This window comes from Rhinolophus ferrumequinum, chromosome 14, assembly GCF_004115265.2.
Source record: "Rhinolophus ferrumequinum isolate MPI-CBG mRhiFer1 chromosome 14, mRhiFer1_v1.p, whole genome shotgun sequence".
Lineage (NCBI taxonomy): Eukaryota > Metazoa > Chordata > Mammalia > Chiroptera > Rhinolophidae > Rhinolophus > Rhinolophus ferrumequinum.
In genome coordinates, this window is record NC_046297.1 from 24,989,614 (window position 1) to 25,061,702 (window position 72,089).

Consider the following 72,089-nt stretch of genomic DNA (forward strand, 5'->3'; position numbering starts at 1 on the left):
ATTTACTGAGTTGCACAACTATGACTACAATCCTAAAACATTTTCATCACCCCAGAAGAAACCTATACCACTGACAGTCATTCATTATTAAACCCTCCCATGCCTCCGCAACCATTAATATACTTTCTGTCTGTAGATTTACCTATTCTGGATATTTCATATAAATGAAATCATGTAGTATATGGTCTTTTGTAATGGGCTTCTTTTACTTACCATAATGTTTTCAAAGCTCATTTGTAATGTAAAATGTATTAGTATCACATTCCTTTTTTTTCTGAATAATAATCTTTTGTGTAGATATATGACATATTATTCATCAAATCCTTTCATGGATATTACAATAGCTTCTATTTTTTGATTATTATGAATAATATTGCTATTAACATTTTTGTACAAGTTTTGTTGTGGATATATGTTTTTATTTCTCTGGAATAAACTTAGGAGTGGAATTGCTGGGTTACATGGTAACTATATGTTCAATATTTTGAGGAGCTCCAAAACTGTTGTCCAAAGGGGACACGCCATTTTACATTCTCACCAGCAATGTATAAGGTTTCCAATTTCTCTGAATCTTCTCTGACACTTGTTGTTATCTTTTTTATTATAACCATTCTAGTGTGTGTAAAATACTGTCTCATAATTCTGATTTTAATTTCACAAATGATTAATGACATTGAGCATCTTTTCATGTGTATGTTAGCCACCAGAACTATGTTATTTGGGTGTTAATCCTTATGTAGCACCTGTAAAAGTTGGGACATCAGATGTGTGTACAAACTCCTTCCAGGGAGATATTAGTGACTTGGTTTTATTGCTAGAGCAGACCAGAGGGAGAATGTAGAAGAGGTGTCTGCCCACTATCCTAGTCTCTAGGCAGGATGATGGCCAGCCTGATAACATTAGAAGATGGCCATCAGGTATTATCTTGTATAATAAGCAGTTAGACCCCTTTTGGGAAAAGCCTGGGAGATGGCTGGTTTTGCTCGCTCCCTCTTCACTGAGCCCTCAGGGGAATAGTCACAGTGAATGCTTATGCACCCATTAAGAACTGCTTTTTCATTTACTACGCATTGTGGTCTCATGGATCCAAGCCCATTAGCTTACAGAGCTAGGTATTTGGAGGGGGGCTCTCAGGTGGTAATCTTACTGGTTGAGGTGCTGGATGTGTAGTCCAAACAGGGAGAAAATGGGAGTTAAATGCTCCCTCCCTATTGTATGGCATTGTGCTGGGGGTGGGAATTATGGTGAGAGTGTCTTGACCTTTCTTATCTGTTTTGATGTGGATATTTTCTCATTCACTCCATGTGCAGGAGTCACTGAGCTAGTTTCTGGATTTATTTTAGAGGGAATGTGTAGTTGTAGATTTGGTGCATCTGTGGGAAGAGGGAAGAAGTTCAGAAGCCTACTATGTTACCATCTTGGTCAAATGCTTCAGGCATTTTAATCACAGTGTCATAAAAATAGAAATTAATTTTAAAAATCAAAACAGAGAATTTTTTTATATTACCATTTAAGAAAAATCTCATTTAGACAATTCTTAGATCAAAGAGAAAATATAAACAAAAATTAGAGAATTTCCTGAAATTAAGTTGTCTAAATGTATCCCTTTTATAAAGGAGTTTAATATACTAACATTGATGTATGTTTTTCAAAATAATTTCCACTATGACCATTTGTCTCTGTTTCATAAAATATATCAACTAGCTCTTGCACAACAGACAATGAAACTGCAGTTAATGCTTCAATGTTAAAGCAAACACTTAACAGTCTTCTCACATTTTAATTTCACCGTTATGACTCATCTCTGCTTTCATTCAAACTAAAATTTTTGTGCAACCTGGGGAGGTGAAGAGATCACTGGGAGGGATACAAAAGAATGATTCTATTCCTAGCTCCTCTACTTATTAAATGAACACTGGAGCACATATATCTTTACAGATAAAAATTTTCAGATTTTTTGGGTAGATACCCAGGAGAAGGATTGCTGGATTATATGGTAATTCTATTCTTAATTTTTTGAGGAACCTCCACACTTTCTTATTATTAGTAAATGATCATGGTTATGTGACTTAATCCCTTGGAGCCTGTTTTAAATTATAAAACAGAGATAATCACAGTTATTCTACATAAAGCACAAAGAAGTTATTATAACCAAATCAGATATTATCATATGAAGTCCTTTGACAAAAACAAAAGACTCGTAACAACTTTATGATATTATTGCCATCATCACACACAAATAATTAATATGCTGCACAGATTCCAAAATCAGAATAAAATGGTACCTTTGAACTAAAACTGGATTTAAATTCTGCTGTATTATTGAAAATATTTATACATGAGTTCTATTTAAATTTACTTTTATCTCTTTATTAAAAGTAATATTTTATAGTAGCTATTCCCTCTGGTGCTCAAATGTCCTTGTTTTCACTTTTTTTTTTAAACTGGGAGGTGGGGAGTGAGAAATCAGGAATAAAATCAAACAGAATTCACCTCTGTGTCACCTGAATAGTTCTTGTAATTATCTTTTTCTTTCATAGGGTAGATTATTCAAACTTTTTTTTTGTAGTTTGTAGAACTAGACTTTGAATTTCTTTTTAAATATCACTCATTCGATGTAGTCTAAAGCTTTTAATGGTACATTCTGTAAAAATTCCAGAAATTGGAAAAGATCTCTTGTCTTATAAGACAAAGGAGTCAGTCAGAAATGATATTATTAGCTGTCATGAGCTATTGAAGCTTCTCCACTCGGGATTGTTTCTAGACTCTAAGTACTAACTGAATAATTGTGAAATTTATTGCAAAACAATTGACATTTTTGGCAAGGACTGCCTTCAAAGACAAAGCTTATACTCAGTCTAAACTCTCTGGAGTCATGAACTCTTAAGTTTTGTTAAGCTCAGTGAGCTTATTGATATTAAATGTACATAATGCTATGTAGGATTCAAAGGAATCCATCAGCTTGTTTTCTGTAGATTTATTATCTTTTGAGTTCTATCACTTTGCTCATTATTTTGGGAATGAAAATTGGTGCAGTCACTATGGAAGGCAGTGTGGAGGTTCCTCAAAAAATTAAGAATAGAATTACCATATAATCCAGCAATCCTTCTCCTGGGTATCTACCCAAAAAATCTGAAAATTTTTATCTGTAAAGATATACGTGCTCCAGTGTTCACTGCAGCTTTATTTACTGTGGCTAAGACATGGAAACAACGAAAGCATCCTTTGATAGATGATTGGATAAAGAAGATGTGGTATATATACAAAATGGAATACTGTTCTGCCAGAAAAAAAGACAAAATAGTGCATTTGCAACATGGATGGATCTTGAGATTATTATGCTAAGCAAAATGAGTCAGACAGAAAAAGCAGAGAACCATATGATTTCACTGACATGTGGTATATAAACCAAAAACAACAAAGGAACAAGAAAAACAAATGATAAAACAAAAACTCATAGACACAGACAATAGTTTAGTGGTTACCAGAGGGTAAGGTTGGAGAGGGGTAGTAGATGAAGGTAAAGGGGAGCAGGTATATGGTGAGCGAGGGAGAACTGACTCTGGGTGGTGAACACACAAGACAATGTATAGATGATGTATTACAGAATTGTACACTTGAAACCTGTGTAACTTTACTAACCATTGTCACTCCAATAAACTTTAATTAAAAAAATAATTTTGCTTTAAGAAGTATGTAACAAAAAGGAAAAGAAAATGCTATTAACGTTGATGAATCAAATATAACCCATTTCAAGTTAATGCTCTCTTTTATACACACGCTAACCTTGTATCAGCACCTTCTCTGGCTCCAAGCCTATTCATCTACTTTTGCTTCTTTATTATGAAATATAACATATAACCTGCCATTATTCTTAATTAATTCAGTCAATATATGTGTTTTTGGATGTCAGATACTATATTGGGGATATCAGTAGTAATATCATTATGAATATTTACTAAATCAAAATGCTTTTCAGTCTTTGCATAGAGGACAGTGGGTTTGGGGAGGTCAAGTGAACCAAGTGAGCAGGGAGGATGGGGGTTTGTGTCTTTGGGATGCCTGGGCAACACTCTGGGGGTTCTCCATAGACTCTCCTGAGCCATTCAATAGCAAGGCAGAAACAGGTTCTTCAGCAACTAAGAAGTCCCTCAGTTCTTGAGAAATCAGTCATCCTGAAAACGAGCAGTCAGTCATTCCTTCAGTTGTCATGGTTTGTAAACCTGCCCTAAATTTCCTTGCTTGCTGGGTTGTGAATCAGTAGTTACAGTTATTCTCAAAGATTAAAATCTCCTGACCTTCTTGTTTTCCCCCCTGAAGTTCATGTTTTTATACATAAAGTGAAATCATGAGTCAACCATATGAACACTTAATTTATTTGCTCATGTTTTAAAAATGGCCTTTCTAATTCAGTTCCCAAAGGATGAAGAACTGAAATGTCTTCAGCTACACTCCAATCCAGTGTTTTCATGTACAGTGGAGCAATAAAGATAGAAGCGGAGAGGCATCCTCCTTTCCTCTGGACCCATTTGGGGTGAATTGTATCAGAGGTGGATGGATGGGTTCAGGAAATGTTTATGAAAAGAATCCCCAAGGAGAATCCCCTCTTACTATGCCATTTCTAAGCCATATGAGAAACATACAAACACTAAGAAAGTGCATAATTCCCAAAATAGCAGTCTTAGTAACCCTTAATGAAAGGTATCTATTGGGGATGAGCTAGGAATATTTTTATGATAGAAAACAAATAAAAAAGAATAAAAGAATCCCTTGGAATTCTAATATGTTTCTGCAAAGCATATAGACAAGTAAACTTGTAGGAGATATGGTATTACTAAGAACCACATGAAAAAAATTTACTTTCCTGCAAATAATGCACATAAAGTCTAATTAGCTGAGACGCAATGTGGTTTCAACCTGTGTCACCCCAGGGCCTGGGAGGATTGGATCAGCTGGCCATGCTCCTCCACAATAGCCAATGAGGTCACCCTTTGGTAAGTTATGGTCTAGTCATGACATATAATGTGTGGAGGTGACTATGTTTTAACCTCAGTAGAAATATACTTAATGTTGATGATTCAAAGGGTGAGGGAACCTATTCTTTGTGCCTCCATGTTGGTGTTGTTTTGTGGCACTAATGAATTGTTTCATCCATTCCAAGACAATTCAAAGGCAAGGTCTTCCCTTGAAAATCAAGGTAGGGCAAGACAGCATCTTTGCCCATTCAATTAAGACATTCATGAAGACAGATGATCAAACACAAAAGTGTAATCTTTCAAAATTAGCTTAAAGAAAGTCACAACCAACTTCCTTCTCTATGAATGTGGGTTAAGCGTTACCGGGGCGATGTATGAGCTATTACTCCCCAGCTCCCTTCTTGTATCAGAATGAGCACAACTAGTAAAGATCTCACACGAATTAGGGAATTTGGGTCCTGAGAGGAGACAGACAACACTTTAAACTTGGTAACAGAAAGAGTTTCACAAAGGGATATTTATAATATGAAGTGTGGGAAGAACTGAAGGAAATAACAAAGAATGAATTCAGTACCCCAGTGACAGAAGCTGGGGGGAGGGAAGGAGTTTTTCCACTCCTTGGCCTGAAGGGGCAAGATGAAGGAGGAATTCTTGGAGTTTGGGGAGGATAGCCAGCGTACAGGGTGGGCAGGAGCTGTGCCCTTCAGTAGGGCCCCAGAGTGCTGGTGGGAGGGCACTGTGACAAAAACTGAACTCCATTCTCTGCTTGCCCCATGATCTCTTCCCAGAATACCTCCCATACCTGAACCCAACCAGAACTTTCCAGGCACAGAGCAGGATGGAAAAGGTAGAGAGTGGATATAAGGGGGCAAACAGAGAACACCTAATGTTTCTGAGGAAACAAAGAAGCTAGTGTCCTCATGCCCCAGGGCTGAGTCCTTGACTCCCAAACATCACATAAGCTGAAAGCCTGAGACCTTGTCTGACACAAAGAGGGAACCCCCATCCCCGGGGTGCACAGGTCTCCCACCCAGCAGCCAGCACAGATGGGTGGGGTTTTCTGTTCCCACAGTGTGCTATAAAGTAAGGAATAGCCTCAGGGCAAGGCCAAAAAAGGCAGATGTCTTTCACACTAACAATCTGACATAACCTTTTCTCCCAGCATAAGGGTTCCTTCAACGGAGAACTCTAATATCAATTGGGTCTTCAGACTTTCATTGTTTTATTGTCTGTTCATTTCCATTCTACTGCTCAAATATAAATAATAATTTAATTACATACACTGCTGGGACTACAGTGATTTTCCCTTTGTCAAATACCTTATTTACATTCTCTGTCCCGTGGACACTTGATTACCTCTACTTCCTGAAATTCTCTCCTCTCCTGATTTCTCTGAGCCTGTTTCTTTTTCTCTTCTCATGTACACCTATTATCAGTCTTCTTTGCTAGATCTCTATTAAATGGGAAGGTTTCTGCAGCATTTTCTCATCAGCTTAATTTTCTTGCCATTCTAACCTTGGCACCCTTATTCCCTTGTGTGGCTCTAATTGCCTTTTATCTCTCTATCACTGAATCTCCCCAACATTAAATAATATTAAACCATGTACATAAACAAATGCCTCACAGGTGCCTCAAATACAGCCTCACAAAACCCAAGCTCATTATGTTCTCCTCCAAGCTTGCTGTGATTTCTCCTATATTTCCTATTTCAGTTAATGGCACCGTCATTCACTTGGTCACTCAAGCATAAGCCTAAAGTAATTCTAGGCTTTTCCTTCTCCTTAACTTCCATATACATTCAAGCCACAAGTCTTGCCAACTTAATTTCCTAAATTGTTCTCGAAACTATCATCTCCTCTCCATTTTCTCAGCAATTGCCTTGCATTAGGTTGAGTTATCTCTCACCTAGACCATTACAATAGCTTTACCACTGTTCTCTCTCCAAATGCACTGTCGTCAAATCCATGAACTTTCACTCAAGGAATCCACCCACAATCCCAGCATAGCCCCTCAGTCTGTGCATCACTTGACCTGACTCTGTACTACTGTCTTACTCTACTCTCCACCTGGCTTTCACCTTAGCACCATCAGTGCTGATAACACTGCAAACACACATCTATGTGTCAGGCTTTTACACCTTTACATGCGTGCTTCCATGCCTTTTCTTCCTGGTAAATTCTTGCTCAAATTTCAAACCCAACCTTGATGTCACCTTTCCTCTACTACCAGAGCTCATTCTGACCTCCTTTGGCCTAATTCTGCGCATACATCTTTTATGCCATTTATTTCCTTGTTTTGCCATTATTTCTCTCACTCCCCAACCTAGTGCCTGACATTGGACTGGCACTGAACTTTCAAATCTGTGGATTCAATTCAATCAACAGTTTCAGTGTAAGAAATTTTAGGTTTAAGCTCCAGCTCAATGACGGGGAAAGTCCTCATTTTACCCCTCATTTATGTAATATGCAGGCATGTGGCACACTAAATGCCTTTTTGTTACAACAGTGTCCTTGCAGGACATTTGGTCCTGTCCAAACATCCATGGAGAAATTTGGTCCACTCCATAAGGTCTTTGGTATTTGGTCATATTTGGTCCTGTCCGAAATGTCCATAAGGATATTTGGTCATCTACCTAACTCTATGTGCCATTACCAACTAGGCTAACAAGATAAAAAGAATTATTATTGGCAATACAACCACAACACATTGGACTAATAAAACATGATAGTGTTTTTATGTATTAATCCTATAAACCAAAAAGATAAATAAACCTATGGGCTATCTGAACTTAGAGATATCTTCTAAATGTGGACATTTTGGACAGGACCAAATATCAAGAATCATTTGACAGGGACCAAATATATTCATGGTGTTTTTGATAGAACTAAATTTCAAGAGTATTTTGGTATGGACCAAATGTCTTCATGAATGTTTGGACAAGACCAAATGTCCCTTGTTCTAAGAGAGCATTAAGTTGATTCAATATGGAGCTCCTCACATCTGCTCTTTTCCTCTCTAATACATTCTACAAATTAAAGTGATATTTCAAAGATCCCAAATCTGAGCCTGCCACTCTCCTGCCTAAGATCCTTCAAGGGATGTCTATTACTCTTCGGCTGAAATCCAAAATCTGCAACATATTTGTTAGGACCTAGTGTGACCTGGGCCTTGATTGCCATTTTATCTTGTGCCACAGTTACCTTGGTCACCAGGCTCAGATATCTTCGCCTCTCCTCAGTTCCGCAAACATGTCCTACTCCTTCCATGTCCTTCACATATGCTGTTCCCTGCCTAGAATGGTCCCTTTCTGTCTCTTCACCTGGAAAACTACCATACAGTCTTTAAATGTCAGCTTCAAAGCCACTTTATCAGCCAGGACTGTCCTGATGCATTTGTACTGAGTAAAGTTCACTGACGTATGGTCTTTAAGGTCCCTAACAAATATGTGCAGGATGCACACCTGCAATTGCTCACAGGATGCCTTCATGCCAAAGACATGAAGTGGACTTAAATAAATACCTATTATGGCAATTTACTTACTGACAGATACTAGTAAAGAGTCTTAAAGAAGGGGAGCCATTTTGGCTATTCTGTTTCTTAAACAATTTTCCTACATAACACTTACCAGAATTAACTCTATTTGTTAATAATTAATTATTCATAAAAAATTTTCAAAAATTTAGATTCTGTCTCTTATGCTTAATTGTACATTCCCTTTGGGAAGAGATTGTTTTGTCTTGTTTATTTTCTGTTACACCCTCAAGTTTTGCTTTTTCATTTATCACTTGGGGACAGTCAGTCATACCTGGTGAGTGAAATGATATGGAGCTGACTGAATTCTAGCTTTCTTAAGGATGTGTTGGCTGCACCCGGGGTCTTAAGCACATGTAACTGCGCCCTTCAGATATACACTCATTGCAGGTTGATGTCCGTTGTCAAATCCACAAGAAAGTGACTTGGTCACAGTTTACCATCTATGTGATGAAAATAACAAAGCACCGAACACTCAAAATGCTTCACAGTACTAACCAACAAAAATCGCTAAAGACACATTTTCCAGCTTTAAATGTGCTTTACTTATAAGCATAGTGTCTGCATTGAGCAGAATAGCAGATAGAGATAAAGTGCTAGTAAGTGTAATAACACGTGGTTTATATCAGTGTAGTGTACAGCATTCTGGTAGTTTATTTTTCCTTTCTATTTTATAAGATTCCCTCCAATATTATGATAAAATGTTGTACTCCTGACAACCCAACTCCACATGATCAGCTTTCCTCACTGTGTTGAGAGACACAGGTGAAGTTCCCCTGAAGGCTTCTTAATGCTCTGCACATTTTGGCTTCACTTTATTTTGCTATTAATTTGGTAAACAATGAAACAAAACTACTCTTATAATAATTAGTAATTTTTTGCCTTCAAAAGAGTATCTCAACTAGTAGATGTTTCCTATCAATGATCAGAATTAGAACATCAACTTATTGTTTAAAAGTCTCAGACAGAATTCTGCATTCTGTTTTCATTATATGGGTATTTTCCCAGCAATACCCATTCATACACACACACTCACACACACACACACAACAAATATATATATATATACACACACACACACACACATATATATATGTGTGTGTGTATATATATATATATAGATAGATAGATAGATAGATAGATAGAGTGCCACAAAAATGTATACACATTTTAAGAAAGAAAAATAACTATTAAAATTTTAATACTCAATATACACCAATAACAAAAGATGAATACAAGTCACGTTTGACTACTGCAATTACAAGAGGGCTCAAAGTAGTTACCATCAGCGTCCAGACACTTCTGATTATGACAAACTACTGCTGGAGAAACGTTGACCGAAGTTTCCATTTATATACTTTTTTTTGGCACTTTGTGTGTGTGTGTGTGTGTGTGTGTGTGTGTGTGTGTGTGTAGGTATATGTATCTATAGTGTGTGTGTGTGTATATATATATATATATATTTATATATATATGTATGTATATAAGTTTTTCACCTCTTTAAAATCTTACCTAATTTTTTTAAGTAATACTTTTTTTCTCTTTCATTTTTGTCCTTGCTAACTACCCCCTCCTATATTTGTTTTGTACTTTGGGGAACAGTGACTCTGTTTTTCTTCACTTACATGAAATTGTTCTGTTCAATCAACATATGGACAGAGCCAGAAACACCTGTGTTAGAACCCAGCTCTAATATTACCAGCTGTGTGAGCACTTCAGTAGCTTAGTCTTGGTTCCCCTCCTCCAATCCACCTTTGCTATCCTACCTTTGGGCTATTGTCCTTTTGCCTGAGGGCCTCTCTCACCTAGCAGAATCTGACAGCGATCCTTGGACTGGCAGACTTATGCAAAGAAATGATGATGACTGAATTTCTCTGTGAGGGTTCAGGTTCATAGAGAAGGCTCTGTAGTCAAGGATAAGTGATGGCTGCTGGTATTAATTTAAGAGAAAGACATTTCTACCTACCTGGACCAACACTGAGGCCTGAGTAAAGGAGAGTATCTGTTCTTCTGAAAGCAATACCATCCAGTACAAGTAATACCAGTAAGGTGCAGTCTGTGTGTTGTTGTCCCAGTTAAAGACTGAAAGGAACAGAATGCACAGAAATCTATTTATGTAGATTAAATCATTAATATGTTATGATCTGTCTATTCTAATTGGATTATGTTGCTACTTTATTTGAATGGGTCATTCAAATAAAACTACGATTTTTCGCCTCACCTGAAAGAAGTTGTGTGTTGAGAATTATGCCTACAATAAATTCTAGGCATACTATGAATAATCCGGATGCATACTCACACTAAATAGGCACATGTTTCCTTACTACTAAATCTAAACGGCACAGTGGCTCACTGTCTTAAAGCCGCTGGGAAGACTGCAGAGACATCCAAGAAAGACTGTGTAAGGCTCTGAGTTCAAGCGAAGGGTGAGCCCGCGGGGAGTTGGGGACACTGAGCTGCCCCTCACCCTGGCCCGGCAGGTTGTGGATGGGCGGGGCGCGACGCGGCCAGGGGAATGGGGGCGGAGCTAGCGTCAGCCGAGCTCCTTGATCGCGCGACCCTTGCGCCTGCCACGTCGTTCCCGCGTCCCGCCTGGCTGAGCGCCGCCAGTTTCTGGGAGCCTCAAGCTGAGCAGCGGAGACTGCGCACGGTTGAAAAAGCGCCCTTGTCAGAGCGCTGAGCAAGGGTCTAAGAACCCGCGGGGCTGCAGGTGTACGGCGACTACGAGGGCTGAGCGCGACCCGGTACGAGCGGTTTAGCACCGGCCAGGGCGCCCTCTGGACATCTCTGCGGGTCTCCAGGAGCCTGAGGTGAGCTTTAGGCTTTCGAGGCTTAGTCCTTGGGGGGGAGGGCTCTGTGTTTTAGGTCTCCTGAACCTTGGGGCTCAGAGCTGCAGTTCCATCAGGGGACCATGCCTAATGAAATGGAGGGGGCATCTCAGGAACTCAGGGAAAAGAGCGAGCGCTCTCAGCCCCACCCGCACCCCAGCGGTGCACCTGTTGGCCACGATGGCAGCTAGAGATCCCCGTACCTGTCCTGCTCTGGGGGACATGCGGTCAGGGTGGGCACTAGTGGGCCCTGGGATCTCAGCGCCGCGGGCCTCCGCGCGCGGGCCAACTTTGCCTCTACGAATCCAGCCGGTTCTCTCGCTCTCGCAGCCCCTGCAGATCCCGCCTCACCTCGCCTCAAGCTGCAGCCGCCGGACCATGGAGTCCCCGGTTCAGATCTTCCGTGGGGAGCCGGGCCCCACCTGCGCCCCGAGCACTTGCTTGTTCCCCAATGGCAGCGGCTGGTTCCCAAGCTGGGCGGAATCCGACAGCAACAGCAGTGCGGGCTCCGAGGACGCGCGGCTGGAACCAGCGCACATTTCCCCGGTCATCCCGGTCATCATCACGGCAGTCTACTCTGTGGTGTTCGTCGTGGGCTTGGTGGGCAACTCCCTGGTCATGTTCGTGATCATTCGGTGAGCGTAGGGTCCGGGCGCTACAGTGGCGGAAGCCAGGAGTGTGGGTCGGGGCTCACCACCAAGACCAGCGGTGAGGCGCCAGCCAGGTGGTGGGGCTCTGTTCAGTCTGGGCAGGGTGGCCTCTTAGAAATGAAGGATTTCCTGGGAGAGCTTTTGGTGCGGGGCTGCGAGGTTCACTCAGGGCGAATCCGGGGCGGCCAGAGGCTCTTGAGGATGTAAGAGTTAGCCCCCCACTCCCACCACTCCTGAAAACTGTGAACTGGTTAAGTACTAGGGTGTGGAGCAATGTCAATGTCTCACGGAAAGGAAACTAGTCCATTTGCCTGGACTTTTGCTTGATTGCCTGAGCCAGTTTGGAGCATTGAGTTTTGCCCTTTGCGAATAATTTTTAAGATGAAATTTAGTACAACCAAATGCATTGAAGATAATTTGGAATTTCCTGTGATTTAAAAGATTGGTGTTATGCATTATGAAGCAAAGCCCAATATACTATTTAGGGTTATTCGTATCCACACATGAGCCTTTTTAGTACTAAAATGTCATCCTATTTGTTTAGAATTATCAGTGACTTTTGTAGATAAGCCATCTCATATTTATCTTCTAAAGTACACGTTGTGGAGGTTTTCAAAAATTGCTTTGCTTTCTGTTTTCCACCTTGAGAAATTGAAAGTGTTATATTATTGTTCTTCTTTGGAATTACATTGAAGTCAACTTCCAATAATACCTAAATATCCAAATATCCATGTAGATGCTAATTTTCAGGTAAGTGAAATGATTCTTATTTTGGCCTCTTTCAACAAAGAAAGAAAAAAAAAAAGAAAAAACATCCCAGTTTTGTTTTATATGCCATTTGAGATGTATGTGTTTCATTATCTGGGGGACTTAATGCTCTGGAGATGTACCTTTTTGAGAGTGAATAAGAAGCTTACAGTCCTTTGAGAAGTTGCTGTGAAATAAAGAATACAAATCACTCTGTTTAGGGATATTAAAAGGATGAAGAACTAATTTCTTTTTATTTTTTTAAATCCTAACTTTAGTTTTGAAACAGGCTACTTATTATGAACTTTAAGAACAATATCTACAGTGGCAGGAGTCTCATTCTTTTGGGAAATCAGTATCATAAAATTGCTGGGTTTTGTTTTTTTTTTTTTTTTTTTTTTTTGGCTTGGGAATGTCAGGTCTTTTATCCTCATCCAAGCTCCGGAACTAAATACCATCATTTAAACCTCCAAATACACAATAAAACTCATTTTACCTACAATTAGTGTCTTTAGTTGGTACCCTTGGTTTCCATAATTGCTTATGGCATTTTACAGGAATTCTGTCAATGATGAGTAAAGGCTATAGCATGGGGGAAATATTTGAAAAGCAAATTGTTTTTCCAACTCATTGATAATTTCAGGCTGCTCTCTGTTAGAGGGAAGATTATAGTAACCAAAAAGAAAGACAGCTGTATTCTATATTATAATTAAAATTTTTAGGAGATCTTTGGTACAGAGGCTGTTGTTTGTAACAAAGCATTGTTACACAAAAAGAAGACACTGAGAAAAACCCAACTCTGTTTTTACTCATATCATATTTAAGTGCTTGAGTAAAACAGATACAGCTTATTGTCATTTGAGTGAGCACCTGAATTTTTGAGTTTGAGACGAGCCTCTTAGCTGCTCAACAACTTTTTATATGACCTTGAAGACTAAGATTAAAAGAATGAAGAATCCTAAAATATGTGCAAAGACCACTTTATGGGGAACATTAGACATGTCAAAAAGAAAAAAGAAACATTATGGATTAACTAGGAATTTCAATGGAAAATGTAAATAAATATAAATATAAACACTATATATCTATATATCTATATCTATATCTATGTCTATATATCTATATCTATATTTATATCTATATCTATATCTACAACACAAAGATATCCAGGATTAAATTTGTTAGAAAGGGATAAAGTCAGCTAAAAAAATACAAAAGAAGTTAGATAGTTCACATAACATCTTCCATCCTCCCACCCCAGTCTCAGCTACTTGGAGATTAAGTTTGGTAACAAATGAAAAGTGAAGAGTTATACTATCATCCTGGAATGCCAACCTACTGAAATGATAGTTCATTTAAATCTATAAGAGGATTGAAGAGTATTTAGAATTTGTTCAGACTGATATACGGTCAAAGAATTGAAAAGTAAAACCTCAAAAGAAAAGTCGAGGGATGTAGGTTTAATTGGCTCAGGAGAAGAAAGGACTGAAGATTCGAGAGGGAGGCATCAAGAGGGCTGTGGGATGCTCATCAGAACTGCAAACAGGACCCAAGTGTGGGATTCAGATGCAACTTTTATAATCGATGTTGAGGACTGAGCATCATTGCCTGAAACGATGGGGGTCATTTATTAGAAGAGTACCATTTCAATATACATGCAAAAGGGTCTTGGTGTAGTTCAGTCATCTGGGAAACCATGCTGGAGATGGAATTTGGATGCTCGGATGGCAGGGCAAGTGCAAGTCTAAGATGGCCAGCTCAGACCTGGGGAGCAAAGGTTGTGGAAAAAGTGTTGACTATTTTTTTGATCTGCCTTACAAGGAACTTTCCCACCTTGGGTACCTGGAAAGCTGCCCAGTATTTTCTGAATATATTTAAAGTTTCAAGGGTTTTCATCACTTGATGTGTACTGATTGCCATAATTCCCTAATATTAGGGCACATTAGTTTCTCACTGTGCAAATCTTAAAATTTATGCATTCCAGACTCCCATCTCACCAGGCTTTTTGGTTTATGGTCTTGGGGTGAGAAGTTCTTACCTCAGCCTTTGATCCACCTCCTTGGGTTCTATCAACACTGTGGGTATGACACTCAGAATCCTAACTCCATGCTTTCTTCACCTCCTCCTGCGCAAGTCACCTGCAATGAGTGCTGTGAGGCCTACCCATGCCTACGCCAGACCTTGCTAGGCAGCCCCACCTCTGACATCTTAAATATCCATTCTACTCTTATTTCTACTTCCCGCATAGACAGCTGTCTTCTCCCTTAGCAAAAATAATTAAAGTTAATGAATTCTAATATATGCCAGGCTGATAAAGCTACCTACCTCATGTGAATTATTTTATTTAATCTTCTCAGCCATAAGTATATTACCATGCCTATTTAACAGATGATGGAACTAAGGCAAAGAAAGATTAAATAAATGAATCAAGGTCTCACCTTACTAACTTGTGGGGCTAAAATGATCCCAGCAGCCTGGCCCCAGATCCTGTGCTTTGGTCCGTTTTCTTCTATACCACTTCTGCAAACATTTGGATACCATCTTACTTGGCAGTCCTTCCTTTTCTCCTAGACTAATTCTTCTTTTTTTACCTAGTCTAGACTCTATGAGTCATAGCTTCAGCCTCTCTTGACAATTCACTCAACTACCTTGCTTTCTTGTCCTTCTGCTACCATCTTCCGCCAAAACTTAATTCTGGATCAAGCCTATAACCTATATCTTCGTTTCTATATACAGCTAATAGAATGCTGTTGAATAAAACCAATTTTATCTTTGTCAAGGAAATACTACTGACTTCAAGTGTATCTGACTCCAATTCTACTTAATTTTTCTGTGTCTCTCTCCAGAAAGAATCAATTCCTTTTCCCATTTCCCATAAAAAAAACAAAACAAAACAAAACAAAAAATCTAGTTTAATTGGTCCTAATTCTGAAGCCCTCTATCAGACCATATCCCCCTCATGGTCAGAGAATGGTCTTACCCAGTAGTTCACAGCCATACTAGTATCCAGCTGCTAGGAATGCTCCTCCTGTGTAGGTGCACTGGGAGCCATATGACACTCATTCCCCTTCTATCTTGGTCAAAGAGTTTCCTTCATTCTATCCAAGGCAAATCCCTGTTCCTGTGTTTTGAATCTCATCACCGTCTGCTTCCCTGGTGTCTTTGCCATATCAGTTATCTCCTTTCTACTCTATGTATAATCTCTTCTTCCCCATTGCTTTTGTTCCTTTAAGCCCCTGTACATAGTCAAGTATCTGTCATCTTACAAATAATCAATATTATGAACCTTCCATTTTTCTGAGTTCCCTTAGCTAATGCCCTATCATCCTCCTACTTGACATAGCTTCTTGGAAGAATAATCTGTCTTCACTTCCTTGTTTTCCACCTGTTCCTCAGCCAAGTGTACTTGGGTTCCATCCCTGATGTTCCTTTACCAAAGTTATAGCTCTCACATTTCAGATGCTTATGTTAGGCTGGCTATCACTTCTATGGAGGTTTGGCATGCTTGACCAATCTTATGTCCCTCAGACAACATCCTGTCCTTGACTTCCTTCCATATCCTCTGGGTTTCTTGTTAACCTCCATCACAGACTCCTCTGCCTATGATGTTTCTTAAATGGTCATATTTGCCAGAGCCCTCTCAGCTCTCTTCAGTCCTCATTATGCATACTCTCCATATTAGGATTCCACTAGAGAAGCAAATCCATTAGATGATGTATATTTTAAGAGCTTTATTGCAAGGAATTGGCTTGCATGATTGGCTAGGCAAGTCTGAAACCCATAGGGAAGGCATCAGAAAAGGCAAGTTGCCATCCCCAGGTGGAATTTTGTCTTTCTCAGAGAAGTCTCAGCTTTTCTCGTAAGGCCTTTCAACTGATTGATCAAGCCCAACAGATTATCTAGGATAATCTTCCTTGTTTAAAGTCACCTGGTTATAGACTTTAACCAAATCTACAAAATACCTTCACAGCAGCACTTAGATAAATATTTGACTGAATACTTAGGGACTGTAGCCTAGTCAAGATGACACAGCAAACTGACCATCACACTCTGAATGGGCAGTATTGAAGTTTCCTGCAAGGAGTAACTTTATAAGGGGCTTAGAACAAAAACAAAACAAAAAACACAAAAATACTCTGGAAATGGTTCCATTTTCTGAACTCAAATTTCTTCTCCAAAGGCAATCAACCCGCACAAGTCTGCTAGGCATGGAGGTTGTTCCTCATGAAGGTACCTGTTTTCTTGTTCAGAAATAGGGGGGCAGAGCATTTCTTCCTAAGCCATTAACAGAAGTTCTATTCTCCACTCTACCATCTTAGGTTACATAGCATATACTGACTTGTTGAGTCCTGACAAAATCTAGGCCTCCTGGTTGAACTTATGCCATTCCAACTAAAACTGTGTGGCTGTAACCAAATTGGGGAAGTATGGGGAAAATGGGGTGTTCCAGTCAGAGTGTCACAGTGCCTGCCTCTTTTCCATCCCAGGTGTATTCTTCCTCCTCCTTGAAGTGCTCATTATAATTATTGCAGTTTATGTACACACATATTCCATATTCTCTCAAATGTCAACATAGCCTGCTTTAGATGATATCACCAAACTACACCTAGAGAGGCATTATAGAAAAGGCAGAGGTATATTGGTATAATCAACCATGTGCTGTTCCCTATCTAACCCAGTCTTATCTTAGACTTTGAGTAAAAACATATGTTCTGATTTATCCTAATCCTTTCTTGGAATCAACATTAAACATTTATTTTAAAGCAAGAATAGCAAAGATAACTTCAGAAGTTATTTTCAAAAGAACCTATCTTGTATTTCTCAAAGTAATTTTACCATTTGACAAGCTCTTAAAAGAGAGAATTGGTTTTATTGCAACTGTTTATGTGGATTAACTGAATGGAATTATTTCCTTCCCTGTGGGACATGTGATTACAGATGAAGTCCAAATCCTTGTGAAACTGTTTCAGAGATCAGAGACTAAACAGCCCCCTACACACACACACACACACCCAAAAAATAGGAAAAAAAGAAGAAAGAAAATCAATTTGGTGATTGGGATAGAGCTTCTAAATGCTAATCGACTCCTGGCAAAACTGTAGACTTCAAAATCACTTCTTGATTATGTTGACTTTATAAGACTTTACAGTTTTTCCTGGTGCCTGTCTTAGAGTTAATTCCAGGAGGAACTTGTTTCTTTCTGGGAGATGATAGCTTCTCTCCATTACTCATTCAGCTTCATCTTTTGGGCAGCAGTATCTTCGTGCGAACTGTGCAGTTGGCACCTCCTCTCCAGATTAATTTGTGGGTACACTCAGTTATTGCCCCAGGAGGCTCTGTGCTCAGCTAAAAACCAAAAATTGTATGGCTGCAAGACAATTTTCTTTCTAAGATTTGACTTCCATGGTTTCAGAGGTGCAAGTAATACAGGCTTAGAACTATATTAACAAAAGATGGTTTCAGATAATATTTGTTTATTCCTCAATGGAAAATCAGCCAATAGATTTTTTGTTTCTTTCTTTCTTTGAATGAGACGATGGCTTATGTCTTAGATAAGGAAGATTTATGTAAGAAGAATAGATTTTAGGAGTAGGGATAATATTGTAAAAGGGGTGTGTGTGTGTGTGTGTGTGTGTGTGTGTGTGTGTGTGTGTGTTTATACACACTTGTCTGCTGACTGAGTCAGAATTTAAATGAAAGAGAAGAAAAACATAAAACATGATGAACTGAGAAATCCCAAAGGAATGGGTCTAACAGTGGGTAAAGAAGCCATCAGATTAAGAATGGCTAGAGTTACGGTCATTTAAAGATTAGCTGTAACAAGAGAAACAATTTTCTGAGCTCCAGTTGAGCTTATTAACTCATTATTAATTAATATAACTTCACAACAAAACTCTAAACTCTCAGAGGAAGGGCTCACTTCCTCTGACAGAACAGGAGGGTAATCTTGTCTCCTCTCTGCCAGCATCTTGTAACTTACGAAGTCAGTTTTCAGTATAAAAACAGAAAAATAATTTATGATATCTACGTACAGATCCAGATAGTGAACACTATGAAACAACATTTCAGTCATTTGATATTTGTCGCTTTCCACTGGGTATCACTGGACATGATAAAAATTCACCCTGTGTACACAGTTGAATGTACCAGAACATTGTTCTAGGAGTCAGGGCCCTGATTACAGACAAGATGAGCAATTACTGTGTCACTGGCTATTACAGTGAAATAATTACTCCAACAGTCTCCTTCTTCCCCTCTCCCTACCACCGTCCTTCATGAACAGCCTGCTGGAGGTGTGATGTGATGCATGTCCACTATTTTGGCTGTGTAACTAACTGAGTGGTGAATGCAGTCTTGACAGTCATAGGATTCAGAAACATACTCCACTTCTTAGTTCTCTTTATAGCTTTTGTTCTTTGCATGGGAGAGTAATTCCGGGGAACTGAAGGGGCCTGATGCTATGGAAATATGAGTCCTTTAGAATACTACATACACATTGAGGCAATTTCAAAGTCAGTTCATTGGAGAAACAATAACTGAATTCACCTTTTTTTTCTAAAATTAATAAGCTGCTTCCCTTTAGTAAAGAATCATAATTTCAATAGTAAATAGGACGTATCACAAATTAATTTCATTTAGGTGGACTGAAGGCATCTACAGGATTTAATGAAGCAAACTCACTGTTTTCAAATAAATTCTTCTGAGATTTCATATCAGTACAGCCATCATTATTCTTGATTGTTTTAAACATAAAAGCTAGAATGCTATATGTTTGGAAAACAGACCCAGGAAAATAAGTAAATCATGCTTGTTGGTAGCAGAGAAAAGAGTGCCAAAATTCATCCCTCAGTATGCTAATCTTCCACTGTTGGTCAAAAAAAATTTATTTCTCAGGGGCTTCAGAAACTTTCTACTACTGAGTTTGGTGTTTGGGGGTCTTTAGACTCCTAGTGCAGCTCCAGCACAGAAAGATAGGGGCTGGCTTTTTCTGGGTCAGGGATGTTTGATCACACTTTTTTTTTTTTTTTAATCACCAGACCAAACATTTGTTCAGGTGTATTCTATTGGCTGTTAGGTATTTAAAGGAGTCTATTCAGGAAAATGGCCATTAGGTGTTTTTTGTTTATTTGTTTGTTTGTTTTCATTATGTTGGAACTGTAGTTTGAAAGCTGCTCAGAAGACTCAGATTTTACTTCCCACTTTCTCACTAATTTGTGGTTTTAGGCAAGTCACTTACTTCCTCTTTATTCAGTTTCCTCACCTGAAAAATGGGTACTGCCTTTGGAAAACCTTAAACACCATAATGCGCATGACAGCATTTCTCCATCAAGGAGTAGTGCGCTAATATTGTATATCAATATTACCTTCTAGACTATGTCCTGTTTTCTCAGGTGGAAAGTTTTCTACATTCATGATACATTCTTGACTGGCCTAATCAGACAGTTTTTCGATCTTTAACTGCTGAAAGTGGCAGAATCACACTATTTCTCTGAAAAAATTTCTAACTCCTTAACAAGCTTTGGAATGACAGTCCTGAATTCCTTTACTTGTTAGATATGGACTCTGAGAATCCCTGGTAATAATCTTCAAAAATAAATTGAGGCACCGGTATCTTATGGGATTGCTGTACATGTTATTAAGACTGTAATAGATAATTAGCAACAGTAGCAATTATAATAGCAATAAGAGGAAAAGCAATGATGACAATGAGGGCTGACATTTACTGAACAATCAAGTACCAGGTTCTGTGCTAAGTAATTTGAGGCATTGTCTCATTTAATCATCATGACAACTTTGCTAGACAATACAAAGTTCCTAAAACACTGTCTGTCACATAATTATTCCTCAATAAATGTTTGAAATGGTTTTCCCTCCTGGTGTTCAAGGTCTTCTGTGGCCTGACACTTCTTTGCCCATCCTGACCAGCCTCCTATTACACCCCCTCCAGCATGACCTTGAGCCTTTAAAAAGACTCTAGCCATCAAATCTCTCTATCCAAATTCTTCTCAAAGCTCAAGATACTGTATGTGTTTTTTTCTTCAAGATCTCTTCATTACACATGGATCTTCCCCTTCTGTCTATTCCTCTAGTTCAATGTAATTTTGACTGAGTTAGTTTAAAAGATCCTAGTAGTAGGGTCTGTATATTGAATTTATTTTTCAGTCATCCTTCATGTCCAGGATATTGCTGTGTATGGAGTGTGCACTTAAAAATGTGTTGAAATAATGAAAGAATGAAGACAGGGGAGAGAGAGCATGAAAATAACTGGAGAAAGAAAAGAGGCTATATGTATGTCTACATGGGGGACAATTGCAGGTAAGAGCTAAAAATAACTGTGACCAATAAAACTGAAAACGTGTTTGTATTTAAAGTTATATGGTGGTTAGCCATCAAGATTAGGGATTTATCATGCTGTCATAAAGCTAAAAAAGAGCTTCTGATTAACGAATCATCGTTTACATTTTTATAAAGACCCTGTTGGGCAATGAACCTCAATAGCAAGCCATGCTAATAATCCAAGATTGTTCTACCTGCATGTTGTCTGAGCACAGCAGGCACATCATGGAAAGGACAAGAAGTCCTGAGACCACTGTAGCACAAGGTCAATATTCCTTCCACTTATGCCTCATTTCTTGTGTGGCAAGTGTCACACTATCCCAGAAACTGTGCCTGGTGACCTTGGTTCCTGATAGCTCAGCAGATAACTGTGTTCCCCTTGCCATCACACAAATGTGTGTTGCTGCCAATTTAGAAGCCAGCCTTTAATTCTGTATAAAGAGAAATACAGTAGGAGGGTCTTGAGTTAAGGTGTCATGGGGAGCATTTTTAACTCCTGGAGACACCCTCCACCACGTTGCCCAGGGATGACCTTCCTCACTGCTGGCACTGTCTATTTCCTAGCTGACCCCTCTTTCTGGCCTATTCCATGCATCTCTGCTGGTACACCATACTGTTTCCAGGTTTGTAACATTGTCAAGTTTAGTGAGGACAGCCCACAGACTTTGCTCTTTTAGTGCCATATGTTCCTATGGTGTATATGCTAAAAAGTGCAACCACTTACTGCCAGCCTACCTCCAGCTTCTCTACATAAGCCAGAACTTCCCTCCCAGATGATACCATTTTACTTGAAATACTTGTGAATTTTTGTAAAGCAGTGTGGATGAAATGTAAAATAATTCCATATCCTGTCACAGTAAGAAAGCTTATTTTTTTTTTCTACAAGTGGACATACAGTGAGCAAAAGAACTAACTACCATTTCATTTTGGTTAAATAAATACAAATAATATGCAACAGCTCAACCAGACTGTCTTTGAGGGTGTGGATCTTATAATCATGTGTTTATAGGATCCAGTCCAGTGTTGTACATACAAGACAGTAAATAAATATTTGTTGAACTCATAGTTTATTTATTACTTTTAATTACTCCTGTTAGTTCTCCCTTTCAGTGTTGTAGACTTATAAGCATGTGTCTTTCAGAACTCTGGAAGAAGGGCCGTGCCCTGCTACCCCTTCGAGATCCTCCCATTGAGCTCCTGCCTCTGCTGACACTAGGCGAATTACAATTTACCAAAGTGTAACTTCTTTCAGCTATTTTAGGAAAAGACATAAATCTACAGGGTAAACTCAAAGGGCAGTTGTTGTGAGAATCAAATAAGATACGTGAAAGTCAAAATATTGAGCTTTGTAAATTATACAGTGCTTGGGAGATGTAAGAATGCAGGAACTGGGATCAAACCTCTTGGTTTGAATTGCTGCCATGCCCTTTATAACTGTATTACTCTTTATAACTGTATTCCTGCCATGCCCTTCATAACTGTACTTATAACTGTATGACAAATTTACATAATTCCTACCATTTTTGGTGGCCTCATTTATAGAATAGGGATACTAATATGTACCACATAGAGTTGTTGTGAGGACTAAATAGGATAAAGCATGTGGATGTATAACAGAGTGCCTGACACAGGGAGTGTTTTGAAACAAATGGTTATGATTATTATTGTCATTAATATGAACCTGCTCAAAATAGCAATGTGAGTCCATGACACTGGGATGTTGGCAGATCCAGGGGTCTCCACAGTAAGAGAGTGCAGGCTCCTTTCTAGGTCCCTGGTAGATGTTCCCAGCCCTGGGGGATGGTAACAGCAGTAGCTCCCTCATGAGTGGTCTGGCCAAAGCTTGTTTCTCTGGGAGCAGAGACTTTCACTACACTTAGTGTATCTTATAGACATTTTTATTGTTCATCTCTCTCATTCTGAGATCTGATGACAGGATTTGAATTCTTTATAAGTTCTTAAGCAATTTCATACATCCATTTGTTATAAATATTTTTGAAAAGCTAAGAGCAAGTTACCACTCAACATTTTATAGTTACTTAAAGATATTGCAACTCATGTATTATTCCATTCATGTTCTTGTAGTGTTTGAGGTCCCAGGCTTCAATTTTACTCTTATCTTTTACATTCAAGCTAAATTGGGCATAAATATGTCCTTGGGCATTAACTAAAAACTATGTTCCCCTCTGCTTCGCATGGTAACTAGTGACTTCCACCCACACAAGAGAGGAAAGAGGAATTGGGTAACATGAAATAAATTAGACATATGCTCCAGATCACGTGCATTCTATTATCTCGGGAACTTTATGAAATAGGCATTATATTTCCCATTTTATAGTTGGGAAACTGAAGCTCAGAGTTTTTAGTGACCTCTCCGAAGACGATCAGAAGGAAAAATGGCTAGAACTCAGATCTACCTAACTATGTAGGGCAGAGAAGACAAGTCTAACTTCATAAAGAAAGAGGAAAATATCAGGGTCACAAAAGATGAGAATAGAAGTCAAAGATATTGCCTGCTAGAATCTTTGCTAGTATCAGGGATTTGGGGGGAGAAAGTTGCAAGAATAAGAAATCAGCTTGTTAAGGTGCCTTTTTTCAAACATAAAACCATATATTTAAGAAGACAATATTGAACATATAGCATTTCAGCCTTGCTCATTGGAAACATTTGGTTCTGTCTCAGTAAGTGTGTTTGCATAGTTATCTGTGCCTTTTTAAAGCCCATGTTCTGAGCATTGGCCATACACATTTAATCATTTTCTAAAGCTTATGGGCCATTTAATATTTGAGTAAAAACTGTAAAGGCAAAACATATTTTTAAATAAACTCCCTCATTCTCTAGATTAAAGCACTGTTTAGTTAACAGAGCATCAACATGGAAACCAACAGGTATTGACACTAGTAGCAATTCTTACAATGCCTTCATCCAAGCACAAACAGATCTGTTTCCTAACAAGAAAAAAGGAAGGGACGATTGGGGGTTGAGGGTGCAGGGGGTGCAGTGAGGTATGATCCTATGTGTTAGAGATTTTGAGTCAGGCCATCTACTATCTTTATTTCATGTACTGCCAGTTTGGTTTTATTATTCTTATTTAACAGCAACTAAAACTCAGAAAAGGCTTATATTCAGTTCAGACTCAGGACTATCTGAGTTCACATTAGACCACACTGTTTACGAAGGGAGCCAAGGCTATTCTATCATTGCATGTTAAAAGAAGTTTCTCATGTGAAAATATCTATATGGAGCAACATGGACACTGTGATCGATGAATACCATTTATATTGATTTTATAGCCAAAGCAGATGTGGTTTTACATAAGACAGCTCCTTTTAAATGATCTGTAATAGAAGTTATGGCCACAATATTGAAGAAGCCTGGCTCCTTGAAGGTACATGGGGCATGGCTGAATTTGATAAGGTTTACAAATCTGAGATATGTAGAAAGTAATTATATCTTAACATTGGGTGTCTGAAAATCTGCTGATATGATTTGGAACATTTCATGCCCTGGAGATCCCTGAGGAAGCATTCTCTAAGTAAAAGAATCCTCTTAATTTGGTTTTAGTTGAAAATAGAATTGTTCTAAATTTCATGTTATAATGGAAATAATAATTTGGGCTTAAAGGCAATCTTTCTGACCTACTTTGAAAATTATTCTCCCCATAGTTGGAAAATGAAACAAATTATGTACTTTAAAATTCTCTCAAGATGAGAGTAAAGAAAAACAGAATTCTGTCTTACCTAATATACCAGATTACATTTAGTGCTAAGACATGTATTAGGGAAGAACTCAACCTGCTTTATTTACATAATGCATTTAAAATGAAAAACTAGTGGCACACTGGCAAACAAAAATCAACAAACTTGTTGTGTTTTAGCCAGTGAAAACTGAAAAGATCTGTATTATATGCAAGTCTATATTCATCTATTTATCTATCTATGCTGTTTTCTTTACCTTTTAATTTTTTATTTAAATGTATTTTTGCACGAAGCACTAGAATGAAAGCCCAATAAAGTCATATATTTTTGCCCATTTTATACTACCCCTAATGTCAATAGCCATGCTTTTACATATTAGACACCCAATAAATATGTAAAGCATAAATGAATAAAAAACAAATTCAATAAGTCAAAGGGTTTCATAAACACATTGACCTCATGTATTTGACATGAACATGGAGGGAAATGATCTTGTTTCTTATCTTTTAGATACACTAAGATGAAGACAGCAACCAACATTTATATATTTAATCTGGCTTTGGCAGATGCTTTAGTTACTACAACCATGCCCTTCCAGAGCACTGTCTATCTGATGAATTCCTGGCCATTTGGAGATGTGCTGTGCAAGATAGTCATTTCCATTGACTACTACAACATGTTTACCAGCATATTCACCTTGACCATGATGAGTGTGGACCGGTATATTGCCGTGTGCCACCCTGTCAAGGCATTGGACTTTCGCACACCCTTGAAGGCAAAGATCATCAATATCTGTATTTGGCTTCTATCTTCATCTGTTGGCATATCTGCGATAGTTCTTGGAGGAACCAAAGTCAGGGAAGGTAAGGGCATTCATTTTCATTTCACTTTTTAAAACGTTAGGTATATAAATGTTGAATAACTATTGTGTACACCTGAAACTAATATAATATTGTATGTTAGCTATATTTTAATAAAAAGCTTTAAAAATTAATTAATTATGGATAAATAAATAAAACATAACTTCTAATTAAACTCTTAATTTGGGAGTGAGTAGGACAGACATCTAGGGGAAAGGCAAAAAAGATAATAGAAATATAATGCCTAAATACGTAGAAGATGAGAAATAAAATAATTCTGTGTTTGTTTCCACATCTAAACATAAGATGGGATAATGACATTACCTGAACACAGACACCCAACCTATCTCCTATTCTGGAAGTGCTTATCAGAATCTGGAGGGGTGGGGATGAAGTAAGGAACCCCAGGCATGTGGATGTTTGAAATACAATTCCACTGTCTCCTGGCAATTCTGAGAAACACCTCCTCTCCCTACTTCTTTCTCCCTAAAAAGGGCCCCAAATCATTAGAGACATATTGCTCTTTTCCCTTTTCTCTTAGGGGTTAATCTCCACATCACCATCGTAACAGAAACATTTGGCCATAGACCATTCAAAATCCTGTTCACTGATGGATAGTAGCACAGATGACCAAAACCATTAGATTTTGGACATATTAGTTCTTAACCCGTACCAACAGGATACTTGATGTTTTCTCTGTATTTCTAGGACTGTGGTTCTCACCCTGGGCTGCACATTGGAATCACCTGGATACTTTAGAAAATACTGCTGCCTGGGTCCCACCCTGGAGGGTCTGGTTTAATTTACCTGAGGCACAGTCTGGGTATCAAGATTTTTTAAGATCTCCCCAGGCTGACACTGACCTGCAGCCAAGGTGAGAACTACTGTTTTAGGAGTTCTAGATAAGTAAAAGATAAAGGTGTGAAAATATCTTTGGTCTCAATAGAAATTCATGGGGGGAGGGGAGTAGAACAATCATTTTGGACTTTATAAATGTTATTTATTGCCTTAACAGTTGTCTAAATGCTCCAGTTTATTAGAGTTTCATGATACCTGTGAGTACAGATAATTGACTATGTGTAGCACAGATTTTCCAGGTCATAGTGAAAGGAGGTTGCTAAAATCATAGCTTACCTTGAATGGTACCCATTTTTCAATGGAACTTAACTATCCTCTGAAGCTATAAAATGAATTTCCAGTATAGCCACTGCAATTATTAAGCTATAATATTTGGTAAATTTTAAGATATGCCAAACTTTATCAGAGAAGCATTTTTAAATATGATTAATTACACACAGGATTTTGTTTCTTCAGACACAGAACAAATGGAAATAAAATTGCAAAAATCTCTGAGCTTTAGGTTTTCATGCATAATAACTCAGATTTAAGAAGAAATGCTGCATATTCATTATGAGGTCGAGTAGCATGGGTTAAATAATAAAAAAATGGATGATTTTTCCCAAATAAAGAACTGATTTTTATATTTAATGTTATACTTGTAAACTTAACTAGAAAATAACATCCTAGAAAAAAATGGATTTCAATTAGTTTTTTGAAAGAGGAAATGGAGATAGATGTGGATTTTCCAGGAAGGAGTTGCTGTAGATGAATGTGTGCTGAAGCAATAGAAGAGAAGATCCACCAGTGTAGGCAGAAGATTAATTTGTATAGCAAATGTGGAGGAAATGGGAGAAAATTAAAGTAGCTTTGTAAGAGGGCTCCATTCTCCCGTTGTGTCTTTTATTTTCTGAAGCAGATTTTGTTTATGTAATGACAGATTGTCTCCAGACCATCTAGTGTGCTCATTTTGGAGTGTTGTATTACACTGCATGTCAAGAGTCTTGGATGATCAAGAGGAATGTTTTAGATAATCTCTATGCACTGAATCAGAGCTGAATGCTGTTGGTAGTCCATAGAGTTATATTTGTGGGAAACGCTCACTGAAAGGAATCAGACATGGATTGCATTAGAACACATCCACCTAGGCGAGAAACTCAGCTAATACTTCTGAGTTTACCGTATTTCTTTTTGGTTAAGAACACAGATTCTGGAAGCGAACTACATGGGATAGAATCCTGATTTCACCATTTATGGGCAGTATCACTTTGGAAACATTACCTAGACCTCTGTGCCTCCTCATTTTTCTCCTTTGCAAAATAGGGCTAATAATAGTGCCTACCTGTTAGGGTGTTTTCCAGATCTAATGAATCAATGAATGGCAAGTTGGTAAAGCAGTATCTGGCATCCAGAGAGCACTCGATAAATGTTAGCTACTAGCATTATCATCTGATGTCATGAATTATCAGGTCCTGCATTATTGCTTATATTTATCATCATCTATAGAGTATTCATTCAATATTGAGGGCTCTTGTGTATAGCAAAATTTTAACTTTATGGGCCTAATATGTTAAATATAACATTTTAATATTGTAGATGTGTATACTATTTATTTTTGGAATTCGTAGTCTGCCTATTACTATTATTACAATAACTAAGTTATAATATCTACACACAGAAACAATTATTCTTAAAAATAATACACATAAGAAAGGCTTTAATTTAAATATTAGAATCAATTATAATTATGACAGCCCATGACCAAAGAAAACTATGTAACATGCACCAAAGAAAACTATGACACTCTAATGTTAATATAAAAGGAAAAGAAAGACTGCTTTTAAAAAAACACTTTATTATGTTATGATAGACATGTAAAAACCTTTGCATATTTAATGTATAAAACTTGATAAGTGTGGGGGTAAGAATATACCTTCACCCCATCAAGACCATAGACATAGGTTTTACTTTCCAAAGTTTCCTTCTGACCTCTTTATTATTATTTTTTTGTGTGTGGTAAGACAGTTAACATAAGCTCTACCCTCTTAACAAATTTTAAGTATATAGTACAGTATTGTTAACTACAGGGCCTATGCTGCATAGTAAATCTCCAGAACTTATTTACCTGCATAACTGAAACTTTGTACCATTTCCCCCTCACCCTCAGCCCCTGAAAACCACTGTTCTACTCTTTGCTTCTTTGACTACTTTAAATTCCACATATAAGTGAGATCATGCAGTATTTTCTTTCTATGTCTGGCTTATTTCACTTAGTGTAATATGTACCATCCATGTTGTTGCAAATAGCAGGTTTTTCTTCTTTTTTAAGGCTGAATAATACTTCATTATGTATTTCATTATATATATATATATATATATATATATATATATATATATCACATTTTCTTTATCCATTCATCCACTGATGGATATTTAGGTTGTTTCCATACCTTAGCTATTGTGAATAATGCTGCAGTGAATGTGGGAGTGCAGGTATCTTTCAAGATCTTGATTTCAGTTTCTTTGGATAAATAAGCAGAAGTAGCATTCCTAGATCATATGGTAGTTCTATTTTTAATTTTGTGAGGAAACTCCATACTGTTTTTCATAATGGCTGTACCAATTTACAATCTCACCAATAATACATTATCTCTCTCCCTCTCTCTTTTTGATAATAGCCATTCAACCAGATGTGAGATGATATCTCATTGTGGCTTTGATTTGAATTTCCCTTGTGATTAGTGATATTGAGTACTGTTTCATATGTCTGTTGGAAATCTCTATGTCTTCTTTGGAAAAATGTCTTATTCAGGTTCTTTGCCCATTTTTTAATAAGGTTATTTGCTTTTCTGCTATTGAATTATATGAGTTCCTTGTGTATTTTATGAATTAACTCCTTTTTAAGTACATGGTTTGCAAATATTTACTCCCATTCTGTAGGTTTTCTTTTCATTTTGTTGATTGGGTCATTTGCTCTGAAGAAGCTTTTTTGGTTTGGATTAGTTTGACATAATCTCACTTGTTTATTTTTGTTTTTGTTGCTTGTGCTTTGGGTGTCATACCCAAAATCATCATTGAGACCAATATCAAGTAGTTTTTTCCCAATGTTTTCTTTCAGGAGATTCATGTTTTCGGGTTTTAAATTTAAATTTTTAATCTATTTTGAGTTGAATTGTATGTGTGTTGTAAGATAAGGGTCCAATTTCATTTTTTTAAAAAAGTGAATGTCCAGTTTTCCCAACAGCATTTATTGAAGAGACTATCCTTTTCCCATTTCATTTCTCAGTACCCTTATTGAAGATTACTTGACCATATATGTTTGAATTTTCCAATTTTCTTCCTGTTATTGATTTCTGTTTTCATGTGGTCATACAAGATATGTGATATGATTTCAATCTTCTTAAATTTGTTAAGATTTTCTTTGTGGCCTAACATATCATCTATCCTGGAGAATGTTCCATGTATGCTTGAGAAAAATGTATGTTCTCCAGCTTTTGAATGGAATGTTTTGTATATGTCTGTTAAGTTCCTTTGATTTATAGTGTTGTTCAAATCTGCTGTTCCCTCATTGATTTTTCTATCTGGATGCTCTATCCATTGTCGGAAGTGGGCACTGAAGTCCCCTACTATTATTGTATTGCTGTCTATGTCTCCCTTCAGTTCTGTTAATATATTTTTTATATATTTAGGTGCCCTGATGTTAGGTGCCTACATATTTACAATTGTTATATCCACTTGATGAATTAAAACATTTATCATTATGTAATGACCTTCTTTGCCTCTTATGACAGTTTTTACCATAAAGTTGATTTTGTCTGATTTAAGTATAGCTATGCCTGCTCTCTTTTGCTTGCCATTTGCATGGAATCTCTTTCTGTATCCCTTTATATTCAGCCTATGTATGTCCTTAAAGCTAAAGATGCACTCTTCTTCCTGAAACAGAACATTTAATATAAATGATGTGCTTAGGCTTGAATTCCCTTGATGATTGCCTTGGTACTCTCTTTTTCCTTTTTTTTTTTTTGGTATAAATTAAGCTTCACAATTTATTCTCCTTAAGCACCATGTGTTTCTGCCGCCTTATGTGGCAGGGAATACATATTTAATAAGGCAGGCTGGCTACCTATCCTAAGGTAGTTTGCATTCTAGATGGAGAGAAAAACATTAAAAAAGGTAACAACTTATTGCAGAAGAGCTTCTGTCTAACTTCTGTCATTATATAGTCATACAAAATAGGGTTAGTATAATATATAGAGGTAATACAAGTTACAGGGGAGAGGACTATTCATATGTATTGACCTCTATATAAATGTCTCTGAAGTGACATTTAAGCTGAGACCAACCACAAGAAAGAGACAATGTTGGAATACCCAAAAGTTAAGCAGAAAACAAAACAAAAAAATGTGTCCCCTACCTTCAAAGAAGCTAGATTTGACAGAGAAATCAAACCCCAGGTAATTTTTGTTTTATTAAATTTATTGGGGTGACATTGGTTAGTAAAATTATATAGGTTTCAAGTGTACATTTCTATCATACATCATCTATATATTGCATTGTGTTTTCAACACCCAGAGTCAGTTCCCTTCTATCACCATATATTTGACCACCTTTTCCATCTTTTGCCACCTCTTCCCCTCTGGTAACCACTAAACTGTTGTCTGTGTCTGAGAGTCTTTGTTTCTTTGTCTTATTTCCTTTATTGCTTTCAGTTTTTAAACTGAGATTTTTGCAATGTGCCACCCATCAAAATTTGCTTAGTAAATACCTTTTTTTCTATGACAACAGTGATTATTTTTTAAAATCATTTTAACTGTTCTTAGTCCCATAAACATTAAAACAAAAATTAAAAGAGATGCTTGTTCACTTCTAATAGTAATAGTATTTTGGACAATTATTTTTGTAGAGAATCAAAACTTACAAGTTTTTCTGGGAGCTTTCATTTACTATCGAGAATCTTGATCTGGTATTTAGTTGATAACAGGTATGTCTCCAAGATATTCATTTTTATTAGTCAGCAAAAATGATTATATTCTTTTTATTTGAAAGTACATCTAATTGAAATTCTAAGAAGATACATTTTATTTATTAAGAGATATTTGATTAAGATCATATTAAAATGTTTTGAAGAAAACATTATTAATTGAGCTGTTTCACCATTTAAAAAATACTCTTGTGGTATTTTTGAAGCAGATTTTTTCCAATGTCAGAAGAAAATATTTTCATTATAAAAATTAGATTCAATATTGCTCTTGATTACTTTATCCATAAGGAAAGATCAGCACAAAGAGAGTTTGGCTTGTTTTGTGCTTGATGACAGATCAGAGGCAAGAAGAAAAAATGTGGGCTGGGTGATGCTTGGGGAAAAGGAGAGAGCTCTGGAAGAATAAGTGTATCCCCAATGAACTTACTACAAAAGATACTTATCCTCGGTCTCTGCTCTTTCTAATATTAAGGTCACTCGAAAGAAAGTACTCTCCATCAAAGAAAAGCAGAGCAAATAATCAGTTTTCTAAGTAATCATATAAAAATATGTTTTATTTGTTACATAGTCAATGTTGATAAAAATGAAAAATGTGTCTGATTTATGAATTTCCTTGATGATGTTGATGATTCTTTTCCTTTTCTTCCTCCCTCTTCCTTCTTCCATTTTGTTTCTTCTCCTCCTCCTTCTCTTTCTTCTCCAAAAGTTTACTCATATTTCAGTGATGCCCTTAATCATAAGCATCACCATTGGTTCCATTAAATCACAATACCTGGGTCATATTTAGACAAACTTTGTATACATTTTTATTGACTTACATAATGATTTCTTGAAAACAAGTTAATGTTTTTCAGACAAGCTCATTTTTATTAAATTAAATGGCTAGATTTACAATATTTAGTCATTTATTATAAATAGATACTAGCTTTTATTGCCAGAGCCTTGGATCTGGGAGAATTGTTAATAAATGTAAATGCAAGTAAGTGCTTATGCTATAAATTAACAATTTAGCTCTTCTGAAATTCATCCATGTCAAACCAATTTCCACAACTAGATAATTCATATTGCTAGCTAATTTAATTTATTCTGTAGTTTCATGTATGTTACCAATAAATGGTAACTTTCTGGGTTCATTGTTCCATGCACAAAGATAGAATGGTTAATATATATATACAGCATTTATTCCTAATTAGGTGATCCGCTTCAGGTAATATCATCTCACTATAATTGGATCTTTGCAACCCAAGGTATTAAAATCCACATTTAAATCACTTTGTCACCATGATGATAATTTTCTTTATGTGGATTTGTTTATTCTGTTCACCTCCTCCTGACATAGATATCATAGAGTGCTCCTTGCAGTTCCCGGATGACGATTACTCCTGGTGGGACCTCTTCATGAAGATCTGCGTCTTTGTATTCGCTTTTGTGATCCCTGTCATCATCATCATCATCTGCTACACCCTGATGATTCTGCGATTAAAGAGTGTCCGACTGCTTTCTGGCTCCCGAGAGAAAGATCGCAACCTGCGTCGGATTACCAGGCTTGTCCTGGTGGTGGTGGCGGTCTTTATCATTTGCTGGACTCCCATTCACATTTTCATCCTTGTGGAGGCTCTGGGGAGCACCTCCCACAGCACAGCTGCCCTCTCCAGCTATTACTTCTGCATCGCTTTAGGTTACACCAACAGCAGCCTGAACCCCGTTCTGTATGCCTTTCTCGATGAAAACTTCAAGCGGTGTTTCAGGGACTTCTGCTTTCCAATTAAGGTGAGGATGGAGCGGCAAAGCACTAGTAGAGTCAGAAATACGGTTCAGGATCCTGCTTACATGAGGGATGTTGATGGCATAAATAAACCAGTATGACTAGTCGTGGAGATGTCTTCATATAGTTCTCCAGGAAAAGAAGAGTTCAATGATCTAGGTTTAACTCAGATTACTACTGCAGTCTGAGATGGAAAAGTAGAATGTCTAACAAACTTTTAGATATCTCCTGGTCCGAAGTCATAAGACTCAGGCTTTATGGGTCACGCATTAGTGACCCAGGTCAGTGGAAGTATCAAGGCTTTAGGGATTGAGTACAAAAGATCTCAGTTAGCAAATACAACCCCTCTCTAGGGCAGTGAAGCAAGGCTAACTCTCAGTTCCTTTGATGAGCAAGAAACAAGCCTTTTTCTTCTGGTTACCAAAATTTACTTAAGGACTCAGCTGCTGTGGCCTTCCTATGCAATGTGGTTTCAAAAGCTCTGCTTAGGAAAAAATGAAAAAAGAGCACTTGTTTCAGATCTTAGTGGGCATCCAAACCAGATGCCTAACATTGACAGTTAACAACCTCAGTAAGAATGACAACCATTTCCAGGACCCATGCCCTACTCACTTTATGCTACATTGGATACATATTTCATGTGGCTGTGTTAATAAGGATTCCAACTTAAGTTTGACTTGGATCCACGCCTGAATTTTCTGATGTTCATGTATAATAGAAAATTATCTTGATCTTTAAATATTCAAAAAGTAGTTTCCAATATAGTTTAATCTCTGGAACACTATATTTTTTAGCGTAGTATTCAGATAAATAATCTCATGATAAAGCATGTCCTGATGTTAAGAAGCAAAGTGGTTTAAATGCCACCAAAAGTATATATAGTTCCATTTGTAAATAATAGTAAACATGTAAAGAAGGAATGGGTTTGCCTTCCATCCAGGCAGTTTCTTGAGGCAATGCTAATGATATCCCCTGAATAATTTAGAGTTGATGTTGAGACATTTTGCTGCCACATAAGCTTCTCTTTGTGAATCAGTTAATGGCGCCATCTCTTTCAGACTTCCCGAGCACCAATTGGTCCTTCAACAGTGCTCATAACTTCTGTGTTAATGAATCACAAAATATTTAACTCACTCCCAGGTTGTAGCTCTTGTAGAATCTAGTTTATATACAACATCTCATTATGAATATATACCTATTACCATAGTCTCTCTCTTCCTGGAGGGAGGGCATTTTGCTCATGTAAATCTTGAGAGATTATTTTGTGGCTTTCAAAAGAAAGATTTACACCTAATTGTGGGTTGAATGAGGACATTATGTCACTTGTGGGGTATGGATATACCTTGCACTGTGTTATGTGACGTGCATTCCTGCTGAAGATAATGCCTGGAACAACACCTTTAGAGTAATTTTGCTAAAATTTGCAGGTGATATATAAATTCCCCCTTCTTTTCCCTGAAACTATGATTTCAGAGGTAATGACTTTTAATGTAATTTTCAAAAGAAAGGGATACTTTAGAAATAACACCCATCTTTTCCTTAGCCTATGCGTTATTAGGGTATTATCCTCTGGAACTTAATAAGAAAATCAAATGTATAGACCTATATAGCTATAGACATCACAACTTTTATAAGTTCTGTTCACTGTGTGTTTTCTCTCTTGCATATATACTCTCTTCTTCTGAATTGAAAGTTTTATATATGGCTTCAGAATTTTGGTATGATGTTTGACAATTAGTTTGTCAATTCCAGATTTTCTTGGTACCTGATACAGATGCCTTACAGCAGCAAGGCAAGATTTTTCCTGGTGATAACAAAGTGCGCTTTGATTATTTATTACATTTTATTGACTTTTTTTTAGGTGTCCTTGTAGTCTTATAATAAATGTAGATGGGAATGGCTTAAATATCAATTGCCATTCACCCCATAGTTAAAAATCTTGGCTATCATATAGAAGGGATATCTATTTAGTGAGTAGTTTCAGAAATAAACCCTACTGGAGTGGAAAATGCAGAAGCCTCTTTACAACAGTAAAACGCAGGAGATTTACTTGAAGAATTTTTACACGGTGCAAAACTACAACAGAGACAAAAATCGTAGAACAAACTTATAATAATGTGCTCTCTTTAAATTAGTACCCCACATGCCTTCATAATATCAGTTGCCATTATTGGAGCCTGACTGAGCTTTAGACTAATCCTACATCTCTTCATATCTAAGTTTGCAGCCCAAAGAGAGAGAGAAGTGGCTCTAAGTGCCCATGAGGAATGTTATAAACTTCATTATTACTAAAACCAATTTTCCCAAACTGAAAGAGGAAGGAGAATGACTATGTAATTTTAGGGCACTACATTAAAGAATGATAAAGTGAATCATGTACATTAGGGAAAATACCAATTACACAAATGTTATTTCTTTGTTAAAAGTGAGTGTGTGTACAAATGTGTGTGTGTGTGCATGTGTGTGAGAGTGTGTGCATACATATCTGTGTCATAATGTGCATGCATGCATGCATGTGCAAGTGTGTGTATGTGTCTGTGTGTGTGTATGTGTTGTCATGAAGCAGTGGTCATAATGTGATTGCTTCATCATTTCAGACAATGCATTTGTCCAAATGCATTTGTCCAAACCTCATTCCCTCTCAGATAGGTATGTTCCACCTCTTGGTGCTCTTGTTCTCCCATCATAGCAAAAAGTGCCCTGTTCATCATGTCTCCTTGAGACAAGAACTGCATGTCTCTAACCTTGAGATCAACTGTACATGAACTCCATCTTCCTGAGTAACAACTTCTGGAAGATAGGAGCTAGTGAAGAGTCAGAAAAAAAAAAAAATGCAAGGAAATGAAACAGACATGCAGAAGGAATGTGGATGAAAAACTATAATTCTTACTAGGAGGAGAGTGGAACCATCGTTAGTTTCTCAGACTACTCTTATGAATCGAGGGGCATCCCCTATGGAAAGAATTTAAGTCAAAACTCCAGGCTTTATGCTGAGAAAGGAAGCATAGTTTGGAAAGATAGTTTTGAAAACAGCAAGGAATATTCACATAAATCTTAAGAAAATGGCTCCATTCTATGATGTATTACTGAAACATAAAAGTTCTTAAATTTGTACAACCATTATTAGACAATTTATAGATGTTTAATCCAGTGTCAGAACATAATATGAATTATTGAAATGAAAGAAATACATTGGCTGGCTTTAAGTTCGAGCTTTTTAAAGGAGAAATCTATTACAAATTGTATGTCCATTCAATGAAATTTATTTTCTAAGCAAGAACTGTTCGGAAGATTCAGCATACACTTGAAAATACCATCCCAAAAGGGCACAAATATGCTTGCCCTAGGCAATTTTCTTCTCTGAAACAAAAGTATATTCTATAATGTTTATTATTTATATACTGTTCTTTTAAGATATATTTATGAATTGTATATATATTCATGTGCCTTTCAATAAAATAAAAATTGTACCTGCTAAAAATCATATCAGAAAATTACTGTGATAAATCATTCTTTAATGGTTTTGATCATGCTGTACTTAAGTAAGGATAATATTAAAGGTTTCTTAAACTATAAACAATTGCAATAACTTTACATCCATGACAATGCTGTGGATGATTACTGCAAAGGACCAAAACATGTAGGAATCTAAACTATGACTTTAAATTCCCAAATCTATCAATTGCTTAGGAAAATTCACCTGTTTTCACAATAATGTTGCCAAGATCCCAGAATCAATGTTATATACTGCCCTTCCTATGAAAAAAAAACACGTGTTTCCACTATGAAAATATGTAAAATTCAAAATCAAACTGTTATACCAATAAAAAACTTAAATCAAATTCAACATAGAAACGCAAGCAGCCTTATGCCCTTCTCCTGCAACAATATAACCACATCACTGCCAAGAATCATGTGTTTCTAAACCTCATAGTATTTGTACACACAAACAAAGAGCAATTTGAAAACCAGTATCCCCAGCATCATGGTGGAGTGATAAGACTCCATTGTTTCTTCCCTTAAATTTTCAACACATTGGAGAACTATAACTCAGCAAAGGATCCCCTGCTCAACACACAAACACACCTGAAAGATCCACTCCTTTCAGGACATCTGAAGGTGGTCATATTGTCCTGAGTAAGGTAGGCAGGACAGGGAAAGGACAAGAACAAGGTCCACGGATGCAGTTCAGCACCAACCATGGCTCACCATGGCTCCAGTGAGTGCAGCAGTGGGGTAGGAATCGAGCTGCAGACCTCATATGACAGCCTGGTGTGTAAGAAGGGCAGAAGCAGTTTCCCTCCTGGAGAAAGCATCTCCCTTTCCTCTCCCCAATCACAATAGAGCTCAGTAGAAGTGACTGGAAAGTTAAACACACACACACACACACACACACACACACACACACACACACACACACACACTGGAACCAAATGCCATAACTGGCAGCGGGCAGAACCATGAGATCACAAACTTGCCTCTTCTACTCCACATGCCATGTTCCTGCAGAGCCACGTAAAGCTAAAAACAGGGAAAAGGAGGTAGCTCTGGGAGTTACAAAACTGGTTCTTCACTAACTTCCACATTCCCAACCACAGTGGTGATGCCCTGTAACCAAGGTGAACAGGACACCCACCATCCAGTAGGTATGGCAGTTTTCTTACCCAGAATGACATTGCTCCACAGTTATCTGAGAGGGGCAAATAGTGCATTTAACAGAAAACAAAAATGTGCACTATAGCACCACCTATGGGAAAACAAAAGAATGTACCATACCTATCAAACTGCTGAATTGTTGCGAGGAAAACAGTATGTACACAAGAAAACTGATCACTATCTCAAATGTGCAGGTAGAAAAACAATTCATCAAATACCATGAACAACCAAAGTAACTTGGGAGCACAGAAAGAAAATGAAAAGTCAAAAGTCTCCAGAAATCAAATTCAAAGTCATGGAAGATTGTGATTTAAATGACAGGGAAATTAAGTTTACAATTATGAAGAATCTCAATGACATACAAGAAAACTCAGAAAGCAGTTTAATGAAGTCAGGAATAAAATTAAAGAACAATTTTCTTTGGTACTTTATCAAAGAAATTGAAACTATAGAAAAGAACCAAACAGAAATTCTGGATGGATTACATCACAGAAATGGTGGTGTGATGAGTTCCTCTTGAAATTTCCTCTGGAATTTACAACAAATTGAACAGGTATAATCCCACAAAGGACTCCCTGCACAGCATACAGGCAAGACTGAGAGACTCTCAATTGGAATCATCTAAAGGGGGGCAAATTGGGTGAGTGGGAGAGGAGGGAAGGGAGAAGTACAGACACATTGGCAATGGGTCAGAGGCCGCCTGACTCAGACCAGAGCTCGGAGCTACCACAGTCATAGGAGAGGGAAGGAATCCCCTACGACCCACAGTCCTACCTCAAGGATCAGCATATAACACATGAACTCAATGCTCACGGCAGAGACCTTGGAACAAAGACAGGGAAGAAGGATGAGAATGGTGGTTTAAGCCCTCACTGCCAGGCAGACGAAAGAAGACATAGGCACAAAACCTAGTCAACCCCTTCCTCCCTCCAAGAGATTGCGCTATCACCACCTTCTCATGCTAGAAGCAGATGGTAGCATTACAGATCAAAAGAAAAGAATATGTAGAGCTCTGAGAACTGCAGCGCTGCAGCCACAGACTCAGCACAACTAATTCCGGTGAAAGGGAAGGAATTGTAGGGGCACGGTAATGGTGTGCAGGTCGGAGCCACCTCTCACAACCCACCCCACCCCTGCTCCCACCTATCTAGGCAGATCCCTGCAGGGGTAACAGAGCCACTGAAACACACAGGCTCAGAATCTGGTTGCAGCAAGAGCTTTGGGACTTGAAAGCTCTCCACATGAGCCCACAGAGGCAGTGCCCTGACACCCAAGCAACATGCTCAGAGAGGAAAACGCCACGTTCCAGGGAACATCCCCACCCCATTGTGTGAGAAGCTGGAACACTGTAATAAAAAAATATAACGCTACGGTGTGAGAGACAATAAAAGGCTGCAGTGAGAGAGAAAATAAAACATTCCACCAAACCCTACTGAAAAGCAAAAGAAAGACATCTTCCTGTCAACTGGTTGCAGAACCCACTCCTGTAGATGCCTGGGAACTGACTCTGGGTGGTGAACACACAATGTGATATACAGATAACATATTACAGAAATGTACACCTGTAATCTATGTAACTTTACTAACAGTAGTCACCCCAATAAACTTTAATTTAAAACAATTAATGACAAAGAAAGAATCCTGAAGGAAGCCAGAGAAAAGAAGATGGTAACCTACAAAGGAAATCACATTAGATTAACAGATTTTTCAGCAGAAACTCCAGAAGCCTGGCGGAAGTGAAATCAGATATTCAAACTATTGAAAGAGAAATTATGAGCCAAGAATAATATATCCAGCAAAGATATCCTTTAGGTATGAAGAAAGAATAAAGACCTTTCCAAACATACAGAATATGAGGGAAGTTTCTAACAACCTGCATTACAAGAAATACTGAAGGAGGGTTTTCAACATAAAAAAAAAAAAAAGCAAAAGAATACAAAACCATGAGTGGAATTATGAACAGACAGACAGAAGCAGGAAACGGCAACCTCTACACCACAGGACACTATACACTTAAATGTAACGTACGATGTAAAGAAGAAAAAAATCATTTTTAAAAAAGCAAAAAGACAACTTGCTTTTGAAATGCAGAAATAAACCCACAACATAAATAGGAATAATTTGTGACAACAAAATCATAAAAGGAGAAAGAGTAAATGTCTGAACTGCCAAAGGGGAATAGAGAAAGGAAGCATGCTAAAGAAAATGGAATACTGTAAATATGAAACTTTCTTTTACATAAATGTAATGGTAACCACACACACACAAAAATCCACAGTTGAATTATATAACATAAAAAAAGAAGAAAGAGGGAAAAAGCATAAGTAACCCCACACAGAAATAACAGACAGCAACAAAAAAGCAAAGAAACAATTGAGACACCATCCTACCAGAAAACCAGATAGAATATTAGGAAATTTTCATATATCAATAATCACCCTGAATGTAAATGGACTGAACTCACCAATAAAAAGGCACAGAGTAGCAGATTGGATCAAAAAACTAAACCCAACCATCCTCCAAGAGACCCAAATTCCAAGAGACATATCTCAGCTACAAGGACAAGCATAGACTCAAAGTGAAAGGGTGGAAATTGACACTCCAAGCAAATGGTATTCAGAGAAAATCAGGTGTACAATACTGATATCAGATGAAACAGACTTCAGGATAAAAAAGGTAACAAGAGACAAAGATGGACATTTCATAATGGTAAAATGGACTATACAACAAGAAGACATAACAGTCATCAATATTTATGCACACAATCAGGGTGCACTGAAATATACCAAGCAACTACTAACAGAACTAAAGGGAGAAATTGACCAAAACACAATCATAGTAAGGGACCTAAATGCATCATTGACAGCTATGGATAGATCATCCAAACAGAAAATAAATTTAAAAAATATCAGCCCTAAATGACACATTAGAGGAAATGGACACAATTGACATTTATAGAGCACTTCATCCTAGAACATCAAACTATACATTATTTTTTACTGTACATGTAACATTCTCCAGGATAGACCTTATACTGGGACATAAATCTAGCCTCAGCAGATTTAGAGGACTGAAATCATCCCAAGCATATTATCTGATCACAAGGCTTTGAAATTGGATATCAACTGCAAAACGAAAGCAGGTAAAAAACACAAACATGTGGACATTAAACAGCATACTTTTAAATGACTGAGTCAAAGAGAAATAAGAGGAGAGATCAAAAGATACATAAAAACAAATGAGAATGAAAATACATCCTACTAAAATTTTGGGATGCGGTGAAAGCATTATTAAGAGGGAAATTCATATCATTATATTCCTATCTGAAGAAAGAAGAAAAATCCCAAATAAACAACCTCACATTACACCTTAAAGAACTAGAAAAAGAAGAACAAAAGAAACCCAAAGTCAGGAGAAGGAAGGAAATAATGAAAGTCAGATAGGAACTAAATGAAATAGAGAACCAAAAAACAGTAGAAAAAATTAATGCAACAAAGTGCTCGTTCTTTGAAAAGATTAATAAAATTGACAAACCCTTGACTATATTCATTAAGATAAAAAGAGAAAAGACACAAAGAAAATCAGAAATGAAAGAGGGGAAGTTATCATGGAGGCCAAGGAAATACAAAGGATCATCCAAGAATACTATGAAGGACTATATGCCACCAAATTCAATGCCTAGAAGAAATGGACAAGTTCTTAGAAACATATAGCCTTCCTAGGCTGAATCATGAAGAACTGGAAAATCTAAATAGACTGATCACCAGTAAGGAAATTGAATCAGTCATCCAAAACCTTCCCAAAAGCAAAAGTCCGGGACCAGATGGCTTCACTAGTGAATTCTACCAAACCTTCAAAGAAGATCTAATACCTGTCCTACTCAAACTCTTCCAAAAAATTGAAGAAGAGACTATACTTGCTAACTCATTTTATGAGGCCAACATTACCCTGATACCAAAACCTGGTAAGGATAACACAACAAAAGAAAATATAAACTAATATCGCTGATGAATACAGATGCAGAAATCCTAAACAAAATTCTAACAAATCGAATACAACAATGTATTAAAAAAATTGTGTATCATGACCAAGAGGGGTTCATCCCAGGGGCACAGATGGTTCAACATATGCAAATCAATCAATGTGTTACACCACATAAACAAAATAAAGGACAAAAATCACATGATTATATCAATTAATGCTGGGGATCAAATATATGATAGAAGGAGAACTGACTCTGTGTGGTGAACACACATGGGATTTATAGATCATGTAATACAGAATTGTACACCTGAAATCTATGTAATTTTACTAACAATTGTCACCCCAATAAATTAAAAACAAAATAAAAGAAAATAAGTGTAGAAAAATTGTTTGACAAGATACAATATCCATTTATGATTAAAACACTTAATAAATGGGTATAGAAGGAAAATACCTTAACATAATAAAGGCCATATATGACAAACCCTCAGCTACTATCATAATTAACGGTGAAAAATGAAAAACAAAGGCAGTTTTTAAGGAATTAGAACAAAAAGTCATCAGATGCGTATGGAACCACAAAAGACCCCAAACAGCCAAAGCAATCCTCAGAAAAAAAGAGTAGTGTTGGAAGTATCACACTCCGTGACTTCAGCTTGTACTACAAAGCAGCAATAATCAAAACAGTATGGTATTGGCAGAAAAACAGACACACAGACCAATAGAATAGAATTGAAATCCCAGAAATAAACCCACATAAATATTGGCAGATAATTTTTTACAAAGGAGCCAAAAAAAAAGCAATGGAGAAAAGACAGCCTCTTCAATACAGCGTTCTGGGAGAATTGGAAAGCCAAACGCAAAAGAATGAAATTAGATTGCTGTCTGTCACCATGTACCAAAATTAACTCAAAATGGATTGAAGACCTAAACTTAAGACCTGAAACAATAAACTGCATAGAAGAAAACATAGGAACTAAACTTATGGACCTCTTGGGTTCAAAGAGGATTTTATGAATTTGAGTTCAAAGGCAAGGGAAGTAAAAACTAAAATAAATGGTTAGGACTATATCAAAGTAAAAAGCTTCTACACAGCAAAAGAAACCATCAACAAAGCAGGCAATCAACCAATGGGAGAAGATTTTTGCAAACAACGCCTCCAACAAGGGGCTCATATCCAAAATATATAAGGAACTCATACAATTCAACAACAAAAAAACACAAACAATCCCATTAAAAAATGGGCAGAGGACCTGAATACATTTTTTCAAAGAGCACATACAGATGGCCATTAGACATACGAAAAGATGCTCAACATCACTAATCATCAGAGAAATGCAAAGAAAACCCACAATGAGTTATAACCTTACACTAGTGAGAATGGCTATCATCAACAAAACAAGTAATAACAAGTTTGGAGAGGCTGTGGAGAAAAAGGATCCCTCATGCACTGTTGGTGGGAATGCAGATTTGTGCAGCCACTATGGAAGGCAGTGTGGAGGTTCCTCAAAAAATTAAGAATAGAATTACCATATGACCCAGCAATCCCTCTCCTGGGTATATACCCAAAAAATATGAAAACATTGATCTGTAAATATATATGTGCTCTGATGTTCATTGCAGCTTTATTTACAGTGGCCAAGACATGGATTGATGATTGGATAAAAAAGTTGTGGTATATATATACACAGTGGAATACTATTCTGCCATAAGAAAAGATGAAATAATACCATTTGCTACAACATGGATGGATCTTGAGATTATTATGCTAAGTGAAATGTGTCAGACAGAAAAAGTCAAGAACTGTGTGATTTCACTGATATGTGGTATATAACACTGAAAACAACAAGGAACAAGACAAAAAAAGAAAAAAGAAAAACTCATAGACGTAGACAATAGTTTAATGGTTACCAGAGGGTAAGGTTGGAGGGCGGTGGTAGATGAGGGTATATGGAATCAAATACATGGTGATGGAGGAGAACTGACTCTGGGTGGTGAACACACAACGGGATTTATAGATGATGTATTACAGAATTGTACACCTGAAACTTATGTAGCTTTATTCACCATTGTCACCCCAATAAACTTTAATTAAAAAAAAACATATGAAACAATTTGATTAAAAAGGTGGTGGAAAAGATGCTAATTGAGTAACTTTAAAAATGAATGTAATCTGTAAGACTAAAGACAAAAGAACTGTACATATGCATTGTACACTTTTTGTTAAAGTTTTTTTTCCATGTGGGTAAGTGTTAACTATGCTGATAATGTTATACAAGTATTTTGGAACTGAGCAATTAAGTAAATGGACAACAGATGGTATGTCAGCTGTAGTGGATATTTACAGATGAGAAAAGGAAGGAAAGTAGAATAATCTATGTAGTAATGGATTAGAGTTGGAGACCTCAAAACTTCATGTTTAGCTTAATATAGTTACAGATGGTTACATACAGAAAAATCTATAGATATATATGTATACATGGGTTATTATATAGAAATATACTTCCTTTCTCTCAACTAAGAGAGTTAAAGAAATGACACCGCAGCAATGAGCATCCAGAGCCCAGATCATGGTTTGTAATATGATCTCTAATAACCAGGGATGATTATGATTCTAGGAATGAGGCAGGTGATATGCAAGATGAGCCTGGAACTAATCTGGCATGTCGTAGTGCCAGAAAGTAAGAATGTGCTCAAAATAAATAAATAAATAAACCCGTAATTTAGGAGAGATGTCAAAGGAGCCTACCAAAAGATCTCCCAACAGCCAAAGCTGGAACAGCTTGAGTGACAAAAATTTTAAAAGTAGTGTGGGGACAGAGCCCCAAAAAGCAGTTTCCAGGCTCTCGGCCTCACATAGAAAGGTGCTGGCTCAGGTAGTAAGTGGCCGTCGACTGTGATCAAATGGCCATCAGCTGTAACCAGTGAGCATTGGGCACTAATATAACTGCCGTGGCTAGGCTAGAAAAAAAAGGGGAGCTAGCAAGAAGATGGTGGCTGAGTCTGCAAGCGGCACAGTGAGGGTTGAGAATTGTGTTGCTCTTGGTTCCTGTGTCTCCAACCCAGCCGCCAGTGAGAGTATAGTGGTATGACTTCCCTACCTATGGCTCCGTGGGTGTTCCTTTTTGGCCTAGCCATATCCTGCGTTCTTATGTGGGGAGTGGGACCAGAGACCCCGCCTGACACCGCGCACGACAAGTAGTGTTGGATTATAATAACCCAAAGTGGAAAACAAGTATCCATGAGTCCATACTCATGGGTAAATGAGTATAATTTAAAAAATGAATAAATAAATGAAGGAGAATAAATAAATTGCAAATATTTTATATAGATAGTCTTCCTTCTACCTATAGGAGGTATTGCATTTCCCCACTCTTCACCTGCAAGCTACATGCAGTGAGTGACTTCCAAAGAATATAGTATGGAAAGGGAGAAAAGGAGTAACTTTATAATGGAGAAAGTTGACGAACACTGCCTCAGTCAAATGACCAAGTCTAACATCAGTGAAATGTCAAGTTGATAGAATGTATCCTTGATGTGATGACAATGGCATTTTACCTTGTCTTCTTCTCCCCAAACTGTAATTGAGTCTACATTATGATAAAAATACCAGAAAAAATCCCAAGAAGTAGTACTCCTTAAAACTGTAAGGATCATCAAAAATAATGAAAATCTGAGCAATTGTCACTGTCAAGAAATGCCCAAGGAGACATCACCACTAAATGTAATGTGTATGGATGAAATATTGGAACAAAAAAGGACATTAAAAAAAAGAAAATACAAATAAAGTATGGACTTTTGTGAATACTTATGTATCAATATTGCTTTGCTAATTGTAAACACATGTACAATACTAATGTAAGATAATAATAGGGGAATCTGGGTGCAAAATATATACAAAATCTGTATACTATCTTAATTTTACTGTAAATCTAAATCCATTCTAAAAAATAACATCTATTTGAAAAATAATAATACCTCTACTGTTCTTGCATATTTGGGTGTGTTTCCCTCCCCCTCCCACCCCATTGTTTTTTTTATTTGCTTTTCAGTTTGGGAAGTTTCTATTGACACATCTTAAAATGCACTGATTCTTTCCTTAGCAAGGTCAAGTCTACTGATGAGCCCATGGCAGGCATTCATCATTTCTATTATAGTGCTTTTGATTTGTATTATTTCCTTAATTTTTTTCTTAGAGTTTCCATCTCTCTGCTTACACTACACATTTATTTTTGCCTGTTGTCTGATTTTCTGTTTCTCTTTCCATTTTAACGCTCTTAGTATATTATTCATAGTTATTTTAAATTCCTGGTCTGAAAATTCCAAAATCTCTGTCACATCTGAGTCCAGTTCTTCAGTCTGTGGTTTTTTTTTTTTGTTTGTTTTTTTTTGTTTTTTTTTTGCATTTTAGCATGCCTTGTGTTAGCTGTTGTTGTTGTTGAAAGCCAAACATGATACGAGGTCTTCCAATTAAGTTCAGGAACTTGCCACCGTGCACTTACATTGGCAGCACTGTACAAGCAGCTTAGTAAGATTTCATAACCTTGGCATATTAGTGTTTCACAGCTGTATTCATGTCAACGTGTGGCGGTGTCTTGCTGAGTGGCATTCATTATTCATTATTGTTGTTGTATGTTTTTTTGTGCCATTACGAGAATGTCTAAGCTTGAATTGCAGCAACAAACAAACATTAGGTTTCTTGTTAAACAGAGCGAGAGTGGAAGTGAAATCAGATACATGTTAGTCAAAGTTTATGGGGATAATGCCATGCAGAGAACAGCAGTGTACAAATGAGTTAAATGTTTTTCTGAGGGGAAAGAACGTGTCACTGATGAAGAGATGTCAGGGAGGCCGGCCCAGTAACAAGTAGAACAGATGAAAACATTGCAAAAATTTGTTGAGTTATGCATCAAAATTGTCGGTGGATAGTGAGAAGGATAGAAGACCAAGTAAACATGGATAGAGAAACAGTTAGGAAAATCTTAACTGGAAATCTTGGCATGAAAAAGGTGTGTGCAAAAATGGTCCCGCAAAGAGGAAAAACTGAGGGTTGCTAGATGGGCGGGGGCGGGGTGGGGGTAAAGGGGAAGGTGAGGGGATTAGAAAACAATTAGTAACCACAAGATGGCCACGGGGTTTTGAAAATTAATCTGGGGAACGTAATTTAGTGGTTACCAGAGGGTAAGGGGGTTGGGGGGTGGGAGATGAGGGTAAGGGGGATCAAATATATGGTGATGGAAGGAGAAATGACTCTGGGTGGTGAACACACAATGTAATTTATAGATGATGTGATACAGAATTGTACACCTGAAATCTATGTAATTTTACTAACAATTGTCACCCCAATAAATTAAAAAAAAAAAATGGTCCCGAAGGAGCTCTTGCATCACAACAATGCACCAACTCACATGGCACTGTCTGTGAGGGAGTTTCTAACCAGTAAACAAATAACTGTATTGGAACAGCCTCCCTATTCACCTCATCTGGCCCCCAATGACTTCTTTCTTTATCCGAAGATGAAGAAAATATTGAAAGGAAGACATTTTGATGACATTCAGGACATCAAGTGTAATGCGATGACATCTCTGGTGGACATTCCAGGAAAAGACTTCCAAAATTGCTTCGAAGGGTGGACTAGGCATTGGCATCATCAGTGCACAGCTTTCCAAGGGGAGTACTTCAAAGGTGAACATAATGATATTCAACAATGAGATATGTAGCACTTTTTCTAGGATGAGTTCTCAAACTTAATTGTCAGACCTCATATGCTGAGTTAGAAGAACTAAGGTGAATATGCCTTTAGTGTGAGGTTTCATATTTATCTGACTAGAAGTTAGGCTGTGCTTACTGTTGCTGTAGCTGTATATGTCAGAGGCTAACATTTCCCCTAGTGTCCTGGATTTTGTTTCCCCTGTTTTCTTTAGGTTTTCTTGGACATTCCTAAAATAGGATTTGAGCTTTGCAGTTCTTTTCAGCTGTACTCTTTCGTTGTTATAAAGGAGACTTTATGCTATGATGTAAAGTTTGGGAAAGGGAGATGCATTCTGTATTTCTATAATAAGGTGTCAGCCCATGTCCCTGGGCTGTGACCTTCACAACTGCCTCTCAGCTGTTTTTCACCCTCTTGGATGCGGTAAGAAGACTGGAGGGGGCTGGAGTTGGGTGTTTCCCTTCCCCTGTTGATTAGACTCTGGTAAAACCCAATAAGATTAGGTAGGCTCTGGTAAAATAATTTCCCTTGAGGGCAGGCCTTTATTAGTGAGAACAGATGCTCTCGTTTAGTTCAAAATTGTTACTTTCCCCCCTTCTGCTTGAAGAAGGCAGGGTTTCTCTCTGATCTTCACTTTGAGAATCTGGTGGGGTTCCTGGAGGTAAAAATCACAACTTAAGACTGGGCTGACAGGAGTTTTTGTTTTGTCTGGAACTAGTCTACATTCAGCCACCAGCAATTGGTCAATTATCTTTTAATTGTTTCTACCAGCTGCAGCTTCTGTTCCTGGTAAGCTCTATTTCTCTGTATCCCTCCTACATCTACTTTTCAGGATGGTAGTTTGCCTTGTAGTTTGCCACACACAGAACTCATTTCTCTGATGAATCTTAAAAAATCATTAATTTTCAGTTTTTCTCAGTCTTTTCCTCATTGTGAGGATGTGACATGTAACTTCCAAGGTCTTTAAATGTCAGGACAGGAACTGGAAGTCTCTAGAAATAAAATGGAGTCATTCCATGCTGCTCACTTGGTGCACTGAATGCAGGGACCTGCCATTGTTTGAAAATAGAGAATGGCTCTTAGTTGTCTTGAAGGAAGTTTGGCCAGAGAGCATGTGAAATTTGGATGTAAGCTCAATGCAATGGTATGTTAATGCTCATCTACCTTTTGGTATTTCACTCTGTTACTTTATACGTTGAGCAAATGACTCAACACAGAGATCAAATAAGTTAAGCAATCTAAATAGCCAACTTCATGTAGAAACACTATAAATAATTTTCGCACTTTATTTTAAGTGTAACCAACTTTCTCTTTAGAAAATAAACATATTGTGAGAGACTAGGGCTGTCAAATTCAGGAAGCCAGAATATTCATGACAGATCAAATTTTCAGTTAAAGTACTCATATTTTCCAAGCAATGGAGATATTGTGTCAGCCTCACAAGGGACTGGTTCAGACACCAATGAAATCAATGAAATCCTCTGTGTAGTAGGAGGAAAACTTGGTGCCAACTCTACTGAATGTGTCATTTAAAATAGGCTCTAAGCCTTGGATAAAGGTCAAGAGGGATCTGTCTACATAATACAAGAACATGAAATAAAGATGTTTTTCTTATTTTAAATATGCAGTCTTTTTATCACTGTTATCAGAAAGTTATGAATTTGATCGTGTCAAGAGACACACAAGGTTATTTCAGAGAGATGACTATTTTACATCATGGTTTTACATTGATGGGTAAAGATATGGGCAATGTATTAACACTTGTCTCAGACGCACCCCAGTCTTTTTTTTTTTTTTTTATTGTAGCCATTTGGAAACAGAAGTCAAATAAAATGTCTCCTAGGCTTTGATATCCTCTATGTTGAATTTTTTCTTCAGAAAATTATTTCTAAATTGGTATGCCATATATAAGCAATGAAAAATACAGCTTTTACTGACTGGTATTTTGTATACTATATACCTTTTTGACTGGGAGGTAATACTATATAAACTTAGAATTGTCATAAAATAAATCTAAATACCAAAGTCATAATTTTAGTCACCACAGTAAGAACTGCTATTTAGTATTAAACGCTCCTTCTGGAACATTTGGCGCTGTCATAGACAATAACAACAACTGCCATTGATTAAGTGCTTTTGAGTACCAGCTATTGTCTAAGCACTTGTCATGTATTAACTTATTTAACTCTCTAAATAACCCAATGATACAAGTAGTACCATTGTTCCTATTTTATGATGAAATTAAGGCTTCAGAAGGTTTGACAACTTGTGCAAGCTCATGCATGTAACAATGGAATGTCAAGTTCATATTCTGGAGCCAGGTGCCAAACATTTTTGCAAAGAGATGACTTTATTCTTTGAGACTTTCATCCATGAGGGTGATCTCAGATGCAGATTATCATAGGCACCATCTCAGAAGACACTGCTGGTCACTGATAGAAGAGGTCCTGGGGCTCTGGTCATACCCTCTATCTAGCCTTTACCATGGAAAGACTTTCATTCCTTAAGACACAATAATAGAGAGTGACCAATGACCTGCAGTTGACCAGAAGATACCTACAGCTACAGCCTCTTTTTCACGTTTGAAAGATAGCTTGAGAGTAAGAAGAAAAAACTATTATGCAGTTTACATTGATTTTGTTTCAAATATTTAGTAATAAATCTTTGAAAATATTCTCTCTTTATCAGCTGTTCCCTGTATTAAATCCTAGGATTGCTGTACAAAGTACCACAAACTGAGTAGCTTAAAATAGCAGAAATTTTTGTCTCACAGTTTTAGAGATTAGAACTCTGAAATCAAGGTGTTGGCAGAACCATGTTTTCTCTGAAGGTTCTACAGAAGTCTCATTCCTTGCCTGTTCCTAGCTTCTGGGAGTTGCTAGCAATTTTTGGTGTTTCCTGATTGATGATACCTCACTCCTATCTCTGCCTCCATCATCACATGGTTCTCTTCCTGTGGGTCTTTTTGTCTCTGTTTTCTCCTATTATAAGGATACCAAGCATGCTGGACTTACGGCCCACTCAATCCAGTATCACTTTATCTTAACTTGATTACATCTGTAAAGGCTATATTTTCAAGTAAGGTCATATTCTGGGGCTCTAGATGAACATGAGTTTTTGTCGGGGACTCTATTTAGAAGTTGGATAGTTAAGCATATGTTTGCCCTTCAGAAATTCCGTGGTAAAGCAGAGCCAAGAGTCTGGAATCTAATTCTTCCTCATCACAGTGACCAATAGAGAATCCTTCAGGACCACACATCAGCATGGTGATCTCTGGGTACTCAACTGACAAATGCTTGCAAACTGAACTCCGACATCTAACTTGAATGGAAGAAACTGAGAACAGTGTCAACATTTTCACAAAATGTCATTTGTTTACTTAGGCTCAGATTGTAAAAGTTTTTTAAAGTTTAGGTTTAAACACTAAGGTTGGTTAATGTCTACTCTGATGCTAGTCATCTTGAAAAAGCTGAAGATTTTATTTTAAAATTTAATATATTTCAGATCATCTATATGCTCAGTGATTTTTAACCATTAGTATTCAGAATAATTGCCAATAGTTCTGCTGCCAAATGTTTGCTGGCTTGAATTTTATGACTGCACATTTAGAAAAAAATCGAAGGATCTGTATGGATTTATATTCACATTCAGTGACTGGATAAACCATCACAAACATGAAAACAGACAGGCCATGGGTAATTTTATTGGCTTCTATTTTTGATTCACAAGCCTATTTGATATTGCTGTGCACCTTGTTATTCTCTTTAGATGTGAATTTGGCGACTTCGGTAATTTCCTTAATGTCATAAAAGCTGCATGACATCTGGTAATGAGGAGCCTGATGATTAGCACAGGTTCCAGAGACATCATGTGTGGAGACAGAGCCAGGAGTGCAATTTCCAGGCTCTCGCCCTCACGTGGAAGGGTGCTCACTCGGGTAGTAAATGGCCATCAACTATGATTGGATGGCCATCAGCTGTGGCTATTTAGCTGTCAGCTGTAACCAGTGAGCCATTGGCCACTAATATAACTGCTGTGGCTATGCTAGCAGGAAATGGGGGCTAGCAAGAAGATGGTGGCTGAGCTAGCAAGCGTGGATTGCAGTTAGCACGGCGGAGTGCGGGTTGTGGATTGCAGAGTAGTGGATGGGCAGGTTACAGATCGTGTGGATCCTGCTTCCTGTGTCTCCAACCCAGCCACCAGCAAGACTATAGTTGTATGACTGCCCTATCTATGGCTCTGTGGGTGTTCCTTTTTGGCCTCACCATATCCTGCGTTCTTATGTGGGGAGCAGGACTAGAGACCCCGCCTGACACCCCACATGACACCATGGTAATAGGTTTATATATAAATTTTTCTACTTCCTGCATCTGCATGTTGGAGGATCATATGCTATATTTTAGTCATTAAGTCTATTTCTTTGGGATACTGAACCCATCAAAACTCCGTTCAGCAAAATATCAGAGGTTCTCTTCTGGTCACTCCCTTTTACATTTTGGGTCCTGCAGGCACCCGTTTCATTGACAGGAGTTCAGTAAATCAATGCACATGGTTTATTTCAAGTATTGATCTGGAGGGAATAAGTTCCCTTCTCTGCTGTTATCACTACTGATGAGACATGATCAGGTAGGGGTAAAAGAAGAAAGCTCAATCCTCCCTGTTTTGACATGAATTTTGGGGGGCCATAGGAAGCACCTGCCAAAAAGGTGGCAGTGAACTAAATAAAATGGATAAAAACTCCTCCCTTTTAAAAATTATTTAGACTAACAGTGGGAATAGCATATATTTAAAAGTCCACGGTGCTGATATTTATGTCCTTTACTTCCTTCCTACCTCCCCTACTTTCCCCAGACACTGTGTTTCTGGCAGCTTCCAGGTGGCTGAAATGTCCTCACCAATATGGAAGAGAACTGGCTAACCAACATGCTAGGTCATTATTAAGAAAAGTAGGATCCTCAGAATACAAATTTGTATTTTGAAAGGTGATACTCTGCCACTGAGTTATATCATTTGCTTGAAGAAGAAACAAATAAATAATTATTTATCTTATATCTGTATCAGCAAGGAAGAAAGAGGTATAGTAAGTGTAATACTTAGAAGTCTAGGCCAGGAGTCTGGCGCCAAATTGATGGGTTTGAATCCAGGGCTGCCACTGAGCTGTCTGACTTCTTGAGTGTGTCCTTATATGTTAAATACGGATATTAATAGTTCTTATCATGTAGAATTAGATACAAGTTAGATTTGCAATAGCTACTTTAATAGATTAAACTACAAATTCCTATGTTAACTAGGAGAAGTATATTTCTAACTCACAGAAAGTCCAAAACAGCTACCTCTGAAAGGCAAGCATCACTCTTTTAGTGAGTCAGGGTCCCTTCATGCTGTAGTTCCACTGCCTTCAACATAAAACACCTAGGTTATGACATTTCCATCCAATCTCAGATAGGAAAGGTTTTTATGGGTCAGGCCTGATAAAGGTACATATCACTCTCATTTAATTGGCTAAAACTCAGTTATGTGACCACCTTTAAGCACATGATTGTTTAGAAAATAGCTATGTGACCAGGGAGAAGAGGAAGCAGATTTGGTGAACAGCTAGCCCTTCTGTTGTAACACTTATGTAAAATAAATGAGTTAACATGTATAAAGCACTTGGAATAATGCTAGCCACTTTAAACATTATAGACTTGCTTTTAAATTTTTTCCTGAAATTTAATTATGTAAATTTTTTCAAATATACAGAAAAGGTGAACCAATTTTATAGTGAACAATATGCTCATCACCTAGATTCCACATTAATATTTCATTTTATTTGCTTTATTATATTCCCATCTACCTATTCTGCTCTATCCACCAATCCACCTCATTTCTACATCCATCAGTGTAAGTTGCTTCAGTACATTACCCCGCCCACCCCAAATACTTTAATTAGAGTTAAACATCTGTCGATGTTTTTTTTTTTCGTTTGAGGTAAATGTTACATAAAATCCAATGCATAAATCTTAACACATTATGAGTAGCACATTATGAGTTTTGATCTAAATGCATGCACCCATGTAATGAAATCTGTTAATAGACAGAATATTCCTATTATCTTAGAAAGTAACCTCTTGGCTTTTCCCAACCACCAACACCTTCAAGACAATCACTGTTCTGATTATTTTCCAGCATAAGTTATTTTTGCCTGTTCTAGAACTTAAGATAAATAGATGATCCTGTATGCCATTTGTGTGTGTGTGTGTATGTGTGTGTGTGTGCAATACATTTTTCATTAGCATAATGTTTTTGAGATTCATTCACATTATTGTGTGCATCAGTAATTCCATTGTATGAGTATATCATAGGGTTTTTTCCCATTTTCCTTTTATTGGATACATGAGCTATTATTAATAAAGTCTTATAAACATTCTTGTACATGTTCTTTTGTGGATATGTATATTTATTTGTTTTGAGTATCTAGGAGTAAAATTGCTGGGCAATATGGTAGGTGTATGTTTAGTTTTATGACAAACTGCATATAAATGATCCTTTGAAATATAAAATAAGAGGTCATAAGCAAAAGAATTTCCATGAGGCTAGTGATTCTTTTCATTGGCTGAGTATTAAAGTCCTCCATGGGGCATTAAAAATAATAGATACCACGCCCTGTCCCAAGTCAACACTGAGGGGTACAGTGGAAGGTCTTTGTATTTCTAAGGCACCACAGAAAAGTGTAGTTGGTATTAATAGCCATGATTCTGGGTCTCAATGAGCTTAATGAAATAAGGAAGTTTTATCTATCTGCGTGTCCTCAAAGACTAGCATAGTGTGGAATCCATAGAATATGTGGGACAAGTATTTGTTGAAATGAGATGTTAGGCATTGTGGCTTGAATATTAAATGTGTTCACTTTGCCCTAATGAATACATCACATATTAGGTATAGAAATATAAACATTCAGGTAATTTCAATTAAGACTCTTGTGTTACGTAAGTACTTCATATATGTATTTTCTGGGTTAAGAAACAACAATTAAAAACTGAGGTAATATTCATCTTTATTTTCTCCATAGAACCCAACAAAGTGCTTTGCACTTAGCATGTACTCTAAGAAGACATGTCTAATAAGGAAAAAAATAGAATAAAATGGACTTGGTCTTATTACAATCATTTTAGTATGGAGAATGCACACTTAATTTTTTTTCTTTAATTTTATATATTTATTCATTTATTTCAGTTACAGTTGACATTCAACATTATTTTATGTTAGTTTCAGGTACACAACATAGTGTTTAGACATTTATATAATTTATGCAGTGACCCCCCCCATTAGTCTAGTACCTGCCTGGCACTATACATAGTTGTTGCAATATTAATGACTATATCATCTTTGCTGTACTTAATATCTCCATGACTATTTTGCAACTGCCAATTTGTATTTCTTAGTGCTTTCACCTTTTTCACTCAGCTTCCCAACTTTCTGCCCCTCTGGCAACCATCAGTTTGTTCTCTGTATCTGTCAATGAGTCCTTTTATGTTTGTTCATTTTATTTTGTTTTTCAGATTCCACATATAAGTGTGATCTTATGGTATTTGCTTTCTCAGTCTGACTTATTTCACTTAGCATAATACACTCTGGATCCATTCATGTTTTTGCAAATGGTAAGATTTCATTCCTCTTTATGGCTGAGTAATATTCTATCATATATATGTAACACCTCTATTTTGGCCAATCATCTATTGATGGGCACTTAGGTTGCTTTCATATCTTGGCTATTGTAAATAATACTGCAATGACCATAGGAGTGCATACATCTTTTTGAAATAGTGTTTTGAATTTCTTTGGATAAATACCCAAAAGTGGAATTCCTGGGTCATAGGTAGTTCTATTTTTTAATTTTTTGAGGAACTTCCAAATCAATTTTCATATTGGCTGTACCAGTTTGCAATCCCATCAAGAAAGCATGAGGGTTCCCTTTTCTCCACGTTCTGGCCAACACTTATTGTTTGTTGATTTATTGATGATAGCCATTCTGACAGTTGTAAGATGATATCTCATTGTGGTTTTAATATGCATTTTTCTGATGATTAGTGACATTGAGCATCTTTTCATATGTCTATTGTCCATCTGTATGTCTTTGAAGAAATGTCTATTCAGGTCCTCTGCCCATTTTTTAATTGGATTGTTTGGTTTTATTGGTGTTGAGTCCTTTATAAATTTTGGATAATAATACCTTATCAGATGTATCAGTGGCAAATATCTTCTCCCATTTAGTAGGCTGTCTTTTCATTTTGTTGGTGGTTTCCTTTGCTGTAATGCACACTTAAATTTTGAGAACAACAGCTCTTCTAGAACATTAGCACGATTTTAATTGTAAACATATTAAAATCACCTATAAAAAAGATCCACACTTCATTATATTAACCCCTGTGAGTCTAAAGACCATAGAGAAATTCTAAAGTTCCAACCAAATAAAAGTCCATGGGTTTAATGTTTAATTCAGTTCTGGAGAGTCAACTACATGTCTAGTCAAACACCTATCCTGAATATTTCCATAATAGTCTCCATTTTAAATTTTAGATTACATATTATGCTTATAGATTCAGAGAAGTTGGTCATTCTTTTCATGACAACACATAGATCCAGGTCGAAAAAAAATTGTACCACAGCAGATCACCAGATGTTCTCTACTTGCCTGTCTCTTGCTCTTCCTTTCATGTTGTCTTCTTTCCAAATTTTTTCAATTTCTAGGACTCTTTTCACTCCATCTCCCAACCCAAGTTACCTTAGAAATCTAGAAAATACTACATAACACTTATTTATTATATTTATTTTCATTCTGGTTCTTAGTAAAACCAGCTCTAGAACTCTAATGACATACTTACAGGTTATCATTTAATTTGCTAAAGATATTAGGGATCATATTTGGAGAATTATAACTAAAATTCAAACTGAAAAAATTGATGTAGTTGTGACCAAGACATGCCTTTTGATATTCCCTTTTATTGTGCACTCAACAAGTGTTTGTTGAATGAATGAATGAACAAATGAATGAGATATATGAAGTAGAAAATGCCTGTTGCTATGGCAGTAGCAGACCTATATTCTAAATTATTTACTAACTGAACCACCTTAAGTTAGTTCTGTTTTACTCACCTAAAAAGTTAGAGTAATAATAACTACCTCTGAGGATGATTATAAAGGGATGATGAGGTGATTTATATTTAAATGATTTGTAATTGATCAAGCTTTATACACACAAAAAAAGTTATTATTAACCTGCTAAATAATGACCTATGGGTTAGCTACGAAGAAACTTTCCTGAATACCAAAATTAAGACTTCCTATTGTTTTCATTTTATGGTGACAAGAAGTCTGAGTAGGGCCAATTATTGCCTTTAAACTGAAGTCTGTGTGACCTAAGGGAAGAAATAAATTCAGAAACTCTAATCTCACAATATTGAGCTATGTCTGGCAATGTCTGGCTAGATCTATATATCAGATAACTTGGTAAATGTTAAATCAAAATCCAGACAGATTGTCTGGGCTAGAATTCAAAAGATTTCGTAGAGTCCAAGTGTCGTGCAGGGCGGCCTGTCTCTGGTCCTGCTCTCCACATAAGAATGCAGGATATGGTGAAGCCAAAATGGAACACCCACGGAGCCATAGATAGGGGAGTCATACCACTACAGTCTCACCGGCGGCTAGGTTGGAGACACAGGAAGCAGGAGCCACACTATCTGCAAACTGCCGTTCACTTCTCTGCAATCTGCAACCCGCACTCCGCTGTGCTAACTGCAGTCTGCGCTTGCCAGCCAGCCACCATCTTCTTGCTAGCCCCCATTTTTCTGCTAGTAGCCATGGCAGTTATATTAGTGCCCAATGGCTCACTGGGGCCAACTAGCCACAGCTGATGGCCAGCCAATCACAGTTGATGGCCATTTACTACCTGAGCCAGCACTTTTCTATGTGAGGCCGAGAGCCTGGAAACTGCTCTCTGTGGCTCTGTCCCCACACTCCACCCCTACAGGGTCTCGCCTCACAATCTACGTGACAAGCGTCTTCTGCGAGGGGCCCTGTGCGAGGAGCCTGGAGGTGAATGCAATATCCTGGACACAGCCAGACTCTCTGGGCTCAGCCAGGGCTCTCAGGGCACTGCCACTCTCTCTGGGCACAGCCAGACTTCCTGGACTCAGCCAGACCCTCTCAAGATACCACCAGTCTTCCTGGGCACAGCCAGGGTTTCTCAAGGTACCACCAGTCTTTCTGGGCACAGCCAGACTTTCTGGGCACAGCCAGGGTTTCTCAGGGTACCGTGCTGGAACAACAGTGGCTCTCAGCCAAGGTGCTTACATATTCTCGATGGAGGCCGGTGGAGACACAAAAGCATACATCTGCTTGCACCCCAACAAGGGGTTTCATTCATCACCCTCGCTGGCGGCGGGCGAGACACAGGAAGCAAACATCTGCCAGTTCCACTACATGGTGGTATGTTCCCAAGCAAACAGTCAAGCGGTCCATTAAATTAGGGGTGGAAGGCAATTTCCCATAGTCCATAGTCATTCGCCAGGGCTGTTCTGGGTGAGGGACGACCTTGACCTCACCCTCATCTCCCACAGAGAACTCAGCAAGCGTTTCCTCCTGGGACTACAAGTCCTGCATCCGGGCTGCCTCAGCAAGCACTTCCCAGCCCACAGAGCTGCAATGACCTTTGCTTTCTCCGGCCTCTGCTGGTTGGGGAACCAGTCTTCCCACCCCTTCATGGGGTTCCAGCTCTCCAGCAGCTGCATGGCTTTTCCTATTCTGGTGAGAGAACCGTACACATCTTCCCACCCCTCCACAGGGGTCCAGCTCTCCAGCAGCTGCTCCTCCTGGTCTTCCTCATACTGAGTGTTCATACGCACAAACTGCTCCACCGCCCTTTGGAGAGCTTTGGCCGGCACCGTACCCTGCTCACTGCGCCATTTGTCATGCAGGGTGTCATGCAGGGACTCAGCTCCTGCTCCCCACATAAGAACTCAGGATGTGGCTAGGCCAAAAAGGAACACCCACGGAGTGATAGATAGGGGAGTTGTCGTGCAGGGACGGCCTGCGTGGTCTGATCCCGCTCCCCATATAAGAACGCAGGATATGGTGAGGCCATAAAGGAACACCCACGGAGCCATAGGTAGGGGAGTCATACCACTATACTCTCGCTGGCACCTGGGTTGGAGACACAGGAAACAGGAGCCACACAATTCTTAACCCTCACTGCCGCTTGTAGGCTCAGCGACCGTCTTCTTGCTAGCTCCCATTTTCTGCTAGCGTAGCCACGGCAGTTATATTAGTGCCCAATGGCTCACTGGTTACAGCTGACGGCCAACTAGCCACAGCCGATGGCCATTTGATCACAGTTGATGGCCATTTACTACCTGAGCCAGCACCTTTCTATATGAGGCCGAGAGCCTGGAAACTGTTCTCTGGGGCTCTGTCCCCACACCAAGGTTTTCATTCTTGGACAAAATATTTTCTTAATAACATCATCATCCATGAAAAAGCAATCTTTTTTTCTGAGAAAAATCTTTCTTTGGAGAAATCTATTCATCATTAAAGGCCCAAGCCCACTGAATGATCTGAATGACTATCTGCTGAGAGGTTTTTCTAAACTGTTTCCCTTTAAATGTGCTTTCAAGTATTGTAGAACCCTTAGACAAAGATTAGTTTTGCACAGAAAAATTTTATAGTGAAGTAAATCACTATAATAAAAAAAACATTAGTTTTGTCATTGCCAACGCACCACAACAGATCTAGGCTTTTGCAGCTCCTTTAAACTTTGTTTCATCTTAAACCCCATGAATATGAAGTCTCAAGCACACTTTACATATAAAAATTGTTGCATACTGAACTCTTTAGCAGAAGAAACAATTTTAATGTTTGGCAAGTATCAAGGTTAATGTAATATATGGAAGTAAGAATGTAGTTTTCTGACTAGTACATGAAAATCATAAGCAGTTAACCCAAACCCTAAGATATTTAGATATATATTTATACTCTCCCAAAAGGACTTCCTTGGTTTCCATGGTAGTCCGTGGTTGATCTTGATTCTCCTACTTCTACGGGCTTTGGTGGATTCAATTCAATTTGTAAAAACCAGAATGTTTCACAGAGACTATCCGAAAAAAAAAGAGCATCTCTCATAAGATTCTTTTGCTGACTTTTTATTGTGCCCATTCTTTTAGCCTGCTCTATTTTTTCACTGGAACAGTGTAGTACTCTGCACCTATGGTTACTGAATCACCTTTCTATGCCTCACTAGTCCTTTAAGCTATTATACAAGGTCTGACAATTAAGTTCGAGAACATGTTGCAATGATGTTGCTAACTTTTTTGATATCAGAGGGATTATTCATTATGAATTTGTAACAACTGGACAAACAGTTAACCAAGTTTACTATTTGGAAGTGCTGAAAAGGCTGTGTGAAAAAGTTAGACGACCTGAACTTTTCACCAACAATTCATGGCTCTTGCATCACGACAATGCTCGTGCAGCGGTGCCTGTGAGGGAGTTTTTAACCAGTAAACAAATAACTGACTGGATTGGAACACCATTCCTATTCACCTGATCTGGCCCCCAATGACTTCTTTCTTTACCCAAAGATAAAAGAAATATTGAAAGAAAGACATTTTGGTGACATTCCGGACATCAAGGGTAATACAACAACAGGTCTGATGGCCATTCCAGAAAGAGTTCCAAAATTGCTTTGAAGGGTGGACTGGGCACTGGCATCAGTGCATAGCTTCCCAAGGGGAGTGCTTCGAAGGTGATCATAGTGATATTCAGCATTGAGATAGGTATGCTTTTTCTAGGATGAGTTTGAACTTAATTGTATGTTAGATCAGTGATTTCGGGCTTGCCTGTGCATCACAATCACCTGAGAAAAATTCAAACAACAGATGATAAACCTATGCTGAAGTTCTTCTTAATTAACCACCACCAACCAAGACTTCCTTGAATCCTCCATGCTTATGCATAATGAACAATAATTATTCATGATGGTTTTAGTTTTTTTAAAAAATTATGTAATGAACTTGTAAATTACATAGAAGATGTAAGCCATCTAGCCCAGTGCCTGACAGATAATGGGTATTCAGTAAATACTAATTAGTTCCTCTTTATTTTAGTCAACGCAAATTTTATAGGCTTCATTTATTTAAATAAACATTTTAATAGATTTGTGTCTCCTATATTTCTTCCTGTTCTATATAGTTATGTCTTCTTTAGTCAAAGTTTCTCTGGCTTACTCTTGACCTACAATTATCCCTTTCAGATTCTTTCTTTGACATTTTCATATTAAACTCATGTGTTAATCTGTGTATTTCTTAACCTTCTATAAAATTATATATTCTGCCACCTACTTTTTTTTATTTTTAGTCTTGATCTTTGCTTCTTTATTTTTTGCTATAATTTTCTTCCAGCAAGTAGTGAAGAAGACCTTGAAATCTCAGAGCCATGGGTTTGATGTGTCTTTACAATATTTTAATTTATTTAAATTACATTTGTTGAACATTATTGGAAGACTTCGAAACTTAAAATTTAAGCTTTATGTATGATTGGAATATCCTGTATAGGTGGAAAAGGTAAAACGAATTTCACAGCTAAAAGAGATCTTAGGTATTATCAGTTCTTCTGCTTCATTTACACATGAAGCAGGTTAGATACAGAGATAAAATTAATTCCCAAGGTTATGTCGGTTGCTAACTCGTGGTTGACTCTTTCTGGGGGGAGGAGGGAGGTGGTGGACTTTGGGGGTGACTAGCTCATGTTTAATTGTGACATTTTAAAACTGTACAATTGTTTTTCTTTTTAATCTGCATCCCCCCTCCCCATACTTAGTCTCTTAAAGACAGAAAAACACCAAGCAATCAGAGCTTTTGGATTTAATAAGTTTACTCCTTCAGTTCCTACTTGCAGCACCTAGTATTCCTTTGCAATACCGGACAGATCCGGCATTGGTCAACAGTAAATTTCTGATTTCCAGTGTTGGAAAATTCATAGTCTCTGAGTGCTCTGTGTTGGAGTGACACTTGTCCAGAACTAGTATTTCCCCATAGTTGAGGAGATTTAAATGTACCAGTGAGAAAAACGTTTTCTCCTTCAAGAAAAAAGAAAATCACACCTCAAAACCCAGGAGATCTGGCTGTAAGGAAGTTTTTTCTCTTGTCCTATCTCTTCAGGATGTTTTGTTCATTTTGTTTTTTCCAATGGAGTAAAAGAGATCAAAACCTAACCCGAGTTTCAGGATAGAAAACAGTGGTGGCTGTGAAGGGAGTGACATGGAGCAACTGAGAGGTTTCTTCACCCCTCCCCCACCCTATGAATGTGCTTCACAGAAAAACAACAAAAGTTGCAAATCTATAAAATATAACTGCTAGAACTACAAAATCCATCATCCAAAGGTGGTAGAAAGCAGGAAGGGGAGGTCAGAAGGTAAATGGCACAGAAAAAGTATCAAATCAGTCCAGGCACTGGGCTGGCAAATGCTAGAGAAGAGCTGCAGAAAAACCAGTGGTCTTTTCAGGCTCACGTGTGGTGGTAACCATCCACACACTGGTGTCAGGAAGATTCTGCCCTGCATGCCTAGAAACAAAAATCCCAATTCCTCAAAGAGAAGGGAACATACAGAGGGTCCTTGGCAGAATAGGTCCTGCCTCTGAGGTGGGGAGGGGTGAAGAAAGGAGAAGAGCTGCCACAGCATCCTTCTAATCCATCATCCCCTCTGGATGGCAGGTGACTCAGCAGCCTGCAGTAGCCTTCAGTTAACAGGACGCGGATGCTGTGAATGAAATCCTCTGTGAGAGTTGAGCTCAGGGCAGGATGCAGGCAGACAGTCTTGTGGAAGAGTTTGTTACTTAAAAAGACTACTGGGAAGAAGTGCAACTGGCTCTTTGATATTCATTAAGCTGATATTGAAAAAAAAAAAGAAAAGGATAGAGAAGAGATAGCCACTGATAATGTATGAATGCTGTGAGAAAAGCCAAGGGCAAACCAAATCTAAGCTAGTGAGGCCAGTTATTTTTTCCATTTTAATAAATTAAGTAATATAGGTTACAGTTGACATGCAATACTGTTTCATATCAGTTTCAGGTGTAGTGATTAGAAATTTATATAACTTACGAACTGATCACCCTGATTAGCCTAGTACCCACCTGGCGCTATACACAGTTATTACAATATTATTGACTATATTCCCTATGCTTTACTTTACTTCCCCATGACTATTTATAACTACCAATTTGTACATTTTATTCCCTTCACCTTTTGCAGCCCGCCAACACCCTTCCCCTCTAGAAACCATTAGTTTGTTCTCTGTATCTATGAGTCTGTTTCTGTTTTGTTTTTTTGTTTATTTTGTTCTTTAGATTCCAGATATAAGTGAGACCATATGGCATTTGTCTTTCTCTGACTGACTTACTCCACTTAGCACAATACCCTCTAAGTCCAACCATGTTGTTGCAGATGGCAATATTTTATTTTTTTATGGCTGAATAATAGTCCATTGTATATGTGTACCATGGCATCTTTATCCATTCATCCATTCAGGGACACCCAGGTTGCCTCTATATCTTGGCTATTGTAAATAATGCTGCAATGAACATATGGTTGCACATATCCCTTTGAAGTAGTGTGTTGGGTTTCCTTGCATAAGTACCCAGAAGTGGGATTACTAGGTTCTTCTTTGTCTCCTGTCATAGCCTTTGTTTTAAAGGCTACTTTTTAAAGTCTACTTTGTCCGATATACATATTGCTATCCCAGCTTCGTCTTCTTTTTTTTTCTGTTTTCATGAAATACCATTTTCCATCCCTTTACTTTCAGCCTGTGTGTGTCTTTTGATGTGAAGTGAGTCTTTTGTAAACAGCATATGTATGTAAATATCATTTTTTTTTATCCATTTGGCCACCCTATCTCTTTCGAGTGGAGCATTTAATCCATTTACATTTAAATTGCTTAGAGATATGTAGTTATTGCCATTTTATTATTCATGTTTTTGACCTTTGTTTTCTTCTTCTTAAAGAAGTCCCTTTAGGTATTGGTCCAAGATGGCAGATTAGGTGGGTGCCCCACAGAATCACTCCAAAATTACAAATAAACTATATGACAATTAACACTGGGATTCACCTGAACACTAGCTGAGCAGAACCACTAAAACTAAGGATTTAAAGAAAAGGCCACGTTGAGACTGGTAGGAGGGGCAGAGACATGAGGCAGGCTGACCCCAGGCCAGCAGAAAGGAGGCCAATGCTGGGAGGAACACCTCAGTGACAGAGATCCCCCCTGAAGAGGGAAGGGGCTCACCAGCTCCTCGCTGGGCTTTCCAATCCAGGGGTTCTGTGCTAGAAAGGGGAGTCCTCATGACATCTCTTGGAAATCAGCAAAGACTCTCTCTGCTCGACCCAGTGGGGCGGAGGGCAGCTGGAGGCCCAGATGCCCTCTTGTGGAGCTGGCACATGGACTCACTCACTGGCAGGAATTCACCTGGTCTCAGGCAGAGGGAGTGGCAGCTCAGAAGGCCCAGGGACATGTGGGAGAGTACTGAACTGGGTGCCTTTGGCTCAGGAGCTGGAGGGAATGGGCCATTAATCTCCCTGTGTGGAGTCTGTGCACATGTGGATTACAGGGAAGTGCCATCTTTTCAGATGTAAGCCCTCGCCAAAGGGCCAGGTCTGGGACCGCATTGGTCTGGTGAAATGAGCATGTGCACTGGAGCGAATGCTGCCTTGTTGATGCCCTGTGTCTCTGCTCTCCACACCGCTTGTGCTGCATTGCCTGGGAAACTCCTGACTGTCAGGCTGCTGGCCCCACCCACAGACAGGGGTTTGGGATGGATGGAGGTGCTATGGGATGTGGTGGTGGGAGAGCATTTGCTGGAGGGCGTTGGGCCAGGAGCTGTGCCACTCCTCATGAGTGGTGGCTGGCCATTGCATTCTCAGCATATTTTTGCAGGCTGGTTGCCAGTGCCAGAGCAGAAACTGCACTGACTTGTGGACGCCACCGACCATATCCCATAGCATCCTGGGAGCCTGTCCCACCCACCTGGAGCTGCACTGCCAGGGGCACTCTGGGTTCCTGATGGCCAGTCTTGACTCTTCAAGCTGCAGAGCTTTTTTGCAGTAATGGACAGTCCCAAGCGGCCTGGGGAGATTTTTATGGTGAATGGTGTCCCAGGAGCCACCACAGCTACTTGCCGGCAGCTCTCAAGAGCCCAAGAGCCTGAGGTGAAGGCTAGCTCATGTGTAGCTTGCAGGGAGGCACCATTTTTTCTGGGTTGGGTCCTCCCCCAGGGTGCCACATCTGGGATCCAATTGGTTTAGTGGAACCCGCATGCACAGTGCTTTGTGCCACGCTAGGTAACCAACGTCCACACAGCTGGTGCTACATTGCCCGAGAGACTCTATTGCTGGTCAGCCAACCCCACCCCACAGACTGTATGCAGATTAAAGCAGGCAGAGAGCCTTTTTGCTTCTTTTATTTTAATTTCTTTTTCTTTCTTTTTCTTTTTTCTTTCTTTTTTTTGTTTTTTTTTACTGTTTTCTTTGTTTTGCTATTTTGTTTTTTTCTTTTGTTTTTGTTTTTTTGTATTTTTGTTTGTTTTGTCTGTTTGTTGTTTATTTTTTTGTGCGTGTGTACTTGTATTTGTTTTTATTGGTTTGTTTTGCTTTGTTTTGTTCTTAGAGGTGGTCATGGGACCAACACTGGTCCAAGAGCTGAGACTACACTGAATTTGTAGAAAACACTGACCACACTCTTTAGCCCCCTGTAACACCACCCTGCCCAGCTAAAGCTGCATTGCCAGGGACACTCTGGGAGTGTGGGTAACCGGACTCACCCCCACAAACTGCAGAAGAGGTTTTTTTTACAGCAGCAGACAGTTTGCAGCAAGCTGGGAAGATTTTGGTGGTGAACAGTTATGTGAAAACTGCACCACAACCACTAGGGAGCAGCTCTCTGGAATTAGGAAGCCTGAAGTGGAGGCTGGCTGCAGTGCCCGAAGGGTGCTGTGCAAAGTGGTCATTGGTCAGGTGCTGTTGTAAGAGCAGAATTTGAATTAACATTATAAAAACCACCCACCACGTCTCATGACTCACTTGAACTCCATCACACCCCACCTACCTCACCTGCATCTCCGAGGGCATGCTCAACATCTAGTCAGTCACCCAGATGCACACACCTAATGAACCTCCTTCAAGAGCTGGGCCTTATGGGCAGCTGGTGGTAACAGGTGTAGGGGGTCCCTGGACATTTTGTTAAACTGACTCAAGCCCAATATTCATCCCAGCCACCCTCAGTTCACAACGAGGCCACACCCACATGCCTCCAGGTCCAGCATGGGCAGAAGCCAACCAAATGCAGCTTTGGGGCAACTACCAGGTAGCTACAGGCTGGTAACAGACAGGGCTGAAATTCCCTGCATGGGAACCCTTCCCAAGAGACACCAGAAATAGCACATCCAGCTTCGGACCAAAGCACTACCTGGTTGTACCCACAAATGGAACACCCAAAGGGGGTTCTTAACAGGCATAAGAGTCCAAAGGGGCAAAACCTCCTCTGGAGGGGCGGTCAGCCCTCATACAGCATATATTGTGGGCATAGCCTATCTTCATAGCTAGTCAGACTGGCAGTCAATCCCACCAACTGACACACTAAAAGCAATCAAGGCTCCAATGCAACAGGAGAACAAACACAACAAAAGGCAAGTCTCTGGAGCACATGCACAGGAAGTTAGGGAGAGTTTGCAATTCAACTACCAAAGACACATACTACATAAGGCCACCCAGCAAAGACTGAGAGACATATGAGATCTTCCTAAGACATAGAAGCAAACATACAGCAACAGCCAGAATGAGGAAACCTAGAAATATGTCCCAAATAAAAGAACAGAAAAAAATCTCCAGAAATAGAACTAAATGAAATGGAGGCAATCAACCTAACAAGATAGAGTTTAAAATACTGATTATAAAGAATGCTTAAGGAACTTAGTGAGAATTTTCAACAAAGAGATAGCAAACATAAAGAAGGATATAGAAACAAAGAAAAATAACCAGTCAGAAATAAAGAATACAATAACCGAAATGAAGAATACACTAGAAGGAATCACCAGCACATTAGATGAAGCAAAGGATCAAATTAGTGAGTTAGAAGACAAGGTAACAGAATTTACCCCAATCAGAACAACAAAAAGAATAAAAAAACAATGACAATAGTAAGAGAGCTATGGGACAACATCAAGCACAACGATATTTGCATCATAGTACTACCAGAAGGAGAAGAAAGAGAGAAAGGAATTGAAAGCCTATTTGAAGAGACAGTGACAGAAAATATCCCTAACCAGGTGAAGGAAAATGACATACAAGCCCAGGAAGCAGAGAGTCCCAAACAAGATGAACTGAAACAGGCCCACAACAAGACATATCATAGTTAAAATGGCAAAGGTTAAAGACAAAGAAAGAATCCTAAAAGCAGCAGAGAAAGACAGCGAGTTACTTACAAGGAGCTCCCATAATACTATCAGCTGACTTTTCTCAGGCTACAGGGAGTGGCAGGAAATGTTCAAAGTGATGAAAAACAAAGGCATAAGAAGGCCCACAACCAAGATTGCTCTACCCAGCAAAGATCATTTAAAATTGAAGGAGAGACAAAGAGCTTCTCAGAAAAGAATAAGCTAAAGGAATTGGTTACCACCAAGCCAGTACTGCAGGAAATGTTAAAAGGGCTTCTTTAAGCAGAAGAAAGGAAAAAACTTGCTAATGGGAAAGACCAGAAATGCAAATAATAAAATGACAATAACTATGTACCTATCAATAATCACTTTAAATGTAAATGGATTACATGCTCCAGTCAAAAAACATAGGGTAGCTGAGTGGATAAGAAAACAAGACTCAGGCATATGCTGTTTACAAGAAACCCGCTTCAGATCAAAAGACACACACAAAAGTAAAGGGATGGAATAAGGTATTTCACAGAAATGGAAACAAGAAAAAAGCTGGGGTAGCAATACTTACTTCAGACAAAATAGACTTTAAAGCAAAGACTGTTATAAAAGATAAAGAAGGGCACTACATAATAACAACTATGCACCCAACATAGGAGCACCTAAATATATAAAAAAGATATTGACTGATATAAAGACATAGATCAACAGTAATACAATCATAGTAGGCGACTTCAACACCCTGTTGACACCAATGGACAGATCCTCCAGACAGAAAATCAACACGGAAACAGTGGCCTTAAATGACACATTAGACCAGGTGGATTTAATCAATATTTTTAGAGCACTTCATGCAAAGCAGCAGAATACACATTCTTTTCAAGTGCACATGGAATGTTTTCCAAGATAGACCACATGCTAGGCCACAAAACAAGTCTGAATAAATTTAAGAAGATTAAAATCATATCAAGTGTCTTCTCTGACCACATTGCTAGAAACTAGAAATAAATTACAAGAAAACTGAAAAGTACACAAATACATGGTAATTGAATAACATGCTACTAAATTATGAAGAGTTCAGCAAATAGATCAAGGAAGAAATCAAAAGATATGTTGAGACAAACAAAAATGAAAGCACAATTACCAAAGTCTATGAGATGCAGTGAAAGCAGTCCTAAGAGGGAAATTTACAGCAATGAAGGCCTACCTAAAGAAACAAGAAAAATCTTAAAGCAACCGTCTACCTTTACACTTACGGATACTGGAAAAAGAAGAGCAAAATAAACCTAAAGAGTATACAAGGAAGGAAATAATAGAGATCGTAGTGGAAATAAACAAAATAGAGACCAAAAATACAATACAATGATCAAAAACTGTTTTTTTAAGATAAACAAAATTAACAAACCTTTAGCCTGACTCATAAAAGAAAGAGAACTCAAATTAATAAAATCAGAAATGAAAGAGAAGTGACAACAGTCACCTCAGAAATACAAAAAAAAAAAGTTTAAGAAAATATTACATGCAATTATACACCAACAAATTAGACAATCTCAAAGAAGTGGATAAATTCCTAGAAGCATACAATTTTTTAAGGCTGAATCAAGAAGACACAGATAATCTGAACAGAACGATTGCTCCGATGAAGTTGCATCAGTAATCAACAAGCTCCAAACAAAGAGAATTCCAGGACCAGATGGCTTCACAGGTGAGTATTACCAAACATTCAAAAAATAATTATCATCCATTCTTCTTTAACTATTCCAAAAAATCAAGAAGGAGAGAAGACTCCCAACCTCATTTTATGAGGCCACTGTTACCCTAATCCCAATACCATACAAGGACATCAGAAAAAAAGAAAATTATAGGCCTATATCCCTAGTGATCATAGAAGTGAAAATCCTCAACAGAATATAAGCAAACTAAATTCAGCAATACATTAAAAAGATCATATACCACAATCAAGTGGGATTCATTCCTGTTATGCAAGGTTGGTTTAGTATCTGCAATTAAATAACATGATACACCACATTAACAAAATGAAAAATGAAAATCACAAGGTCATATCAATAGATGCAGAAAAAAAGCATGTGGACAAAATCCAGCATCCATTTATTATAAAAACTCTTAACAAAGTGAGATTAGAGGGAAACAAATCTCAACATAATCAAGGTCATAGATGATAAACCCACAGCTAACATCATGCTCAATGGGGAAAAGCTAAAGGCATTCCCCTTAAGGTCAGGAAGAAGACAAGGATGCTTACTTTCACCACTTTTATTCAACATAGTACTGGAAGTTCTAGCCACAGTGATCATATAAGAAAATAAATAAAAGGCCATCCAAATTGGAAAGGAGGAAGTTAAAATTGTCGTTATTTGCATGTGACATGATACTATATATAGAAAACCCCAAAGATATCACCAAAAAAACTCATAGAGCTGATAAATGAATTTCATAAAGTACCAGGATACAAATTAATATTCAGAAATTAGTTTGCATTTGTATATACACCAATAACAAACTATTGGAAGGAGTAATTAAGAAAACCATCCCATTTACAGTTGCTTCAAATACAATAAAATACTTAGGATAAATTAAACCAAGGAAGTAAAAGACCTGTACTCAGAAAATTATAAGTCATTGAAGAGAGAAATTAAGAAGATACAAATAAATGGAAACATATACAATGCCTCATTGATAGGAAGAATTAATATAGTTAAAATGTCCATACTATTTAAGGTAATATACACATTCAATGCAATCCCTATCAAATTACCAATGACATTTTTCACAGAACTAGAACAAATAATCCTAAAATTTATATGGAACCATAAAAGATATTGAATAGCCATGGCAATCCTGAAAAATAAGAACAAAGTGGGAGGTATCATGCTACTTGATATAAATTATTCTACAAGTCTATAGTAATCAAAACAGCATGGTATTGGCATAAAAACAGACACACAGATGAATGGAACAGAATAGATCCCAGAAATAAATCCATGCCCATATGGTCATTTAATCTACGACAATGGAAGCATGAATTTACATTGAGTAAAGACCGTCTATTTAATAAATGCTGCTGAGAAAACTGGACAGATACATGCAAAAGATGAAATGGACCACCTTCTTATGCCATATACAAGAATAAAATCAAAATGAATTAATGACTTAAATTTAAAATCTAAAACCATAGAAATCCAAAACCATTTCTTCTCCTAGAAGAAAATATAGGAAGTAAATTCACAGACATTACCCTTTGTAATATTTTTACTGATATATCCCCTTGGGCAAAGGAAGCAAAAGAAAATATAATCATATTGGACTAATTCAACCTAAAAGGTTTTTTCACAGCAAAGGAAACCACCAATGAAACAGAAAAGCATCCCACTGAATGGGAGAAGATACTTGCCAGTAATATATCTGATAAGGGGTTAATTCCAAAATTTATAAAAAACTCATACAACTCAACACCAAAACAAACAAACAAACCAATTAAAAAATGGGCAGAGGACATGAGGAGACATTTCTCGAAAAAGGACACACAGATGGCCAACAGACATATGAAAAGATGCTCAACGTCACTAATCATTAGAGAAATGCAAATAGAAACCACAGTGAAATACCACTATACTCCTGTCAGAACGGCTATCATCAATAAATCAAGAAACAACAAGTGTTGGTGAGGATTTGGAGGAAAGGGAACCCTCATGCCCTGTTGACGGGATTGCAGATTGGTGCAGCCACTATGGAAAACAATATGGAGGTTCCTTAAAAAAATTGAAAATGGAACTACCTTATGACACAGCAATTCCACTACTGGTTATCTATCCAAAGAAATCCAAAACTAATTTGAAAAAATATATGCACCCTTATGTTTATTACAACCCTATTCACAATAGCCAAGATATGGCAACAACTGAAATGCCCATCACTAGATGATTGGATAGAGAAACTGGTACATTTATACAATGGAGTATTACTCGGCCATAAAAAAAGAATGAAATCTTACCATTTGAAACAACATGGATGGACCTAGAAAATATTATGCTAAGTGAAATAAGTCAGACTGATAAAGATGAATACCATATGATTTCACTTATATGTGAAATCTAAAGAACAGAATAAATGAACAAACAAAATAGAAATAGACTCAGAGATATAGAGAAAAAACTGATATTTGCCTAGATGGCAGGGGTGTGAGGCTGGGGAAGGAGGTGAAGGTATTAGAAGTAGAAATTGGTAATCACAATAGTCATGGGGATATGAAATACAGTATGGGAATAAAATCAACAATGTTGTAAAGTTTAAGTAGGGTGCCTAATGGGTACTGGACTTATCAGGGGGATCACTTCATAGACTGTGTAGCTGCCTGACCACTGGACTACACACCTGAAGTTGACATTCAATATTATTCTAGTTCAGCTTCAGGTGTGTAGTGCAGTGGTCAGGCAGCCAAAAAATTGTATACACATTTTAAGAGATGTTAACACTTTGGTCAACATTGCATAAGCAGTAGTTTGCCGTAATCAGAAGTGTCTGGATGCTATGGTAATCATTTTGAGCACCTCTTGTGATTACAGAAGTCAAATGTAACTTGTATTCATCTTTTGTTATTGGTGTATATTAATATTAATACATTTTTTTTCCTTCTTAAATGTGTGTACCTTTTTTTGACACCCTCTGTATCTGGTCACAGGATGTAAAGTTCAGCATAGGGAATATAGTCAACAGTATTGTAACAGCTATATATGATGTCATAGGGGTAGTAGATGGGAGGGTATCAATTTGTGAGGGGTGTAAATGTCTAATCATTACATTGCTTTGTACACCTGAAACTAGTTTAAAAAAAGTTTAAAAAAAAAGATGTCCCTTTAACATTTCTTGTAATACTATGGCGATGAGCTCCTTGTCTGGTAAGCTCTTTATCTTCCTTTGATTCCAAGTGATTGGTTTCCTGGGTATAGTAATCTTTGTTGTAGGTTTTTGCTTTTCATCACTTTGAATGTTCCAGGCCAATCCTTTCTGACCTGCAAAGTTTCTGTTGAGAAAGTAGCTAACAGTCTTATGGGAACTCCCTGCT

The 72,089-nt window shown here is 37.9% G+C and overlaps 1 protein-coding gene across 2 annotated transcripts; it reads left to right on the forward strand.

Annotated features, from left to right (window-relative positions):
* The first annotated feature begins 11,098 nt into the window (after positions 1–11,098).
* OPRK1 (opioid receptor kappa 1) lies at positions 11,099–35,820 on the forward strand. 2 transcript variants are annotated; one of them, XM_033125705.1, is made up of 4 exons: positions 11,099–11,317; positions 11,666–11,970; positions 25,279–25,631; positions 32,786–35,820. In XM_033125705.1, the coding sequence occupies exons 2-4, from the start codon at positions 11,714–11,716 to the stop codon at positions 33,310–33,312; spliced, it is 1,137 nt and encodes a 378-aa protein (XP_032981596.1). In that variant the 5' UTR covers positions 11,099–11,317; positions 11,666–11,713; the 3' UTR covers positions 33,313–35,820. The 2 variants fall into 2 exon arrangements, with proteins under 2 accessions (XP_032981596.1, XP_032981597.1); XM_033125706.1 differs by lacking the exons at positions 11,099–11,317; positions 11,666–11,970 and adding an exon at positions 20,989–21,048.
* The last annotated feature ends 36,269 nt before the right edge of the window (positions 35,821–72,089 follow it).

What these genes read in the sequence shown, in the direction of transcription:
- OPRK1 (XM_033125705.1), top strand. Translation starts at nt 11,714, where the DNA reads ATGGAGTCCCCGGTTCAGATCTTCCGTGGGGAGCCGGGCCCCACCTGC. An exon ending in GTCATGTTCGTGATCATTCG is followed by an intron (nt 11,971 to 25,278) that starts GTGAGCGTAGGG and finishes CTTATCTTTTAG; the next exon opens with ATACACTAAGATGAAGACAG. An exon ending in AGGAACCAAAGTCAGGGAAG is followed by an intron (nt 25,632 to 32,785) that starts GTAAGGGCATTC and finishes CTCCTGACATAG; the next exon opens with ATATCATAGAGTGCTCCTTG.